Here is a 72,089-nt window from a genome sequence, read left to right as displayed (position 1 = left end):
ACATGTAATTCAATTCACTCCCTTTAAGTTCCTGTAAAAAAAATCAATGCGAAATTCTCGTCTACAAACTATGGAAGTGAGTTCTGATCACTCAGTGTTTCTGGACAGAGTTGGGAGAAGGAATCTACATATGCATTTCCTAACTGACATAAAACCTGGACTTGCCTTTTTTCCATCCCTGTCAATGTGTGGGACACATTGATTTATTGTGACTTCAATTATTTTTGTTGGGAGAGAGTTGGGTCCCACCAGGCAGTATTCTAGGACTTCTCCTGCCTCCTTACTCAGGGATCATTCCTGAGAGTGCTTGGGGAATTTTATAGGTCAGGGGATGAAGAGCAAAGCAAGAACCTCAATCCCTGTGCTATATAATCTCTGTAGACACTTTTAAAGCATTTTAACAAGAGTAAGGGCATGGTCATAAACTGACATCAAGATAATCTAAATGTGTATGCAAATTAAATTGCCAGAATGTACAGAGAAGTCGGTAAATGGGGGGGGGGGGGCAGTGTCAATAATATAGAAATGAGCCGTCATGGAGGTGGGTGAATGAGGATGTGACTAGGATATATCTCCCTATTATTGGGACCAAAGGACTTGTTCTTTGTCCTTCATTCCCATGAACTGTTTCCCAGGTGCAGCTTCATTTCTTCTGGGTCCTAGTCAGATCTTTTCCTCCATTTTTGTCTTGCTCTCGAGTTCCTAATTCACTGCCTGCCCTTACATTTAACCACTCAGAAGTTTAAGAGGCTTATACTTCATTTAGAAAACTAACATTTATAAAACTAAATGGCTAAACCTTTTTTCAAACGTGCACAGGTTTAAAATATATATTAGAAAAAAACAACCTGATGAATGTAAAGTAGTTTCACCTCGGTAGAAAACAGTATAGATCTTACTGCCTTAAAAATACATGTTCCATGTGACAGCAATTCTACTCCTAGAAATTTATATATAAGAAAGGGAAAAACTTCCCTTTCTGAAAAGATATTGTCTGAAAAGATATCTGCACTCTTGTCTATATTATCATGTTTACAATAACCAAGATACAAAACAACCTAAGTGCCCAAATACAAATGACTAGATAAGATCTGGGAAAGGAATGGTGACATCTTGAGATCTCTTGTCTTCAGTATGGTAGATTATTTTCTGGTTTGATATTTGGGGGATGTCTTCTTTTGGGATTTTGTTCATTAAATATAAGATCTATTTTTTTATTGTTGTTGTTCCAGTGTCATAGTATTTTAATTAAACTTACTTAGTGGAATATTAAGTATGCAGGGAATGTAATACCTTCAAGTAGTTTATGCTTCATCAACCATAATTAAAAAAAAAACTTTTAAATATTGAGGCACTGAATAGAACACTCAGAATTAAATTCTCTGGACTCATTGGTACACAACATTAGCCCTAGGCTCAAAGTTGGGTTCTACCTAAAAAATTTCAAATACAAGTCTTGAGAGAATCATAGTGTTTCCAGGTGAGTTAGTGACATTGCAAAATTATAACAGGAATCCAATAAAGAGTGATTCCTAAGGAAAGGTAAACACGATCGGATCTGGGAATGGCCCCAAAACACATACAAAATGAAAGAACAAAAATGCAGGATGCTATATTATTTAATATAAAACGAAAATAAACAAAATTGGGTGGTACATCAATTCGAGAAATAAGACACAGCACACAAAGGCACCAAAAAATTATAATAGATCAATTTTATTCTACAAAAAATTAAAAATTGTAATTTAAGAGATATTCCAAAGTAATATAAAGACATTCATTCTATAGACAATAAATAAAAGGTTTAGGTTCATTTTTAGGGTAAATATTTATTTCTTTAGAGTAATAAGTCTTTGAAGAACTTTTAATGAAAGAATAAAACTTGTGGTTAAGAATGAGAAGATTAGCTTTCTCAAAGCTTTCTTCATTTAAAAAGTTGGAAATATATTAAAGTTGAAAGGTAAGTAGTGTCCAATTAATTAATTGAATTAATGATTCTAAATAACATCCATTTTTGATAGTATATTAAATATTCTCGTGCACTGTTGTTTATTATATCAGAATTAATTTAATGTGGCTGAATTTCTATTCTAATTTAATATAATGTATTTTTTAACAGAATTTTTTTATTTAAATAAATTTAATCATTTACTAGCTAAAACACACATAAAACTTGGTGTTTTATGGGCCTGGGGGCCACACAGAGTAATCCTCAGGGATAATTCCTGACTCTGTATTCAGGAGTCACTCCTAGTGATGCTTGGGGGATCATATGGAATACTGAGGATTGAACTGAACCGGCTGTGTACAAGGGCAAGTGTTCTACCTACTCCCCTAAACACAACTAAAATTTTGTTTATAATAAATATCAAAAAATGACATGATCCATAGGGCATAAGAAAAATATTACCTTCAAAAAGTTTTAAAAGCAATATAGTAATTAAGGAAACCAGAATAAAAAGTTGGTATCTGAACTATTATGTTCTAACTGAATATTGTAAGATATCTGAGTGCAGTAAGAAACTAATTTATCTTCCCAATTCTGCTTTAAACGAAGCTAAATGGAGCCTTGGGGCTAGTTTGTGCTACTAGTCTTGCTTTATGATCTTGGAATAATAAGTGTATAAAGTAACACACATTCCCAAGAATTAAAGTTGTACACTGGCACCATCAGTTAAAGAAATGAGTATTATATTTCATGCCTTAAAGACCTGTTAAATGTAGTATTAAGTATAAATATATATATATGTTTTATATATATATGTTTTATATATATATATATATATATATATATATATATATATACTGGAGCGATAGCACAGCGGGTAGGGTGTCTGCCTTGCACGCAGCCAACATGGCCGACCCTAGTTCGATTCCTCCGCCCCTTTTGGAGAGCCCGGAACGCTACCAAGAGTATCTCTCCCGCTCGGCAAAGTCTGGCAAGCTACCCGTGACGTATTCGATATGCCAAACACAGTACCAACAAAGTCTCACAATGGAGACGTTACTGGGCCCGCTCGAGCAAATTGATAGACAATGGGGTGACAGTGACAGTGAAATATGTGTGTGGTGTGTGTGTGTGTGTATATACATATATATACACACACAAATATGAAATCAGAAAAAATGACAGTGAAAGTATATGCTGCAGATAGTATATTTGGGGAAAATATTAGATTTTTTCAAGAAGCTCTTTGTGTCCAGGAAGAAAAAAAGCAGAATTGGGCCAATAACTATATACTAAAGAGTAAAAGCATGGCTTCAGCTGACTTACATAGTATTGGGAAGGGAAATGGAAAGGACCTTAATTGTGCTCTTCTATATTGCAGAGAGATCGTGTTTATACCATGTCATGAAAGAATGAAGCTACAGAAGTGTCATAAAACAGTGTAACTTGAGTAGGCATCTTTTTCCATCTGAGTGTGATCTTTGAGTAGGCCCTCTTGATATATAGATATAGATATAGATATAGATATAGATATAGATATAGATAGATATAGATCTGCATGTCTGCAGTTGTGGGGATAGCCTTTGGTTTGGAGGGAATTCAGGAAATCATCAGAACATCTTCCATGGTATCTGGTACTGTCTATGTGCAATTGTCCCTCTTTGTGCTAAATTCTTATTGTGTGTGTATATACACATATATATACATAAACATATTATATATATTCTTAAGAAAAGTAATTTTTAATCACCACTAGGCACCTCAGTAAACAAATATATTGTGGGGCTAGAGCAATAGTACAACATGTAGGGCGTTTTCCTTGCATGAGGCCAACCCAGGTTGGGTCCCAAGCATCTCATATGGTCCCACGAGCAACACAGGAGTAATTCCTGAGTGTGTTGTTAAGAGTAACCCCTGTGCATTGCCAAAAAGCAAAAAAAAAAAAAAAGAGAAACATATTGTGTGGATACTACATAGGTGATGTAGCTGGAATATTAGAAATCAGCACTGCAAAAGTATAATAAGTTCAAACATTTTTTTCAAGTTTTAATTTCCATTATTCCAGGCATAGGAATTATAGTTTCATGAATTCCAACTTTTTGGGGAGTATATTTTTGTGACAAGAAAACATATTTTATATACATATGTTTATAGCTAGAAAAACATAGATGCATGCACATTTAAAGAGATGAAGCAATTTAAAATATGTTGTGAAAACTATAATTTGGGTGATGTTCCACAAAGAAATGGAGTCTAAATGGAGAGCATTTATCTTCTTTCCCCCTTTTAATCATTTCTTTCCAAACTGTAAGCTTCAAGTATTTCTGTTGCTGCATAGTGAAAGTTTCCATTTTCTATGGCTGATTTAAGTCAATGTTTATATGATTATATATTATGTTGATTTTTTTATTTTGCACATATGCAATTAGTGAATATTTTTCCAATTTTTACTTTATGGAACTCTGAGTCAGGCTGTTTTCACTTGGGTTGCCCCAATGGGGGAGTGGGTGAAAGCCCTCCTCGCCCCAAGGTACCCAGCCCCGGTAACCGACCTGTACTACCCAACTGCCTCCACGCTCCAGGCTGCTTTCCGGATGCTTGGACCGAGCCTCACATATGAGTGAATATATTCCTGGACTTCGCAGCCTACAGCCACATCAAAAGACACACCTTATATATATATGATCCTGGCAAACTACTGAGAGTATTCCACCCACACAGCAGAGACTGGCAAGCTAGCTATGGCATATTCAATATGCCAAAACTAGCAATAATAACGGGTCTCATTCCCCTGACCCTGAAAGTGCCTCCAATACATTGGGAAAGACAAGTAAGGAGAGGCTGCTAAAATCTCAGGGCTGGGACAAATGGAGGCATTACTGGTGCCCGCTAGAGTAAATTGAAGAGCAAATGGGATGACAGTGATACAGTAGTTTTTGCTATATAGATCTGAAGTTTGTTTATTTTCTTATTTAAAAAATATTTAAAACTTAGTATTACAGAAGCTCAAACAAGGAACAGAGCAAAAGTAAAGAAAAGAATGGGAGGATGGAAGGGTGCGAAAAAGGAAGAAAGAAGAAAGAAAAGTCTCATTACATTAAAGTTAATTATTCATTTTTGGAAATAAAACGAAAGTTGTCTTTTACCCAAAGAGAAATAATGGATCCTTAAGAACACTGATTTTAGGTGCCAAAGAAATGACAAAGCCCAGTATGGCACTGACCTCACATGTGGCTAAACCTGGTTTAACCCCCACAATCATATATTTTTTTCTGAGTCCTACCAAAAGCAGTGCCTGAGCACAAATCCAGGAGTAACCCTGGTCAGCATCAATTATAGCTCCCCAAAGTGAAACAAACAAACAAAAGAACACTGATTTTACAGGTATTAAAAAGAATAAATAACATTGGAAGTAAATTTCTAAATTATTGGTTACAGCCTCCATATTTCGCAAAGAACTTTTTAATAATGTATTCAAGACCACCAACATTGCTGACTGATGTTCAAGTGACAAATAAACCATTAAGCTCTAGAAATTTAAGTTGCCAGACTATATTTTATATTTGTTTTTCTCAATGACTTGAGCGATAGCACAGTGGTAGGGCGTTTGCCTTGCACGCAGCCAATATGGCCAATCGGAGTTCGATTCCTTTGTCCCTCTCAGAGAGCCCGGCAAGCTACTGAGAGTATCTCGCCTGCATGGCAGAGCCTGGCAAGCTCCCCGTGATGTATTAGATATGCCAAACACAGTAACAACAAAGTCTCCAATGGAGACATTGCTGGGCCCGCTAGAGAAACAAAAATATGGAATCATTTATATTGACAATAAGTACAATTTATTAGGCATTATTATTAACCTGGTTTATCATACTTCCTTAATTTAAAAGGTAAATTCACATTGCTAAATTGCTATTTTATCACTTTCACAGAAAAATTACAAAGAGTCTAGCTAAATTTATTTTAATTTAAAATGTGTCAAATTTATCTTAGTTACATAAGTTACATATATGAATGTGTGTTAATTAACTGTGACATTTAAATTAGAAACTTGTTATCACTAGTAAATAGCCTTATATATGTAATACTTAATGGTAATTCTAGAGTTATAGTGATGTAAAACAGAATCCACCCTTTAAAAACTGCATTTTTATTTTTTCATGTTTGTTTGGGTGTCACACATAGCAATGCTCAGGACTTACTCTTGACTTTTTTCTCAGAAATCACTCCTCAGGTGGCTTGAGGGACCATCTGGGATAGAACTGGGATGATCAGTTGTTCTGACCATTGTTCTGTTTCTCAGTCCCTTCATTTTCATAACTTTAAAGCACAAAGGATATACAAAACACCTTACTACTCATCACAGAGTTAACAGGTATATTTTTCTTCCAGTCTTAAACTTATTTTTGACTTAGCTAACTATTGATATGTATGCACAAATATATACATGTATATACATAAATCAGTATTATGTTGACTTCAAATGTCATTTCTTCCCAGACTGATCATATGAGTCTTTACAGGTAAATGGTATTTCTAAGCCAGGTAGGAGAGATAATAATTAAGACAAAAATGTTGAATGGTGAAGTGGACTCAGTTCATTGTGACAACACTGGATATAGAGGAGGAGTTGTCATAATCCATACAGGAAAGGATTCTTACAAAGGATTTCTAGGAAGGAATATAGGAGTGCCAACATAATAATTTTACCCCAGTAAGACAGATGTTGAATTTTGAATTATAGAACTACAAGATTATATGTTTGTTGTTTTAATTCATTAGCTTAGTGGTAAATTATTACTAAAGTAGTTGAAGAGTGATTCAGTTCTTTAATTATGACTCATTATCCACTCTTTGTAGGTGATTTTAGTTATCAACAAATCTGTCCCTAAATATTTGATTTAAGAAATAAAAGTCATAACAAATCCAGAACGAATGTGATTTTTTTAAAAATATAGTTAATATCGGTGTCAAAATTGTACATCTGAAATAACATTTAGGAGAAATATTGAGGCAAACACAAATGGTTTGCATCTTCTTATTTAGTATCATATGTGACTGACAGTTAAACTCGGAGAGTTGGAGACTGGGGAGATACAGTGGGTAAGGCATTTTCTCTGCATGTGTCCATGCTGGGTTCAGTTCTGAACATCACCACTTAGAGGCATACAGAGTGTAAGCCCTAAGTACAGAGCCAGGAGTAAACCTTGAGTACCACTGAGGGTGTCCTAAAACCAAACCAAAATTTAAAAAAAAAAAACTGGGAAAATCTGGGTTTATAGTAATGACTAATAGCACAGCGGGTAGGGCGTTCGCCTTACAAGCGGCCAACATGGCCGACCCGAGTTCGATTCCTCCGCCCCTCTCGGAGAGCCCGGCAAGCTACCGAGAGTATTGGATATGCCAGACACAGTAACAACAAAGTCTCCAATGGAGACGTTACTGGGCCCGCTTGAGCAAATCGACGATCAAATAAAAATAAATAAATAAAAACGCATTAACTTCATTCAAATCAGAATCCAGATCTACCAGTGGCTTAAAAAGAAATGTTTTAATATTAAGCATGATGCTTTGATATGAGAGTTAATAAGTGTAAAAACAAACTTATAGGGAAATATAGATATGAAAGATGATACTCCAAAATTCTGTCCTTGAAGAGGGGACTTCTCCAAACCACATTTGGATGTGCAGGCTACCACATATTGGGTAGCCCCAACAGAATTAGTCCATAGTCTTTATTTATTTTCCACTTTTCCTGGTCTTTTAAACAGTTTTTAGTGAGATACTGGGATGTACATACCATTAATCATTCTTATAATGAATATATCATTTAGACACCACGTCCACCACCAGAGATCCCACTGCCCTGTACTGGTGTCCTAATGATGCCCCCCATAACCCATAAACATTCAATTTATAGACAAACTACTCAATTCTGATGACTTTGACCATTTACTGTTCCCTTATTTGGTTTTATTTTTATCTCTTTTTATTCTCATTGTGGAGGTAGTGCTACTGACACAAATACGTAAATAGAGGTAATCTGGAATATAAAAGAGGGTATAAATCAGTGAAAACTGATAAAGTAAAATGTTTAATTTTTTTAAAACCACATCATAAACAGGAATACCAATTAAAATAATAATATTATTAATCATGTCATGCTCAGGGTGAATATTTCTGGTTAGGATCCCAGAGACTTACTGAGTAATTAGCCTGTAACTTGCTCTTATCCTTCTCTTTCGCTCTTTATCCAGTGATAGGAATCATAATTGTGAGAATGTGCAATTTGTTGAGGATCATTGGGCGATTATGTGCTACAAAATATGTGAAATTGGGCCCTTTGAAATGTTGGAAACCAGCATGGAGGCTGCCAGACCTAGCTAGAAGAGAGTGAAATGTGCTTCTGGTACTCAAAAGATCATGGGTTGTCAGCTGGAAGATCATCTACCTGAAGGTGTGCTGCATGAGCAGAGGTTGAGAAGATGTGGAGCTGCCACTGATGAAATGCTAGAGGTTGAGTATGGAGGCCCTCACTTTCCACTTTTTAAACAGAAAGCAAACTTTTGAGGTGAGGTGGGTTGCCACCACTAAGTAACATTTAGAGACATTTACACTTTTCTGGAAGAAACTCAAGAAAGATGCATGTGTTGGAGTACAAGGAGCTTAGGTTTATCAGGTTGCACCCATCACAGTGCTCCCGAGTCATTCCCATTACTTTGTCTGTAACTACTTCTTTGTGCTCTCTTCCCCAACCAATTTGTAAGGTCTCATCCTTCTAGGACACTGAACTTGTACTGTAAGTTAATATTGCCTTTCTCCTCTACTTACATCTTTTGAATAGTTTAATGCAATGTCCTTTTTGTATAGATATAGGAAGACAATTAATATTATGTTTTATAACTTAGGATTTAATTGGCCTTGAATATTATTCACTCCTGGGCATCTGCTTTCTCGATTTAAGCCTCAGTTGTCCTCACGCCCTAGCACTCCAAGGGCAGGGTCCCAAAGAGGGACTGGATGGAACTAGGGCAAGCCGTTAAGTTATGTGCTACCCTGGCATCGCAATGGGCCAGGCCAAGGTGCCACGATTCTTAACTATAGTTTAAGAGTTTGATCATAGGCAAATGCTGTCATGATCCAAAAGTAATGACGAGACTAGGACCCTGCTGCTAGGAATAGGAAAGATATCTGGCCTGAGCACTGCAGTCTGAGATTGAGATGGCCCTAGGAGAGCAATTCTATAAGCTTAAAGTTTTTCTTACTGTGTCCATACAAAGTGAATTATATTATGTATGCTTATTTGTTGGTCGGACAAGGAGAGGAGAAACACATCCAGGGAAATCTGTTCTAGGGTGGGTTGATCTGCTAAATGAGAATCTGTCCTAGAAGCAATTTTCCTGTGTGTCCTGACTAGTTTGGATGAGACTGAACCTTTCTCCCCTTCAAACTGCCTTCAGTAAATGATTTCAGTATATTGAGGCAGTTTTCTTTATCTCACAGGAATTTAGCTGGTCTTAGGTATGCAGATTCCAGGTGCTAAACCAGGCTAAATATTGGGGATGTAGATGCCTGGCTCCAGGCAGGCTGATCTTTGAGATGTAGATTCAAAGCTCTAGCAGACTGGTCTTTGATCCAGTGCTAACCCAAGTGCTTGTAGTTTGTAAAAGGTGAGGCCAAGATTACTTGCCTGTGAATGTAAAGAAACAATGTATAGTTTGTCACCTCAGTGTTCTTTAGGTAACTCCTTTTGATGACATTACTATATTGTGCCCTTTAGAGGTACCATGATCTATATAAGGGGATTTTCGGGGCTCTCTGGGGGACACATGCTTCAGAGAACCTGGGAAGATGGGGCTGAGTACAAAAGCTGAGAGAACAAAGGTGCACATGCTTGAGGACTCCTGAGGCCTCCATGACATACATTTCTTCCATGTAATAAAATGCTAAGAACAACCAGCTTAGCCCTCATTTCCTTCCTTCGCCTGACCATCACCATCGACCTCCCTGGAGTGGGAGACAGCCTGAGACTACTGAACGCGGGTGGCGGAAGAGATAGGCCGCTGCTGTCACTTTGCCTGTCCTTTTTTGTGTGTTTGCACACGTATGAGTTATATAAAAAGAATTAAGGGGCTGGAACAATAGCACAGCGGGTAGAGCATTTGCCTTGCACATGGCTAACTCCATTTGATTCCTAGCATCTCACATGGTCCCCTTAGCACCGCCAGGAGTACTTCCTTAGTGCAGAGCCAGAAGAAAACCTTGTGCATCGCTGAGTGTAAGCCCAAAAAGCCAAAAAAAAAAAAAAAACAGAGTTAAGCACCATAGGATAGAATATCAGCTTCCATAGTGACCATAGTAGTATTGACATTGCTCTGAGAAAAGATTTTTTTTTTAGGTTACTGAGAAATGGATGGATTATAGACAAAGGAAAGGCGGACTAAATACCCATCCACACATCTGATCAACCATGCGGCAGCAAGAAACTTAAGAGAATTCTTCCTCCCACATCATGTTTCCAGACTCTTTCTCATTCTCATTCTCATCCTTATCATTAGTCGTCATTTGCTCGAGCGAGCACCAGTAACGTCTCCATTTGTCCCTGTCGCGTGCTAGTGTAGCCCAATGGCATCTGTTCGCTCTGGGAACATGAGGAGCCTCAAACCGATTGTTCATGATCTTGACGAAGAAGTCTGACTATCTGGTAGGTGGGTGGCCACGCGGTCTTTTGACATTCCGTGGAATCCAGTCAGTAACAGCTCTAGTCCAGCGGTCGTCTTTAAATCTCATTACGTTACCAGCCCATCTGATTTTAGACATCTTGGCAAATGAGACAGCGTCCCTGATTCTTAATCGTCGACAGATGTCGGAACTCCGAATTTTTTCTCTCATTTGAGTGAAACGTGATATTCCAAGCATAGCTCTTTCTATTCTTCTTTGGGAAACCTGAATAGCGTTCTCATCCTGTTTGCGTAGGGCCCAGGTCTCTGAGGCATATGTTAATGCAGGAAGAACAGTGGAATCAAAGAGATGTGCACGGAGCCATAGGTTCTTTGTCCTCTTAGCTTATTTCTTCGACGTTCTTGAAGGCTTTCCAAGCCGCTCTCTTCCTCCTCCGCAGCTCGGGTGCCAGGTCATTTGTCATGTTGACTTCTCGACCTAGGTACACATAGCTGTTGCATTCGGAGATGGTCGTTCCGTTGAGAGCGAATGGGGCATCAGGAACGAGGCTGTTTCTCATAAACATTGTCTTCATAAGATTCAGCTGTAGTCCTACCTTTCCATACTCACGGTCAAAGTCGGCCAGCATTTGTGCCGCTTGGCTGATGTTTGGTGTTATTAAAACAATGTCATCAGCAAAGCGGAGGTGGTGTAATTGCTGACCATCTATCTTCACTCCCATTCCAGACTCTTTACTAACCACTTTTGTCTATGTTACCGATAAAAGGGATAATCTTAAAGGAACTCCAAATTTTACTACAGAGTATTATTAAAGGGTATAGATGAGACTTAAAAGTGATACAACAAAGAGAAAATGTAGAGTAGGAAAACATTACTCAAAGCAAATGAATTCAAAGAATAGTCTGTGTCTAGACATCTGTTCCAGTTCCAAATGAACAACACATCACACACACACACACATGCACACACACACACACATGCACACACATAGACACACAAAGTGAATGAATTTTTAGTGTAGATAACACAATGTTTTTCATAACCACATTAATGATATTTAGTGTTTTTTACTTAGTATGTACTGAAGCATAAAGAAGTTTTCTTCAAAACCAAAATATATTTTCCCTCAGGGACAAACAATCACTTAAACAACTATTGATTTGCTACCTAGTACCTTACGCTTTATGATGAGCCCCTTGACAGCATGCTGATTTTACTTATCTCATAATAAATAATTCATGTATAAAAATCTCTGTCTCCTAGGAAATATTTGCCTTATCAAGCACTGAAGTGTTCTGTGTCATCAATGTAATCACACAGATTAAAACATCACTGCATTACAAATATTAAAACACTCATAAATTCATTTCAACCATATTTACATAGAAACAAGCAGCATTAAATGTATTAAAACTACACTATTGATCTGAATTCTGAACTGCAGAATTTTCTATTCTTTTAGCACAAACTTTTCTAAAGTATGAACATTTCAGAATAGTTTTCACATTGTTAGAAAAATAAATGTCTACATAGTCAGCTATTGAGATTTTCTTAATTCTTGTTATAAGAATTTAAAATATAAAACATCACACAAAATGTTAAACTATTATAGCAATGAACATTAATTTGTGATTTATTTAATAAATCACAAGCTTAATACTTACAAATGAACCAGACAAAAACATACACAGCATTCGGAAATCATAACTTGGGAATATAAAATATATTCCCAAGAATATCGCTGGAGCGATAGCACAGCGGGTAGGGCGTTCGCCTTACAAGCGGCCAACATGGCCGACCCGAGTTCGATTCCTCCGCCCCTCTCCGAGAGCCCGGCAAGCTACCGAGAGTATTCGATATGCCAGACACAGTAACAACAAGGTCTCCAATGGAGACGTTACTGGGCCCGCTCGAGCAAATCGACGATCAACGGGAGGGCCTTTACTTTACCTTTTATAAAATATAAATAATAGCATCAAAAAAGAAGGTAAGTGTTGCCTACTGACCAAGTAAAAGAATGCTTGATTTTTCATTCCCCCTTTGTCCTGCTCAAAGCTGGGCAACTTCCCAGTACAGGAGGTTTCAGTTTGGGATAAATGCACCCTCGTAAATGATTTGTAAATGATGTACGAGGAACAGCACAGTCTCTATGGATATGTCAAAACTGTAACAAAGCAGGCCGCTCCGACTGATAGCGTTAGGTCGAAAGGGTCACCAGGTAGCTGACCAACGGTGCATGGCTCTGCCCACTGTGACTGACCAACGGTGCATGGCTCTATTCATCGTCCCATCCACTTTCCCACGTCCCATCCCCTTTCCTTTCTTTTGGGTGGGTTGCGGAAACATACTTAAGTCTGTACCTGTGCTCTGAATAAACGCACGCATGCACACATTCATGCCATCTCCTGAATGATGGAACCCTGTGTGACTCGAGTGCTGATTTCACCCTGATGGCCCTCCCCTGGCTCGGCTCTGCAGCGCCGGACATGGCAGTAAGTTAAATTAAAATTTATTTAGAATTATTTTAAAGTTACACAATCATAATCAGATAAATTTGCTTTATTCTACATGTTATCCTAGAAGTTTCCCAATCAGAGTTATACAACCAATGACTAGTTCATTATTTAAAATGTTTATCAAATGTCTTAATGCAGGTATGCATCAATTTTAATATGAAAACCTACAACTTTGCTTAGGGAATCATTAAATGACATAGGCAAACCAGAAATTATTTTCTCTTCATGAAGTCACATAGGAGGGTATGACAGAGGTTCTTCTAAACATTTATTTATTTGTTTGTTTATTTCTTGGATTTTGGATTGCACCCAGCTATGCTCAGGGCTTATTCCTGTCTCTACACTCAAGAATAATTTCTGATGAGCTTGAGTCACCCTGTGGAGTGTCAGGTAATATAATCAAGGGTAGCATGTGCAAGGCAAGAGCTCATTTGCTATACTATCACTCCAGTCTCTCCCTAAACCTTTATTTTAAGAATCAAGAGTATATGCCCTTTATCAATTATTTCTAAACCATTGCATTTAATATCTTTGTAAAATTACAGCCTTTTATTAAATTTTTTGGAAAGGAAAGGCAAAAAGAAAATGAGGGAGAAAAACACTTACCTTCTCATTAGTACATGTTCAGTAGGAATATTCATTTTCCTTTCTTATTTTAAAGTTTATAGATCTTATTTATTTGTTTTCTTCTAGTTTTATTATTATTTTGGAGGGGTATAGTGCCAGGACTTGAATTGATGGCCTCATACATCCAAGGCAACTACTTTACTGCTGAGTCACATCTCCAGAAAAAATGTAGGTATGGGATATTCTGGATAACATTTCAGTATCAATATTGCAAACCACAATGCCCCAAAGCAGAGAGAGATAGAGCGAGAGAGAGAGAGAGAGAGAGAGAGAGAAGTACCTGCCAAAGAGGCAGGCAAGGGGTAGGGGGTGGGGGATAATGAGAAGGAACCTGGGGATACTGGTGTTGGGAAATGTACACTGAGGGAGGGATGGGTACTGAAATAGTGTATGACTGAAATTCAATCATGAATGGCTTTGTAATACTCATTTTCCTTTTTTATACAGCATTTTTAAACCATATATTTGAAGTTGAAAATGCTGTCACAAGACAGATTTTTGCTTTTATGTCTCCCACACAAATCTTCGTGATTAATCTCTTAGGGTCAATGTGGTAAAATTTTACTGAGAGGAGCATTTAGCCTGTATCCAACATTGACAGGTGATATATATTAACACAGTAATGGTTCTAAGATTTCTGAGAAGTTTTTAAAACTACTTCATTTTCACTTAATCAATTAACTTCCCGTTAGTCTTCATTTTGCTCGAGCGGGCGCCAGTAACTTCTCCATTTGTCCCTGTCGCGTGCTAGTGTAGCCACATGGCATCTGTTTGCTCCGGGAACATGAAGGGCCTCAAACCGATCATTCATGATCTTCACGAAGAAGTCTGACCATCTGATAGGTGGCGGCCACACGGTCTTTTGACATCCCGTGGAATCCAGTCGGTAACAGCTCTAGTCCAGCGGTCATCTTTAAATCTCATTACGTGACCAGTCCATCTGATTTTCGACACCTTGGCAAATGAGACAGTGTCCCTGATTCTTGATCGCCAACGGATGTCAGAAATCCGGATTCTTTCTCTCATTTGAGTGAAACGTGATATTCCAAGCATAGCTCTTTCTATTCTTCTTTGGGAGACCTGAATAGTGTTCTCATCTTGTTTGCGTAGGGCCCAGGTCTCTGAGGCATATGTTAATGCAGGAAGAACAGTGGAATCAAAGAGATGTGCCCGGAGCCGGAGGTTCTTCATCCTCTTAGCTTTTTCTTCGACGTTCTTGAAGGCGTTCCAAGACGCTCTCTTCCTCCTGCGCAGCTCGGGTCCCAGGTCATTTGTCTTGTTGACCTCTCAACCTAGGTACACATAGCTGTTGCATTCGGAGATGGTCGTTCCGTTGAGAGCGAATGGGGCATCAGGAACGAGGCTGTTTCTCATAAACATTGTCTTCATAAGATTCAGCTGTAGTCCTACCTTTCCACACTCACGGTCAAAGTCGGCCAGCATTTGTGCCACTTGGCTGATGTCTGGTGTTATTAAAACAATGTCATCAGCAAAGCGAAGGTTGTGTAGTTGCCGACCATCTATCTTCAATCCCATTCCTTCCCATTCCAGTCGTCACATGATGTTCTCGAGGGTGGCACTGAAGAGTTTCGGTGAAATGGTATCACCCTGCCGCACCCCTCTCTTGACATCAACAATCACTTCTTTGTAGAATGGTGAGATCCTGGTAGTGAATCCGCAATACAGCTCACGGAGGATTCTGATGTATTGGGCTTGAATGCCCTGATTGGCTAGGGCTTCAATGACTGCTTCCATCTCAACAGAATCAAAGGCCTTCTTTAAATCAATGAACGTTAAACAGAGCGGCATCTTGAACTCCTGAGAAACCTCAATGAGCTTGGTTATCGTGTGGATATGGTCAATGGTGCTGAATCCTTTGCGGAAACCGGCTTGCTCTCATGGTTGTCCTTCATCTAGTGTTCTGCCAATCCTATTTAGGATGACTCGAGTGCACAACTTGTAGATGACAGACAATAGGCAGATCGGGCGATAGTTGCCAATGCGATGGATGTCTCCCTTCTTGAACAGTAGTACAGTCCTGCTGGTTTTCCATTGGGATGGAACCTTGCATTCAGACAGGTAGCGAGTGAAGAGCTGAACCAGTGTATTGATGAGTACTGACGGCAGGTTCTTCAGGTGTTCAGGTCTGACCTTGTCTGGGCCGGATGCTGTTTGTTTCTTTACCAACGAAATGATGTGTCGGATTTCAGAAGGGAGAACATTGGGAACGACATATCCATCCTGTGGAATTTGGTATATCAGCAAGTGGACATGGCTATTGAAGAGATTTGAGTAGAAGTCATGGATAATCTTCTCCATTGCCGTTCTGGAGGATGTGATGGATCCATCAGGATGTTGGAGGGCAGTTATCTTGGTCTTGTAGTTGGCGAAGGACAGGCGGGCATTATGAATACTTTTCCTGGCTTCTGCCGCATCTACCAGTACTTCTGCTCTTCTCTCTTTGAGGTCTTCCTTGATCGCAACTCTGCACTGTTTTGCAAGCTCAGACGTTTTCTTGTGGTTGCCTGAGGCATGCGCCAAACCACGCTGGCGAATTAGCTCAAGAGTTCTTGAAGATAGGTGATTTTTTGTGGCTACCTCTCTCTTGGCGTTCCTCGCACATTCATGGAGGTGCTGAACCAGTCGATCGTATTCCTCGTCAATGTTGTCAACAATGGCATCTTCCCATGTTGCCGCAATCGTACCAAAGAGTTCGCAGTTGGTGGTCATTCTGGGAGTTCTCTTTTTGAACTTTGCAGGCCTTTCTCCCTGCTCTGTGAAGTAGAATTTTGCACGAAGGAGACGGTGATCCGATCCCGTTCGAAATTTTGGGACAACAGCGACATCAATCAGGCAGAACCGTCGATTGAATATGATGTGGTCTATTTCGTTGTGTAATCGTCCACCGGGAGACTCCCGTGTCCATTGTTTAGATTCTGCCTTCTGGAACTGTGAGTTACCATGAATGGTCTTGGTCGACATGATGAACTCAGACAGTCTCTCACCCTGTTCGGTCCATTCTAGGCCATGGGTCCCGATGTGAAGTTCTTCAGCTGATCTTCTCGGTCCTATCTTGGCATTAAAATCACCCACAATGATCTTGTAGAAGGTGTGGTCTTCTTTATAGAACTTCTCTAGCTCTATGTAGAACTTCTCGTTTTCTCTTTCATCATAATGAGATGTTGGTTCATAGACAATGAAGATAGAAACTGCAGGCAGTGAGTCACATCTATTCAAATGTAAACGTCTGATTCGGGTTGTTAGGCATTCGAATGAATCAATGCTCTTGGCCAAGTTTGTGTTGACAAGGACACCGACGCCTCCAACACCTCTTTTATCGCATGTTCTGAGGAACAATTCTTCTCCAGTGTCGAAAACGGCATGGTGAGATTCGTGCCTTCTTGTCTCGGTCAGACCAATGATGTCGTACTTGATCATTCACGCTTGTACCATCAGATCCTCGATGGATGTGTCTGATGCTAGCGTATGTGCATTGAAAGTACAGACGATCATTTTTGTCTTCCTTCGTTGTGGCAGCCTAGGTCGACCTTGAGATTTTGTCGGCCTCTCCTTTCTCATCCTTCTCAGTGCTGCCATGTCAGTGAAGCCTTTAGGGTCAGGTGAATGAGACCAGTTGTAGTTACTGGTTTTGGCATATCGAATACACAACGGACAGCTTGCCAGGCTCTTCCATGAGTGCAGAATACTCTCGGTAGCTTGCCAGTCTTTCCGAGAGGGATAGAGGCTTTGGGGACGACCTCTAATCACCCTTGTTGGTGTTACCATATTTGAACCCTATCAAATATGGTACGACAATTCCGGAAGATGGGTATTTAGTGTCTTATGATGTACTTCATTTTATGTACATATATATATATATATATATATATATATATATACATACATGAGTATGTATGTACATATCTGTATATCAGCAGGGTTTGTTTGTTTGTTGTTTGTTTGTTCATATGGGGAACCTGTACTCCCGTTGTTCATTGATTTACTTGAGTGGGCCAGTAACCTCTCCATTTTGAGACTTGTTACTATGTTTGGCATATTGAATAGGTCATGAGGAGCTTGTCAGGTTTTGCTGGGCAAGCAAGATGCTCTTGGTAGCTTGCCGGGCTCTCCGGGAGGGGCGGAGGAATCGCACCTGGCTCGGCTGGGCTGGCTGCTCTGAAGGCAAACACCCTACCACTGTGCTATCACTCCATCCCTTTAGATACACATATATGTACACACACATTCACACACACATAGGTATATACATACACACATTAGTAGAACACCTGAATCACAAAAGATTATATCAGCTCCAGTTTATAGATACAATATCAGAATTCAGCATATTATTTTAGTAGCTTCTGAATGTTGTTGAGGTCCTAAGATTGACTTGGACTCATACCCCAAATATCACTCTCAAGAAAATTGCTTGCCTTGTATTTATGGGCAGAGAGCAAGAACACACTGAAATGTTCACTATTGTTGAAAATGCTGAATTTTTGTTTGGTTGCTAGTTAAGATTTGTCAATGATAAGATTTCTCTTTTTCTTCTAAGTTTTTGTGCACTATTTATTCTGGTGGTACCTAACAACAATGTCTGTTATTCTAGTAATAAATCTCTTCATAGAGTTTGTAAAATCCAAGTTACCTTTCAACTTGTGATCAACCAATGAAATGTAGACTATGATATAAAAAACAGATTTTTGGAATGGTCTTTATACAATTTTAATATTTGAAATTTACTAACTTAAAACCTAAAAAATTGGTATTAGTCAATTTGATAGTCTATAATAGCTTTTCCTATTTGTTCGTTTCTTTGTTGCTGTTTGTTTGTGTGCCACACACTTAGGAGTGTTCAGTGCTTACTCTTTGGCCTGTGAGCAGAGATCACTCATGTCAGGTCAGGGGATCATAGTTAGAGCAAGGAATCAAATCCAGGTTGACTGTGTGCAAGGCAAGAGCCTTATCCTCTATATTATTGCTCCAGCCCCCCCCCAAATTTTTATCTTTGTTTTCTGATGACAGTATTTTCCACAACAGTGATGCCAATTTTTATTTCTACTGATAATGTGTTATTGATCCTATTCTACACATTTTTTTCAACATTTTTTCTTTTCTTTGGATAATTAGCAGTCATGCTCATTGGCATGAGATGTTTCTTATTGTTTTAACATGCATTTTCCCCAAATTAATACATTTTATTTATTATAGATATCTTTTTGCATGCTTATTGCCCATGTAGATTTCAACTTTAGAGAATCATCTATTTATGTCCTTCATCCATATTTAACATTTTTAATCACTGTAAATTACAGAGTCACAGAGATATTTCATAATTAGTGTCAGACTTCACCATTACACACTTCCCTCCATCAATGTATCCAATTTTGCTCTTGCTTCCCAGCCTGCCTCTAAAGCTGGAAGTTTTTTCTTCCAACTTTGTCCTACCATTTCCCTTCCTAATTTACCCCCATATATTTCCCACAGTGACAAACTTCCTACTGAAGAACAGTTCTCCTGCTTTTTGGTTCTATTGCCTATGGGACTTTGATATTCCCTTATGAAGTGTTTTTTTTTTTTATATCCCACTTACAATATAGAGCATTATGTTTCAGTTCCTCTCCCTCTGACTAATTTCTCTTAATATTATACTCTCCATATCAATTCATGTAGTATAAAATTGAATGAGTTCATCATTTCCTACTGAGAAGGATTCCATTATGTATATGTACCATAGTTTCTTTACCAGCCATCTGTCTTTGGGCTCTTGGGTTGTTTCAAGATTTGGGCCATTGTGAATAGTTCTACAATGTGAATTGAAGTGCAGATGTCTTTTTTTTTGGATTGTGCTTTTAGTCTGCCCATTATTTTTTAATTAGGTTGTTAATATTTCATTGTTGATTTTTGTAAATTCTTGGAAATTAAATATTTTGGAAATTAATCCTTTGTTAGACATATGGTAGAAAAAACCTTCTCCCTTTGACTAGATTGTCTTTTTTTCTTTGATGTAAGTTTGTTTCACTGTCAAAAATGTTTTTTAATTTAATGTAATATCAATTGCATAATTTTGATTCCTCTGATATTGGAGACAATTATCTAAACAGAGCTTTGGCACTGATATTGAGAAGTATCACCTATATTTTCTATTTATTTTATGGCTCCAGTTTTTACTTAGTTACAGTTTAATTTGGTTTGTGTTAATTTGTGGATTATGTAGAATACTGGTTGGTTTAGTTTCATTATTCTTTTGAATGTGGCTACATGGTTTTCACTAAACAGGAAAACATGTTCAACTGCTATTGAGGATCTTAACCTGCTGTTATAAATTATCTATCTAGCTATCATCTATCTACATATCTATGTATCTATCACTTCTATCTATCTACATATCTATCTATCTCTGTATCTATATACTTATCATATTTCTAGGCTTATTTGTGTACTCTCAATTTTGTTGCACTGTGTGTCTTCATATATTCAAATGCTGTGATAGTTTAACTATAATCTTGTGAAATAGCATGAGGTTAGCAAGCATGTATTGATAACTCTATTTTTGATGTTTCACATGGAAAATTTTGGCCATTCAGCTACAAACAAATCTGATAATGTTTTTGCTATATTTATATAAAAATGCCATTGTTTTTTATTAATATTCCATTGATTTTTTCTTTTACAATTAAAACAATTTTAAGAATTTTAATTCTTCTTTTCTTTGTTTAAAGAATGTCTTAAAATTTTGTGTCTAGATCTTTCCTTTTCCATTGTTGAGTTTACTGTAAATCATTTAATTATTTGAGGCAGTTTTCAGTATGATTTGTTTCCTATTTTTCCTTTGTAAAAGAATATTATTCGCATATGAAAATGAATTGTGGCCCCAGTTCCATACCCAATATCACATATGTTCCCTGGGCACAAAAACTTTCTGGAATAATCCAAAAAATTTAAGACTTTAGGTTCTTTCTCTGGCACTTCTTGATTCCTGGGAGCTTCATCAGAAATAAAATAGATATAAGAGAGCCAAGAATGACCTCTAAGCAATGCCATATGTGGGTTGACATTCTCCCATACAAAAAGAGTTACATTTTTGCTTTTATTTTGTTTAAAAAACAAAAAGAATTATATTTTTGTAAAGCCAACAATGTTGGATTCATATGTTATATTTTGATTATTTTCATCCTTTAACTTGCAGAAGTGTTTAGAAATGCTATATGTTAAATATCCATTCAAACTTTGTTTTAGGACTGTAGAGACAGTACAGGAGTTAAGGTGCTTGCACCCCAACATAATTCATTTTGTAGCCTATTTACTTCTTTTCAATGTGGGTATCTATATGATCCTAATCTCATGTTAAGTACTCCAACACTAACTTGAAGAGTAGTGGTGAGAGTAGACACTTTTTCATGATTGTAATCAATGAAAGGCTTTCAGTGTTTCTACATTTAATATGATGTCAGCTATGACTTTGTCACATGTGTTCTTTATCATATTGCAGCATATTTATTCTGGGTCCATTTTATTATGATAAAATTGTGTTTGATCTTGTCAAATTTTGTTGTTTATGGTGGTTTTTACTTTTATTGGAAGGATAATGCAATATTTGTCCTTTATGTTATTGTCATAATAATATTCTTAATTTTTATAGGGTCCACCATTCTTGCATTCTTGAAATAAATCCCATTTGATAATGATGTATGATTATTCATTTAAAAATCTTGAATTCGGTTCACTAATATTTTCCTGATATCCACATTCGTGTTTTTCAGAGAGACTGCTTAAAATTTTTATTTTCTAAGGTATTCATGTCTGGTTTCAGAATCAGGACAATGTAGGATTCATATATTTTATTTGGATTATTTTCCTCCTGTAAGTTTGCAGAAGTGTTTAGAAATGCTGTATGTTAAATATCTGTTCACTGAATGCCCAAGAACAGATGATTGGTTAAAGAAACTTTGGTACATCTACACAATGGAGTACTATGTAGCTGTTAGAAAAGATGAAGTCATGAAATTTACATACAAGTGGTACAATATGGCAAGTATCATGCTAAGCGAAATGAGTCAGAAAGAGAGGGATAGACATAGAAAGATTGCATTCATCTGGGGGATATAAAGTAACAAAGTATGAGATTAATACCCAAGAATAGCTGAGATCAGCACCAGGAGGATTACTCCATAACTTAGAGGCCAGCCGGGTATCCTAGAGGAAAGGGCAGTTCAGATAGAGAAGGGAGCACCAAATAAAGGATGTTTGGAGGATCCTCCCAGGAGGGGAGATGCATGTCGAAAGTAGACTATGGACTGAACATGTTTGCCACTCAATGCCTCTTTTGCAGACCACAACACCCAAAAGGAGAGAGAGAACACAGGGGATTGCCCTGCCACAGAGGCAGGGGGGATGGGGGGATGGGGGTGGGAGGGATATTATCCATGGTGGTGGAAAATGGGCACTGGTGGAGGGATGGGTATCTGATCATTGTATAATTGAAACCCAAGCACAAAAAAATTGTAAATCTACAACTTTAAAAAAAAAATAAAATAAAATAAAGGGAAAAAAAATATCTGTTCAAACATTTGTATAGGACTGGGAAGATAGTATAGGAGTTAAGTTGCTTGATTTGCATGCAAAAACCCTAACAGCACATATCTTTAACAACATACATATTCCCCTGAGCACCACCAGGAGTGATCCCTGAGCACAGAGCAAAGATTAAGCCTTGAGCATAGTTGGGTGTGGCATCAAATAATTTTTAAAAAGTGAAGAATTTGGGTTAATTGAGGACAAGCGGTGTAACTCAAAAATAAAGTACTTTTCTTATATATTAATTTGAGACTATAGGTTCTATATCTGGCACTTCTTGATTTCTGGGACCTTTATTAGAAATAGCTTTCAAGGCCATCAATCATTACTAGTGGTGGTTGGTTGAGCTACCTAAGCATTATGGGTTACTGCATAAGTAGCAACTATCCTTAAGGAGAGTAAAATCTTTTGTTAGAATTCAATACTGAAGATCCTATATTCTGGGCTTTTGCTTGGGTTAAAGCTTTTGAATACTGCTCCAGTTTCCTTACTTACAATCGATTCCATTCAGATTTTCTCCTTCTTCCCAACTGAAATTGGGAATTAGTATTTTCTAGGAATCTGTTTATGTTCTCCATAAGATGTCCAATATGTTGGCATGATTATAATACTCTAGTTATCTGTTGCATTACTTTATATCTATTGTATATTTTCTGTCTTTGTATCTTGCTAAATGGTATAATTTATTGAGAACTTTATTTCATAAGAAAATATACTATGGTATCTGCTACTACACATAAAGCAGGGACAGTTTAAAAAAGCTGCCATGTTTTTCCTAAGGCACATCTAACTTACAGCTTCAACACAAATACAGGTTAATTTTTACATTTAGTTTTTTATAGCTCAAATAGATTTGTTTAGACACAAGCACACTGCAATCTGTGCTGAGCTCTAGTTATTATGGAACACTTTTGTAATATTTTGCTTAATTGTTACAACTAACAGTTAATTTTGGGGAATTCTTAAAATAAGGCAATTCTTGTATGAGTATCTTAGCCATAATAACTCCACATGAATTCATGAATTATTCAATTTTTGTTGTTGTTGTTGTGTTTTGTTTTTATCAGCTGAACCAATTTTGAAAGCCTTGTCAAAGGCCAAATCTAAAAGTGCATACAATCCTAAAATTAGTTTGTGTTATGTTTCCTTGTCAAACACAAAACAAACTCTAGACTGAGGAAAGAAGAAGCTGTGTTTCAAAGAATAATTTCAAGAGGTACCAAAGAATTATTATTATGAAAAGTGTTCTAAAAAGGAAATATATAAGATAGTTCAAAGTTAGAAAGCAATAGATTTATGTTTTATATGGGAAAGTAATCATACCTATAAAGAAATAGCATTGTGGAAGTTGGTTGAACAAAAGGGATATGCCAGTGAACTGCTTTATATTTGTATTAATTATCTATTAATTAATTACCCATTAATTTAGTCAATTCTTAGGGACTGAATATGAAAGGTTTGTACACAAGCTTTAACCATAAGTAGTACAATTGTGTCTGTCTGGGAAAATAAAGAGTTAAAGTCTGATAAACTTTTAAAAAACATTTTATTCTGATTGATAAACAAGGACAAATATTTCAGTTATTAATTTATAGAACAAAGAATAAAAAGTATAGGTCTGAGTCTGGTCTTACCACAGAAAAAGAGACATTCTCAATGAGTTTTATCAAGACCTTCAAGGGAAATGCGTATTTGCTGGAAACCTTTTATAAATACCTAAGAGTGATGGTGATGGTGACGGGAGTGAAGAGGGAGATTCCATTAACCTTCTCTTGTTTTCCAGAATTATAGGTCTTAGATAAACTCCAGCATTGTCAGTCCCTCCTATTTTCAAGTTTAATTATATGCATTCATTGCTAAACAACTGGAAAAGTCACAATTTTCCTTAAAGGAATGACTTCTAGTCTAAAATAGTCTCCTAAATATTCTATGCATTCATTGCTAAACAATTAGAAAGAGGCACGGATCTCCCAAAAGAAGCAACACTAAATCTAAAATAGTTTCCTGAACACTCTAATTGACGTTGTTTCTGCAAAGTCAGTTGAGTCATCTATTTAGAAGAGTTGATAAATTCCAGTTGCTTTAGGCAACGAAAGGAATTATGCATAAAATACAAACTATAAATATCAACACTAGTTTTTGCTGAATTTCAAGAGGCCAACATAATAAAATTATGCAACTCTGCTTATTGAATTTCTGAAAGTTACAAGGTCAAAGTTCTTCATGTCTTCCTCAAAGATAGTTACTCTCATCTAAAACATACAAGACCTAAGCATTTAACCAGTGAAACATGGAGAAGATCTTCTGGAATGAAATCTTATTTGTGCATAGTTGATCATGGGGATGAATCTTCTGAGATATATAATGAGTCCTTGGGCTTTATTCACTGTGATTTTTTTAGATCATGGGAAAGGTCTAGCTGTAAGCAACTTGAAAATCAATAAAGTATGATTTTAGTTCTTACTCTCCTTAAGTAAAAGAGGAAGCAAATTTCAATGTCTGTTTGAAGCCTTGTGGCCAGGTATTGAAAGAAACTGTAAAAATGAAATTTGTTAAGTACTGACACTGTGTATACAACATGGGAGAAAAGTTATATAATATACACATACTTATGCATATACAACATAGATATACATATTTTCCTAACTATTCTTTATTTGAAAACTATGGAGAAAAGATAATTTATAAGCAAATAAGGCCATATCCTGTCAGCCATTAGAGTACTCTGAAGTTTTATACTGAAATATAAAACTTTCTGCCAATAGGCATATTTATTTGATCAAGGATAACATCAAGAATAATTAAACGTGATCATAAAAATCTCAATTAATTTCATCTATAAGGGGTTAATAAAGTATAGGCTCTTATATACTTGTTTTGCTGGAAGACTTTGTAAAACATTTTTTAAAAAAATTTTATTAGTGAAACACCATGAGGTACAGTTGTATACTTACAAATTTTTGTGCTTGGGTTTCAGTTATATTATGATCGAGTACGCATCACTCCACTAGTGCCCATTCTCCACCACCAATGATCCCAGTATACCTCCCACCCCACCGCCCATTTCCTGCCATCCCACCCGACCTCTGTTGCAAGGCATTCCCTTTTGTTCTCTCTCCTATTGGTTCCTGTGGTTTGCAAAAGAAATATTGAGTGGCAATCATGTTTGCTCTATAGTCTACTTTCAGAATGCATCTCCTATCTTGGGAGGATCCTCCCAACACCCTTTATTTGGTGTTCCTTTCTCTATCTGAGCTGCATTTTCCCCTGGCATGTACAGCTGGCCTCCAAGCCATGGAGTGAATCTCCTGGTACTTATCTCAGCTATTCTTATGTGTTAGTCTCCTATTTTGTTACTTTATGTTCCACAGATGAATGCAATCTTTCTATGTCTGTCCCTCTCTTTCTGATGCATTTCACTTAGCATAATATTTTCCATGTAGTACCACTTGTACGTAAATTTCATGACTTCATCTTTTCTAACAGGTACATACTATTACATTGTGTAGATGTACCAAAGTTTCTTTAACCACTCATCTGTTCTCGGGCACTCAGGTTTTTGCCAGATTCTGGCTTTTGTAAACAGTGCTGCAATGAACAAACAAGTGCAGATGTCACTTCAACTATATGTTTTTTTTTTGCCTCTCTGGGATATATATTCCCAGGAGTGGTACTGCTGGGTCAAAGGTGAGCTCAATTTCTACTTTTTTGAGAATCGTCCATACAGTTTTCTAAAAGGACTGAACGAGTTGGCATTCCCACCAGCAGTGAAGGAGGGTCCCTTTCTCACCACATCCACACCAACATCGGTTGCTTTAGTTCTTTTTGGATGTGGGCTAGTCTCTGTCATGTGAGATGATATCTCATTGTTGTTTTGATCTGCATTTCCCTGATGATTAATGATGCAGAGCATTTTCTCATGTGTCTTTTAGCCATTTGGATTTTTTCTTTGAGAAAGTTTCTGTTCATTTCATTGCCCCATTTTTGATGGGCTTGGATGTTTTCTTCTTGTGGAATTCAACCAGTACTTTGTATATCCTTGATCTCAACCCATTGTCAAATGGGTATTGGGTGAATATCTTCTCCCACTCTAAAGACTGTCTTTGTATTTTGGTCACTGTTTCTTTTGAGGTGCAGAAGCTTCTTGGTTTTAGATAGTCCCATTTGTGTATCTCTGTTTTCACTTGCTTGGCCAGTTGTGTGACATCTTTGAAGAATCCTTTTGCTTCAATGTTGTGAAGGGTTTTACCAACCTTGTCTTTAATGTACCTTATGAATTCTGGTCTGATGTTGAGGTCTTTAATTCAACACTTTTCTTCAGTGCACAAGGAAAAATTCCACAAAACATACCTCAATAGATTCAGGAAGATAGAAATAGTATAAACAATCCTTTCAGACTACAATGTACTGAGAATAGAAGTGAATCACAGACAGACAATGTACTGAGAATAGAAGTGAATCACAGACAGACACAGAGAACCAAATCAAACACCTGGAAATTACATAACTCAATGTTGAACAACAAGAAGGTCAAGAACGAAGTCAAGGATGAAATGATGACACCTGAAAACAAATGAGAATGAAGACATGAGCTACCAGAAACTATGGGACCCAGCTAAATCTGTGTTAAGGGGAAAATTTATAACTCTGCAAGCATTTCTCAAAAAGGAAGAAAGGGCCCACATAACCAACTTGACTTCACAACTAAAGAGCGTAGAAAAGGATCAACAAAAGGACCCCAAATCAGGCAGAAGGAAAGAGTTCATAAAACTTAGAGCAGAAATCAATGACATGGAAACCAAAAACACAATCTGAAAGATCAATGAAACCAAGATCTGGTTCTTTGAGAAAATAAAAAAGATAGATAAACCACTAGCAAGACTCACAAAGAAAGAGAGAGAGAAATCCCTAAGAAACCAAATCAGAAATGAACAGGGGGATATCACCAAAAAAAAAAAAGAAATTCAAATTCAAAAGATTATCAGTGACTACTTTGAAAGTCTATATGCCATGAAACAAGAGAACCTAGAAGAAATGGATAAATTCCTGGATTCCTATAATCTCCCAAGGCTGAATTCAAGAAGATTTAGAGTTCCTGAATAGACCTATTAACATCAAGGAAATTGAAACTGTAATCAAATTTGTCCCAAAAACAAAAGCCCAGGTCCAGATGGATTCACTAGCGAATTTTTCCAAACATTTAAAGAGTTCCTATTGCCAGTTCTTCTCAAGCTTTTCCAGGAAAATGAAGAAACAGAAACTCTCCCCAGTTTCTATGAAGCCCATATCTGTCTAATACCAAAAGGAAACAAAGACACCACAAGAAAAAGAAAACTAAAGACTAATATCCCAGATTAAAATGGATGTGAAGATTCTCAACAAAATACTTGCAAATAGAATTTAACAAAAGATCATACACCATGACCAAGTGGGATTCATTCCGGGGATGCAAGGGTGGTTTAACATTCGGAAACCAATAAATGTAATCCATCATTTCAATAAAAGACAAAAAAACATATGATCATATCAATAGATGCAGATAAAGCATTTGACAAGCTCCATCACCTGTTTATGATGAAAACCCTCATCAAAATGCGTGTACAAGGGACTTTCCTCAATATAGTTAATGCCATCTATCATAAGCCTACAGCAAGTATCATCCTCAATGGAGAAAAACAGAGAGATTTCCTCTAAGATTAGGGGCGAGACAAGGATGCTCACTCTCTCCACTGCTGTTCAATATAGTACTGGAAGTACTTCCAATAGCAGTTAGGCAAGAGAAAGATATTAAGGGCATTGGTACGAAAGGAAGAAATCAAGCTCTCACTATTTGCAGATGATATGATACTATACTTAGAGAACCCTAAAACTACTACTAAGAAACTCCTGGAAACAATAGATTTTTTTCTTGTTTTTTTTTTTTTAATTTTTATTAGTGAGATACTATGAGGTACAATTGTAGACATAAAAATTTTGTGCACAATAGATTTTCATAGTGAAGTTGCAGGCTATAAAATCAATACCTAAAAGTCCATGGCTTTCCTATACCTAAATAGCGAGAGAGAAGAAAGTGACATGAAAAAAAAATCCCGTTCACAATTGTGCCCCAGACAATCAAGTACCTAGGAATCAGCTTTACTAAAGAAGTAAAACACCTGCATAAAGAAAACTACAAAACACTACTTCAGGAAATAAAAAGCACATGAGAAAATGGAAAGATACCCCTTCTCATGGATCGGGAGAATTAACATTGTCATGATAAAGATTCTTCCCAAAGCATTGTACAAATTAATGTGATTCCTATAATGATACCCATGACATTCTTCAAAGAAATGCATCAAACACTCTTGAAATTCATATGAAACAATAAGCCCCCACGAATAGCTAAAGCAATTCTTGGGAAAAAGAAAATGGGAGGAATCAACCTCCCTAACTTCAAACTGTACTACAAGCAAGTAATAATTAAAACAGCATGGTACTGGAACAAAGGCAGAGTTGCAGACTAATGGAACAGAGTTGAATATACTGACATCTCCACCCAAGCATATGATCATCTAATCTTTGATAAAGGAGCAAGAAATGTGAAGTGAACCAAAGAAAGCCTCTTTAAGTAATTGTGCTGGCAAAAATGGACAGATACATGCAAAAAAAATTGGGCTCAGATCTCTGCCTAACGCCTTGTACAAAAGTAAGATCAAAATGGATTAAAGACCTCAACATCCTACTGGAATCCATAAATTACATTGTAAAACATTTTGGATAAATTTTTTTAAGTCTGAGTACCAGAGAAAGTAAAATTAAGAACTCATCATAAAATTTCACCTGCACTATCTATCAATTTAAGGATGTTCCTTTCTTCTCAATGACCTTAATGTATCCCATCGTTCCTGAGTCTGCCAAGAAGATACTTTCTTTAATCATCTATAAAATATGAACCTTGTAAACCAGGATCCAGGCCAATTCTCCTAAGGGTTCTGTAAAATAAAACTTATTTTCTTAAAAATAAATTTTTAATCTTAAAATAATCATGGGCTGGAGCGACAACACAGCAGGTAGGGCATTTGCCTTGCACACAGCCAACATGGCCAACCCAAATTCGATTCCTCTGCCCCTCTCAGAGAGCCCTGCAAGCTACTGAGAGTATCTTGCCCACATGGCAAAGCCTAACAAGATCCCCATCACATATTTGATATGCCTAACACAGTAACAACAAAGTCGCACAATGGAGACATTACTGGGCTTGCCTGAGAAAATAATCATATCTGAATCATGTATGCTTTTCAAATATGACATTCCACACAAAAGCTTAGTTATATATTATTTCAACTATAAAATGATTATAAATATACCTTATTATAATCAAACTTATGAAAACAATTCTGTTTCTATTTCAATAAAAATATACTATAAGATATTCCATATTCTAGAACAATTTGGAAGATGAAGTCAAATATTTTATTATAATTTAAAAAAATTGTAGGCTTGTAAATTATTTTGTCATAGAGTTTAAAAGAAACAAGTTTCCTTATTTCCAGGAATTTGAGCATTAAAGCATCAGCAATATTACCAACAAAACCCATAATCAACCATAATCAAGTTGCTCACAAAATTGATCATATTCAATATTTCAGCAGCAATCCCACCACTATTAGGCCTTCCCACCACCATTATTTCGAAGTTTCCCACCTCCACTCAAGCCTGCCCCACAGGCAGATGCTAGAAATTCTATTTTGCATTGTTTGTTATGAATAGTATAAGATGCCTGTTAGGGTCTATCTCACAGTGATTCAACAAAAAAGCAAAAAAATATACGATACGGGATTCTAAAAATTAAAATAACCGTGGTCCCAAACCATCCCTACAGAGATCTGCTTTGTTCCGAGATTAATTTGTGTGTCTCTGGATCATGGCTGTTAATGTATTTTAATGGCACCTGAAGGCAGTTGTGGGCATGACAACCAGTCCCAGAAGGATGGAGAGATGGGAAGGGATGACCCAGACTTGACCCTTTGAGGCCTGGTATTTTCAGTCACTTTTCCAGCATACCTGGGTTTTTCAGTGGATTAATTCCCTTGTGTGTGGGGCCCAGGACATGCCTGTGAAGATGGGTCATGAGGGTTGCGGCAATTGGTTTTTGGAAGTTCCCAAGTTCATCTGGTGCAGACAGAGAGAGACAGAGAGAGAGGATGCTTACTCCCATCTGCGGTGCCCCAGTGAAATCAGCCCAGCACATGGTCTTGGAGCCATTATTGCAGCAAGCTGCTTGGTTTTGTCAATTCGTTCAGTCTATGCAATTAATTCTTTTCCAGACATCTTGGGTTGGCAGTGTAAAAAATTCTTCCATTTCAGAATTAGAATTCTAGAGATTCTAACTCTGCCCAGTAGTAGGGTCTGTGTATGATTTCAACAATGTCATTGAAAGTCTTTGTCTTAAAGTCCCGGGTAGACATCTTGTCATAAGAATTCTATTGTAATAAAATGAAATTCTCTGACCTGTGATTGATTGTAACTCAGTCATAGAAGAATCAGAGTGAAGAAAAAAAATGACTACATGCATATGTGATATATATATAGCATTATGTAATAAGGCTACATATATATGTGATATATATAGCATTATGTAATAATTTAGCATTTAAATCTTTAGCATTATGTAATATATATACGTATATATTAAATGTGCATAATCTATAGGGAATGTGAAACATCATTTCTGACCTGACAATGCTTCCTTTGCATCTTATTATATATCAAATAAGCCTAATTATTTTTTAACTCTCTTTTACAAAGTATAAAAGAAAAATCTTTGTGATTTTTAGGGGCACTCTAAAAAATCTCAAAGACAATATGGGTACAAAATATATCATTTATATTTGATCCAGGGAGAACAAGATGATAAAATTGCTGAAAGGATTAGTAAAGTGGCATTAGTAAAGAACACTTGAAAAGTAAATAAAGGAGGCAATATAATTGTAATTTTTTAAAGAAAGACATTAGCTCTTTTTTGAAGTTCAATAATTTCATTCTCCTGAATAATCGAAGACACAATAAAGTCGCTGTAATATACAAAAAAATAAAACCTCTTCAGATAAAGCACAGAATTTTCCCCTCAGAAATGAAGACAGAGGCAAAGAAAAATCTCTTTTTAATATAAAAATTTTAAGCAATCAATTTTTAAGTGAAAATTTTTATACATGATCATGAGGTTGTTAAGTCCTTGTCTAAGAATTTATTAAGTTATTTGTCGCTAGTTGATTCTTCTGTGTTACTGTGTTTGCTTGCTGAGTTTAATTGGCTTCTATGTTACTTTCCCATATAATTTGGTGTGCCCTACCTGAATTTCAGTATTGAGGAATTAGGAAGTGTCTTAAGGTGTAGATACTTCAAGATTTATGGTAAGGGTCAATGAGCTCACATGACAATAGCTGTGTGAGGTGGGTGTGGTTGCCAGGACTTCAAAAATAAGAGGGTATTGAGGAAGTTTCCCACCATGATTCCAAAAATATACCAGAGTTCTCGGTCTGGGAACCAGAGAACCAGAAATTGTTTGCAGTTTGGCAGCTCTGCAGAGAATATTTGTGAAGCTGTGGAGTTGAACCTTTGATGTGGTTGCAGTAGTGGGAGTGGGTATGACTGCCAAGGCTTCAGCAAGGCAGGTACTCAGCTTTCTCACCTCTGAAGGGTGACCCACAGTTTTCAGTCATGGGGACCAGTGTTTCCATAAATTTTTGCTGCTTGGCTTATATCTCCTAGCATAATTGGTCAGACATCCATAGAGCAGGGCCAATGGGTTAATCAACATGGTGTTGACCATCAAGAAAAATCTTTTTCCACTTAGTGGAGACTGAGATCCAATAAAATATGGCTATCTTAATATGATAAAAACAAACCGATTTTTTAAGCATAGTATTTCACACTGAATTAGCTAAATATCTTAGATAAAACCCATCCAATCTTTAACACATTTGATATGACAAAAAATTTTACAGACTTTTTAATCTATTCAAGTACTTATAAATTGATATTTTACTTAAAGAAAAACCTGTTCTTTTATATTATTGCTAACATCTGGCATACTACATATGTGTACTTTAAAATAAGTCTATCTTAGTTACTAAAATATCAAAACACATCTGCAAAATGACATAATACAAACTGAATTTAGTATTGAAATTATTTTTTAGAATAGTTTAATCCCATTTCTTTCTGAAAAGCAGAAAATAAATAACTTTCTGCATGTAACTAATCATCAAACCAATTAGAATCTTTCAAGGGATTTTAATAAAAACATTTGGAAATAGAAAACTATTTAATTTCATGCACTTCCTTAATTGCACACACACAAAAACTTTTAATATGTAACTTCAATTCTACAATTTTAGATATTTTTTAAGATTTAACACAAAAATACAAAACACATAAGTTATATAAAAGAGCAGACTCTTGTTTTTCCCCATCTTTATATTTTACAGCACTTAAAAATATTTCATTTATCTGTTACCCATGAATTCTAGAGGAGACATATAAAGGTATAGTTAAATAAAATTTATGGAATAAGCTTGGGGAAAGGGGCTTAGGTGTGAATAGGAAACCGTCTAGGTACATGTACATATTTTTCAGAAGTAGATAAAACTTCTAACCTGTATTTAACTTTCCTCTTCTGTCTCTGCTGGTTGCCAGGAATACCTAAGAAGGTTTAAAATGTTTACGAATAAATATAGGGAGTGAGGACCTATAGCAGCAAAGAAAACATCTGAAGAGTTACAAAGACAAATGGAAAAGTTAGAGGTGTTAAATGGGGTCATATAAAAGAACTAATAAGGGGGCTGAATAACAGGTAAGACTAGAAGGAGATGGAAAGATAGGAGTGATGAGTGATGAGAAGGAAGAGGCTAAGATATGCAAGTTGGGGGATACAGAAACTTTCCCAAAAAGGCTGAGTTCTAAATAACTAAATATTTGCAGAGAAACTTGGCTAAAATAGTGGTATAGTAGCAAAGAAAATAGTAGTGATAGAAAAGATGAGGGAGTGCTTAATAGAGTTAGAATTATCTATGGGAATAAGGTAAGCCAAAGGGGAAAGAGGAAAAGAAATCTTGTAAGAATCTAGGGAAAATCCTATTTAATTAATTTTCCTCACACAGCTCTCAGTTCAGAGAATCAAAAGATGTCTTTTGGGAAAATCCATGCTCAAAACGATAGAGGGAATGCACTAGGGTACCCCATTGATGAGGAACCTAGGGAAAGCAGAAGTCTTTTTTTTTTTTCTTTTTGGGTCACACTTAGCAATGCTCAGGAGTTACTCCTGGATTTGCACTCAGGAATCACTCCTGGCAGTGCTCAGGGAACCATATGGGATGCTGGAAATCGAATCCGGGTCAACTGTGTGCAAGGCAAATGCCTTACCCACTGTGCTATCACTCCAGCATCCCAAAAGCAGAAGAGACTTTACAATAGGCAAAAAAAGAATACTCCCTGGCTAGTATGTGTGTGTGTGTTATATAATATATGTTATTATGTATTGCTGATGACATCATTCTAATAACACCAAATATCAGCCAAGAGGCACAAATGCTGACCGACTTCGACCGTGAGTGTGGAAAGGTCTAACTACAGCTGAATCTTACGAAGACAATGTTTATGAGAAACAGCCTCGTTCCTGATGCTCCATTTGCTCTCAACAGAACCACCATCTCTGAATGCAACAGTTATATATACCTAGGTCGAGAAATCAATATGACGAATGACCTGGCACCTGACTTGCACAGGAGGAAGAGAGCAGCTTGGAGTACCTTCAAGAGCGTTGAAGAAATAACTAAGAGGACAAAGAACCTCCAGCTACGAGCACATCTTTTCAATTCCACTGTTCTTCCTGCATTAACATATGCCTCAGAGACCTGGGCCCTACGAAAACAGGATGAGAACACTATTCGGGTCTCTCAAAGAGGACTCGAAAGAGCTATGCTTGGGATATCACAATTCACTCAAATGAGAGATAGAATCCGGAGTTCTGTTCTCTGTCAACGCTCAAGAATCAGGAATGCTGTCTCATTTGCCAAGGCATCAAAAATCAGATGGGCTGGACACGTAATGAGGTTTACAAACAACTGCTGGACTAGAGCCATTGCTGACTGCATTCCACAGGACATGAAAAGATCACGTGGACCCCCACCTACAAGATGGTCAGACTTCTTCGTCAAGAACCTGAATGATCGGTTTGAGGCTCTGCATGTTCCTAGAACGAACAGATACCATTGGGCTACGCTAGCACGCAACCGGGATGAATGGAGACATTACTGGCGCCCGCTCGAGTAAATCGATAACAGGGGATCAAGTGATCAAGTGATCATATAATATGTATGAATTTTATTATATATGTATACATATGAAATATACATACATCTATAATAAAAGATTAGTAATTAAATAAATGAATAAAGAAATGAAAGCAAAGTTCTTACCATGCATCAAAAGTTAACTGGAATAATGGCTCTAGATGTGAAATCAATGAAGGATTCTCTAATTATCCAGCAACAACAGTTCAAAGAGGCAGAACAACCAGTGTGGGGCAGTGAGAATCCATAGGTGGGTCCAGTCTTGATAAAAATTATAGCACTGGAAACCATTCAAAAAACCAAAAATTCAGACCTAAATAGGGATAGATTTGTTTGAAAGATAATAAATAAGGGAGAGGGGACCAGAGGTAGTATAAGGATTAAGACATTGTTCTGGCTGCTGGTCCACTATAGTTTGATACCTCCAATATCTACTATGAGTGATCCTTGAGCAAAAAAGGAGGAGTAATTCCTGAGCACCACTAGGTGTACCCAACTGTTACCCCAACCCCACAAAACAACATTAGCAACAAAAACCTCAAGGAAGATAAAATAATGGAATAGAATGAAATGATAGGAATATTCTTTAACCAGTCATCTGTTCTTGGGCACGCATTTGTTTTTTTTTTTTCCAGATTTTGGCTATTGTAAATAGTGAAGCAATGGACATACAAGTGCAGGTGTCATTTCTACTATACTTTTGTGCCTTTTTGGGATATATTTCCAGAAGTGGTATTGCTGGGTCAAATGGAAGCTCAATTTCTAATTTTTTAAGAATCGTTTATACTGTTTCCCTAAAGGGCTGAACCAGTTGACATTCCCACCAGCAGTGAAGGCGAGTCCCTTTCTCCCCACATCCATGCCAACACTGGTTGCTTTTATTCTTTTGGAAGTGGGCCAGTCTCTGTGGTGTGAGATAATATCTCATTGTTGTTTTGATGTGCCTCTCTCTGATGATTAGTGATGGAAAGTATTTTTTCCTGTGCCTTTTGACCCTTCAGATATCTTCTTTGAGAAAGTTTCTGTTCATTTCATCAACCAATTTTCTGATGGGATTGGATGTTTTCTTCTTGTAGAGTTCAACCAGTGCATGTATATCCTTGATATTAACCCCTTATCAGATGGGTATTGGGTGAATATCCTTTCCCATTCTGTAGATTGTTTTGTATTTTTATTTATTTATTTATTTATTGCTTTTTGGGTCACACCCGGCGATGCTCAGGGGTTACTCCTGGCTTTGCACTCAGGAATAACTCTTGGCGGTGCTTGGGGGACCATATGGATGCTGGTAATCGAACCCGGGTAGGCCATGTGCACGGAAAATGCCCTACCTGCTGTGCTATTGCTCCAGCCCCAATTGTTTTGTATTTTAGTCCTTGTTTATTTTGAGGTGCAGAAGCTTTTTAGTTTAAGATACTCTCATTTGTTTATCTCTCTTTCCACTTGTTAGGCCATTGGTATGTCATCTTTGAAGATACCTTTAGCTTCAAAGTTGTGGAGGATTTTTCCATCTTTGTCTTCAATGTACCTAATGGATTCTGGTCTGATATTGAGGTCTTTAATCCATTTTGATCTGACTTTGTTACATGGTGTTAGGTACAAATCTGAGTCCATTTTTTTTTTGGTATGTAGCTGTCCAGTTTTGCCAGCACCATTTGTTAAAGAGGTTTTCTTTGCTCCACTTTATATTTCTTGCTCCCTTATCAAAGATTAGATTATAATGTGTTTGAAAGTGTATGTTAGGTTATTCCACTCTGTTCCATTGGTCTGAGGCTCTGCCTTTGTTCTAGTGCCATGCTGTTTTAATTATACATCTAGACAAAGGAATACTATGCAGCTGTTAGAAAAGATGAAGTCATGAAATTTGCATATAAGTGGATCAACACAGAAAGTATCACGTTAAGTGAAATGAGTCAGAAAGAGAGGAATGGACACTGCACTCATCTGTGGAATATAAAGTTACAGAATGAGAGACTAACACCCAAGAACAGTCGAGATAAGGACCGGGAGGTTTACCCCACAGCTTCAAATCCAGACTCACATGCTGGGGGGAAAAGACAGTTCAGATAGAAAAGGGGACACCAAGCAAAGGGTATCTGGAGGACCTGCTTGGGTTGAGAGATGCTTGGCGAATGTAGACTATAGATTGAACACAATGACTATTCAATACATCTATTGCAAACCACAATACCCAAAAGGAGAGAGAACAAATGGGAAAGCCCTGGCACAGAGGAGGGATGGGGTGGGGAGGATGGAGTGTTTGTGGTGGGAGGGATGCTGGGACCATTTTGGTGGAAAATGGGCACTCTTGGAGGGATGGGTACTCAATCATTGTATGACTGAAAGGCAAGCACAAAAGTTTGTAAGTCTGTTACTGTACCTCAGGGTGATTCACTAATAAAAAAGAAAATTTAAAAAAATGATAGGAAGACATGACATTAGAATAGTACAATGTTCTAAACAAGAAATACACAAGCTTGGGGCTGGAGCAATAGCACGGAGAGTAGGGCATTTGCCTTGCACACAGCCAACCCGGGTTCAATTCCCAGCATCCCATATGGTCCCCTGAGCACTGCCAGGAGTGACTTCTGAGTGGAAAGCCAGGAGTAAGCCCTGTGCATTGTTGGGTGTTACCCAAAAAAGAAAAAAAAAGAAATAAACCAGTGTTTCAGAGATGATTATGGGGATTTGGACAGGCACTTTGCTTTAACTGATAAATTCACAATTTAACTCCAATATTTTAAAAAATTTAATAAACTTTGCTTATTTATCATTGGGTTTAAAAGACTAGTTAAGACATGGGATTTCCGTTTCATACCTTGATAGTCATATAACATATCACCAGATTTCCTTCCTTTCTAATAATTACCCTACTTTTTCACAGTCTAAGAATTATTTTTTGTGTATTTTTCAGTCTATTTTTTAAATTCTACATATAAGAAATCTGATGATTGTTTTTAATTTTATGATTTATTTCCTATAGGAATTTAAAATTTCTGTTTTCTGGGGCCAAACCCAGCAGTCTTTAGGGCTTACTACTGGTTTCATGCTCAGGGATCACTTTCGTGAAGTTTGGGGAACCATATGGATTGAAACTGAGTTAGCCATGTATAAAGCAAGGGATTGGCCTTTTGAACTATATCTCCAGCTACACATTTATTAATTTTAATTACAGCATCCTCAGTATACCACACTATGTATATTTTAGAATTGCAATTTCACATTTAAAATGTTTCTTATATTTTAAATGTAAAATGACATGCCACATCCATTACACAAATTCAAATTATAGTTGTCTGAACTTATTGAATCCTCTCAGTCCTTTGTTTTTACTACCTATTTCATTTGGTAATCTGTGTTCTTAGTCCAGGGGATATTTTTCTTTAGATTTTACCTGTCCCCTTGCTGCTTTTGTCTTCCCCCTTATTCCACATGTGAGATAATCTGAAACTAACTTTCATTATCTAATTTATTTCAATTAACATAATACTTTTATGTGTCTGTCCATGTTATCACAAAAGGCATGATTTCATTTTTAAAAAATATGTACCAGAGTAATATTCTGTTGGGCTAAATATCACATAATTTTTATGCAATCATCTGCCCATGGGACATAGATGTCTCCATATATTAACTATTATGCACAGGGACGTAGCACAAGATTTTTCAACAATCAATCCGAAGATCATTGCCAGTCTGTGGGTGTAGAAAGTTTGAAGACCACTGGTCTCTGCCTTGGTAAGAATTGTCTGTGCGTGAACTGGTATGCAGGACAAGTGCTGGTCACCAGGTATGGAAGGATTTAGCTATGTTGTTATGACCAGAGAGGGTGTTTGAGTAGATACTTTGAAGCAGAATTTATGCATGATCACTTGATCAATTGATCACTTGACATCCTGTTACTTATCAATTTGCTTGAGCAGGCACCAGTAACGTCTCCATTCATCCCTGTCGCATGCTAGTTTAGCCCAATGGCATCTGCTTGCTCCAGGAACATGAAGAGCCTCAAACCATTCATTCAGGGTCTTGAGGAAGAAGTCTGACCATCTCGTAAGTGGGCGGCCATGTGTTTTTTTATGTTCTGTGGAATCCAGTCAGTAACAGCTCTAGTCCAGCGGTTGTCTTCAAATCGCATTACGTGTCCAGCCATTCTGATTTTCTATGCCTTGGCAAATGAGACAGTGACCCTGATTCTCTATCATCCATAGAGGTCAGAACTTCAGATTCCTACTATCACTTCAGTGAAACATGATACTCCAACCATAGCTCTTTCCATTGCTCTTTGGGAGAACCAAATAGCGTTCTCGTCCTGTTTTCCTAGGCTTCGATGACCACTTCTGTCTCAACATTATCAAAGGCCTTCTATAAATCAATGGACGTTAGACAGAGTGGAATCTTGAACTCCCGAGAAACTTCAATGAGCTTGGTTACCATGTGGATATGGTCGATCGTGCTGAATCCATTTTGGAACCCAGCTTGTTTGCATGGTTGTCCTTCATCTAGTGTTCTGCCAATCCTATTCAGTATGACTCGAGTGAACAGCTTGTAGACAATGAATAACAGGCAGATCAGGCAAGAGTTGCCAATGTTGTAGATGTCTCCCTTCTTTTACAATATCATATGTATCATATAATATATGTGTTGATTATTGTTTCATAAATCATTCTTCATAATATCTTCCATAGAGAACACATTATCTTACAGTCAAGAGGTCTTGGTTAAAAAAAAAGAGTACTGGACACAGTTGATCTGCAAAGTAAATGACAAGAAGAGAGTGAGAGGATAGTAGATTATTGAATATGCAAAAATTATCTCTACTCCAGAGAGGCCTTTAAGGGAGTATTGTTATGAAGACTGAGGTTAAATTTGAGGCAAAGTTCAGGTTAATGAGATATCATAGAAAATATTGACCCAAGTTAATTTGAAAAACATTAATTTCTTACTTCCAAATCTACATAACCGTCATATTCAATCGACGGTTTTGCCTGACTGATGTCGCTGTTGTCCCAAAATTTCAAACGGGATCAGATCACCGTCTCCTTCGTGCAAAATTCTACTTCACAGAGCGGGGAGAAAGGGCTGCAAAGTTCAAAAAGAGAACTTCCAGAATGACCACCAACTGGAAACTCTTTGGTATTATTGCGGCAACATGGGAAGATGCCATTGTTGACAACATTGACGAGGAATACGATCAACTGGTTCAGCACCTCCATGATTGTGCGAGGAACTCCAAGAGAGAGATAGCCACAAAAAATCTTTGAAAACTCTTGAGCTAATTCGCCAGCATGGTTTGGCGCATGCCTCAGGCAACCGCAAGCTAACGTCTGAGCTCGCAAAGCAGTGCAGAGATGCGATCAAGAAAGACCTCAAAGAGAGAAGAGCAGAAGTACTGGTAGATGCGGCAGAAATCGGGAAAAGTATTTGTAATGCCCGCCTGTCCTTCGCCAACTACAAGACCAAGATGACTGCCCTCCGACGTCCTGATGGATCCATCACATCCTCCAGAACAGCAATGGAGAAGATTATCCATGACTTCTACTCAAATCTTTTCGATAGCCATGTCCACTTGTAGACATACCAAATTCCAAAGGATGGAGATGTAGTTCCCAACGTTCTCCCAACGTGTGAAATCCGACACGCCATTTTGTCAGTGAAGAAACGAACAGCATCTGGCCCAGACAAGGTCAGACCTGAACACCTGAAGAACCTGCCATCAGTACTCATCAATACACTGGCTCGGCACTTCACTCGCTACCTGCCTGAATGCAAGGTTCCGTCCCAATGGGAAACCAGCAGGATCGTACTACTGTTCAAGAAGAGAGACATCCGTGACATTGGCAACTATCGCCTGATCTGCCTATTGTCTGTTATCTTCAAGTTGTTCACTCAAGTCATCCTAAATAGGATTGACAGAACACTAGATGAAGGACAACCATGCGAGCAAGCCGGGTTCCAAAAAGGATTCAGCACCATCGACCATATCCACTCGATAACCAAGCTCATTGAGGTTTCTCAGGAGTTCAAGATGCCGCTCTTTTTAACGTTCATTGATTTAAAGAAGGCCTTTGATTCTATTGAGACGGAAGCAGTCATTGAAGCCCTAGCCAATCAGGGCATTCAATCCCAATACATCAGGATCCTCCATGAGCTGTATTGCGGATTCACTACCAGGATCTCACCATTCTACAAAGAAGTGATCATTGATGTCAAGAGAGGGGTGCGGCAGGGTGATACCATTTCACCGAACCTCTTCAGTGCCACCCTCGAGAACATCATGCGACAACTGGAATGGGAAGGAATGGGAGTGAAAATAGATGGTCGGCAACTACACCACCTCCGCTTTGCTGATGACATTGTTTTAATAACACCAAACATCAGCCAAGCGGCACTAATGCTGGCTGACTTTGACCTTGAGTGTGGAAAGGTAGGACTACAGCTGAATCTTACGAAGACAATGTTTATGAGAAACAACCTCGTTCCTGACGCCCCTTTCGCTGTCAACGGAACGACCATCTCCGAATGCAACAGCTATGTGTACCTAGGTTGCGACGTCAACATGACAAATGACCTGGCACCCGAGCTGCGCAGGAGGAAGAGAGCGGCTTGGAACACCTTCAAGAACGTTGAAGAAATAGCTAAGAGAACGAAGAACCTCCGGCTCCGGGCACATCTCTTTGATTCCACTGTTCTTCCTGCATTAACATATGCCTCAGAGACCTGGGCCCTACGCAAACAGGATGAGAACGCTATTCAGGTCTCCCAAAGAAGAATAGAAAGAGCTATGCTTGGAATATCACATTTTACTCAAATGAGAGAAAGAATCCGGAGTTCTGACATCCTTCGAAGATCAAGAATCTGGGACGCTGTCTCATTTGCCTAGGTGTCAAAAATCAGATGGGCTGGTCACGTAATGAGATTTAAAGACGACCGCTGGACTAGAGCTGTAACCGACTGGATTCCACGGGATGTCAAAAGACCGCGTGGCCGCCCACCTACCAGATAGTCAGACTTCTTCGTCAAGATCATGAATGATCGGTTTGAGGCCCTTCATGTTCCCGGAGCGAACAGATGCCATTGGGCTACACTAGCACACGGCAGGGACAAATGGAGACGTTACTGGCGCCTGCTTGAGCAAATCGAAGACTAACGGGAAGTTAAGTGATTAAGTGATTAAATGAAATCCATATAAAACAGTTCAGCTATTTCTTTATGGTATGAGAAATGCAATTTTTAAATATGTTAGGCCTGACAAATGAATGCAAAGTGAGAATACATGATTATGTCTTCCTATGGCATACAGAAAAGAAAGTTCTTTATAGTTACCTATGCCATAATAAACAGTGTGACAGTTTCATTAAGTTCACTGTTTTTCAAGAACATGGTGCTCTATACCATTCTGTTCTCAATATTATTGACATAGATGCCATTGTGCCTTAGTCAAATATATTCATTTGCTTTCTTCTGTCAAAATTTTTTGGGACCAGAAAGATCGTACAAGTTATTGTCTTGCCTTGCAAGAAGCTGACCTGGGTTGATTCCTGATCTTGTCTTCTGAGCTCTCCATACGTGATCCTCGAGGGCAGATCTAAGAGTAAACCCTTCCTTAGCCAAAATAAACTTGTTATTTTTAAGGGGGAAGAGTGTTCTGGAGAAATAGTACAGAGGGTAGGGCACTTGCCTTGTAGGCAACCAACCCAGGTCTTATCCTTGGCACTAACTAATGTTTCCTCAGAGCTGGCAGTCGTGATTTTTAACTGCAGGGCTAAGTGTAATCCTTGAGTACTTTTGTTTGTGGCCCAAAAAATGAAAAAAAAATCATGAGAAATTATTAAATGCCAATAGTACAAAAAGTATAAATTGGACATAAACAATTAATGAATGATCTGGTGTTAGAAAGGATTAGTTGTTCCTTTAGGTAAAACCCACCTTTTAAATCTTACTTTTTCCTATCTAAATTTCCAAACTAAAATCAAGTGATATCGTCTCCTTGTTTTATTTTTCCTGTGCTACATGAATCGTGGATTAAATCGTATCTTGTGGAAGGTGGAAGACATCTGCTAAATCTGGAACATATAGCATGAACACAAAACAAGGAACATAAATAAATGAGTTCTTGGTACATTTAAATTTATTATAGAATTGTCAAAAGTCCTAATGATAAAATTCTGTCACATTCCAGAATATTAGTTAAATCTTAAGAGCAAAGATAAGATTAAGAGGCAAAATAGACAGATTTTTTTAACAAATTATGGAATAAATGCTCTGTAAGGTCATAGCAATTTAATATAATAGGACATTATTGGCTGCACAATATTTGCAAAAGTTTCTTAACCTACGTCAAGGCAACAATAAAGTAGAGCTATTTAAAATGAGAAAGAAACCAGATGATGAAATAAGACTCAAGAATATAGGCAAATTATGTTGAGATTACATTTGTATACAAAGAAGGAGATAGCAATTTAATTAATTTAATTAATGACATGAGGACTGAAAATGAATGAGATTTGTAACAGTTTCCATGTATCTATATAATGTAGCCAAATAATAACCATACCAAAATCAATGTTTGTTTTATTTTTATGTTTTAGTAAAAGTCTACTTTATTAAATAATGTTTATTTTTAGAGATACCAAAATCAAGTTATTCTTTATTACAGAAAAAGATAGCCTAGAAAATGTAGTGAAGCAGTTAAAAACATCAAAGATCCTTTTATTTTATTTTTACTTTTTTCTTTTCTTTTTTTTCAAATATATATTTTGTATATCCATAAAAAATAAAAAATTCTTATTGATTTAAGATAAATTGTTAAGATTCTTTTGATATAATATTGTAAAAGGAAAACAGTTTTGTTTGCCCCTTTAAAATATCTGTCACCTGGACATTCCATGTCACATCTTCTTAAAAACAATAAACAGAGAGTCCAAAATAGAGTAATTCTTTTTAGGAACCACCTAGATTTAACAAATAACCTTATTGCAGTAGTATAATTTTAAAGAACTAAGTGCATTAAGTAGAATTTAAATCAGTCTGGAGTTTCCTGATCAGTATTAGTGAAGTAATCTGCATGATCAGATCATTTATTTTTTCCTGACAGAAGCTGGCTTTGCTTCAAATATTTTTTTTAATTTTTCAATTAACTGTGACTTAATCTCTCCCTTACTATAAAGTCTATTTATTTCTTGGGATGCAGAGACAAGTCAGTTGGCTGGAGCTCTGGCTTTATATGAGGGAACTCAGTGTTCAATCCTTGGCATTATATGGTTCTCTGAACATCAATACGTTTGGCCACAAAACTACTGAACATTTTTTTTCTCAACACTATTAGGATTTTTCTACTTTCTAAGTGGGATGCTGAATAAAGCTGATTAGATATTTAAATGTATTCATATATATTGCCAGAGGGATAATAGTATAGTCACTGGGGTGCTTGCCTTTGTATGCAGCCAACCCAAGTTCGATCCTCAGCACCCCATATGGTCCCCTGTGACCTGTCAGGAGTGATCACAGAGCAGATTCAGAAGTAAACCTTGAGAGTAGTCAGATGTGACCCCCAAAACAAACATCTACATATAGTGATATGAATTCTAACTTCAGCAATATAAATGCTGGCGATTTAAAGTTTAGGAGCAATTCTGGATCACATTCTCAAAATGCCAAGTGTCTATTGTTTTCTCGTTTCTTTTTTTCCCTCAAATATAGAAAGAATATTTAAAAGTTAAATTTTGATTATTAGTTCTGTATTTAGGTTTTCTGCACACATCATTCTGACACCAACCCCTCAAACATTGTGTCACCTTCACTCTATTCTGGTCTGAAGTCTCTCAACCTGCTCTTGCTTGGTTAGCACAGACCTCAAAGACTCTGTGAGTTTCCAGAGAAAGCATGAGGTTGGGGGCGGGGGGGGACATGAGGGACTCGAGCATTCAGTGCATTCAATGGTCAAGAGCCATTCTCCTGGCCAGTCCACGGCGACAGACATAAGAACTGGGGGAATGGAGAAACAGGGCTCCAGGCTGGTCAGCAGTTGGTATATTTCTCTCTCATCCTCAGCATAGTCCCATCTCTCCCTTTCAGCAGAATTGTAGTTGTAGTTTTGGCTGTACTCCTAGTCATCATAGTTCCATCATCCTAGTCTCCTCGTAGACCTCAAAGTCCTGTCTAGTCCTTCTTTCTAGTCTCACCCTCTCTTACCCCTCACAGCATAGTTATATATAACTTGTGAAGGCAGGGCTACACATAGGTGGGATTGTCATGACATACACATTGTAACAACAAAAAACAGAGGTAAAGCTACTCCTTCAGAAGAAGCTCTAGGAGATTAACTAAAGCACAAAATCTCATCTGAGAGTTCAGCACTTCAGATTACTAGGAGATCTGCTCAAGGGGGGATTCCATCCAGGTTGTATTGCTTTATCCTTGCTTCAGCTAGTAACCCATTTAAACAATCACAGCAAATTTACTTCTTGCTAATATTTCTAGTCATTTTGTATAGACACAGTAAGAGGCATATTAATCTAAACGGTTGGCTCTTCCTGGGGACATCGTGCTATATAGTCCAGACTACAGTCCTCAGGCCAAGTTACTCTTTCTAACACCTTTGGGTCTTTATTCACTTACATATTTTTGGGTGATTACAGAGTTTGTCCCATAACCATGCTTTTAACTTCTTATACTTATAGTGCTTAGCTTGTCCTCTTCTGATGCCAGGGTAGCTTACAGCTTGCCCTGGGTCCATCCTGCTCTTTTGTCGGGGCCCTCCTTTTGGAGGTGTCAGAAAGTAAGGTCAACTGAAACTTAAGTCTGGTAAATGTGATGGATGCCCTGGAGTAAATATTATTTGGAGTCAATTGACTCCCATGTTACAAAAGCATAACCATCAACTGCTTCCTGTATCTGTAGAAAAATGACATTGCTAAATCACGCAAATGACATAAAGGAAAGAGAAAAGCAATACAAGATGATTAGTGTTTTACGGAATTGGGTGTGCCTCAGGGGCACTGCTGTGTGAGTAACTCAATAAACCTAAGCTCCCTGAGGGCGAAATAAGGGCAACCCAATGATATCCAACAATTTGCTATTTGCTATATTTCTTTATGTCACACACATGAGAAGACCATGTTGTGTCTGTCCTTCTCTTTCGGTGTGGCTTCACTCAGCATGATATATTCTAGTTCCTTCCACCTAGTGAGAAATCACATGATTTCATATTTTCTAATAGTCAAGCAGTATTTATATATATATATACATATATATATATATATATATATATGCCTCTTGGGCTGGAGCAATAGCACAGTGGTAGGGCGTTTGCCTTACAAGCGGCCAACATGGCCGACCCGAGTTCGATTCCTCCACCCCTCTCGGAGAGCCCAGCAAGCTACCGAGAGTATCTTGCCCGCACGGCAGAGCCTGGCAAGCTACCCGTGACATATTCGATATGCCAAAACACAGTAAGAACAAATCTCATGATGGAGACATTACTGGAACTGCTCGAGCAAATCGATGAACAAGGGGAGGACTGTGACCGTGATATATGCCTCTTGGAGAGCCTGGCAAGCTACTGAGAGTATGCCGCTCACATAGCAGAGCCTGACAAACTCCCTGTGGCTTACTCACTATGCCAAAAACAGTAACAATAACAGGTTGCATTCCCCTGACCCTGAAAGAGCCTCCAATACGACAGCCTTGGGCAAGATGAGTAAGGAAAAGCTGCTAAAATCTCAGGGCTGGGATGAATGGAGACATTACCTGCACCCACTCGAGTAAATCAATGAACAACAGGATGACAGTGATACAGTAGGGTTTTTTTTGTAGCCATTTCACGTTTTCTTTATCTTTTATCTATTCCTGTCATGTTATTATCATCTGTATCACATATAGGAAATATAGTGAAGCAGTATCAGGAGCTCATTTTAATTAGGTCTTACGAGAGAAAGGCGACTGCAGGCTGAGCTGGTCTCCATGTGAGGGTCCCAGTGTCATCTAGCTAGGACCAGATATTATTGTGAAGCTCTGTCTTGGTCTTTCATAGCTAAAATAATGTTTAAGGTGAGTGTGTCTGACCCAAGAGAGATGTTAGCATATTCTTCAAATTGCAAGAACCCAGTAAATTCTCTTTTACTTCTTAACTTCAGAGTCCAGCTAAATTACTTTGCTTGTTTATCTGTTTTGGCAGTGAAAGAAATGGCATAGCATTGCTTAGATATTTGATTATTGTAGCATGTGTCTGTAGCAAGCCTGAGTTTCTCAAAATATTTTTTAAAGCATGATTGGGAGGCTGGGGAATCTTGAAATGAGGCGTTTCAATGTGAGAATGCTAGGTTGTAGTACTCATGGACTTTGTGGTATGGGGATTGGATTGGTTTCAGCAGCATACACGGTATAAGCTTTAACTCTTGTGCTCTCTCCCTCCTAGTTCTTCTCAAAGTAGCTTATCTACCATCAGTTCATCTGCAACAAAACTTTTTATTTTTTACTTCTATTATTATTTAAAAAAATTAAAATGTAGTGCTACCGGGCTAGTTTTTGTAATGTTTTACAAAAATGCAACTTGATTATTTTTTAAAAGGGAATTGATAGAACAAGAGATAGGAAGAAAACAGCAATAGCCTAATGCACCCTGGTCTATTCCTTGCCTGGGGAAAAAAACATGCCCTGATTTCCATTTTCACAATTTCTGGCAGTTTCAACAAATAGGCTTGATACTGCTTGTCTACCACCTACTGGAGAATAAGGGAAATCAAAAGAAGTGTCTAGTAATCTGATTCCTAAGCACTTGGAGACAGTGGAGCAGCTGTGGTGAAATACAAAGGGTTCTGCTCCAGTGGAGATGTGAGTTCCTACACAGACTGATTTAAACCCCAAAGCATACATGAAACTGTTGGAAATGGGGAAATCAGATAAACCAGAAGACTGTTGGAGCATGGAATGACCATTCTTGGCAGAAGTGGATTCTGGGCTTTAAGTCAGCCTTACAAATTTGACTTCCATTTTAATATCTCTATCAAAACCTTGCCCCAGATAAATTGTAAATCAATTGACCAAGGCAATTCACTTACCTTGAGTTAGATGTGTGTATGGTAATTTTGTCTTGAGAGAAGGAAAAGCAGGTTTACGGTTTCCTAACCATTTGGCAGACATAACACACACACACACACACACACACACACACACACACACATACCAGGTCACTGGCCAGTAATGTAGTTGCCACAGTAAATATTCTACGGCAATTTGTAGGAGACAGAAAAGAACCAGGGGCTGTAGCCTCCCAGTGGAAAAGAAACAAGCATTGCTAGATTGGCAGAACTTTCTCTAAGGTTTAATAGAATTTGTTCTAATGACAAGCAGGTCACCATAATTATTCCCACCTCTTTGTAGTTTTTCAATTGCCATTATTACCTCCTGTGGCAATTTATGAAAAAAAGTTGGCATAAAAATTAAGGTTACTGATTATTAGAACAAGATAAATATAGAGATAACAAATGTATTCAATTAAAGGTCTTGGCAAAATGACATTAAATAAACCACAAAACGAATCAACAGACAAAGCCATCTTACACAGATGTCTGAATTTGCATTCAGAAAGAAAAAATGTGGTGATTTTGACCAAATCAAAATACTCAGATGGAAGAGCCTGGTCCCATGAAAGTATTTACATCAAAAGATGGTGTAATTCAAAAAGGTAAATTCAATTTTTATACTCTTAACTCAAAGTCTCTTCATTAGTATGATTATCTTCCCAGTAAAATAGGAAGTTTAGATAAAAGTCAATGATTTGACCATTTTATTCACTAAAATATCTAATGTTAATTCCTAGATTAAAAGTGTCTGATATATACTCTTTTTAATTAAAGCAAATATGAGTCATAAAATATTTAATATATTCATGTAGAATAGAAATAAATAAGTAATAGAACAGTTAAAAAAACCATGAATACCTAAGAAAATAAAATAATAATCAGACCTTGAAGTTTTCAGGAATTTTCCTGATGATTTATTTTTATTTTAATAAGTTAAAATACGGCAATAACAAAATATGTGACTCCATAACTTTATTTTTCACTATTTTGAACCACACCTAGCTGTTTGTAGAGCTCTCTCTGCCTCTGTATTCAGGGAATCACATATGGCAATGCTATGGAATTAAATGCCATGCTGGAGATCCACGCAGGATTGGCCATATGTGAGGCAAATGCCTTCCTCATGATCCTATCTCTCCAGCCCCAGTAGAATTCTTTTAGTTATTAAAAAAAACTTTTTTTAAAATGATAAGTATATATAATATATATTATATTTTATCTGTACCTTTGACTTTACTGACATTTTGACTTCCTTCAGTTTATTCTCCCTTTTATTGCCTTCTTTTATCTCCCCTTTTAGTCATATCTTATTTTTCTCCATTTTGTTTAAAATTGCATCAGAATTATTCTTATGCTCATATCACATACTATTTGCTCACTGATAGATTTGGGAGCCCTAACACTGGCCAGAAGACAGAGTTGACAGAGATGAATAAAAGTGAAGGAAATAAGGAAAAGTTTATTGAGGTGTGCTCAAGAATGACACTCTAAGAATCTCTGATGAGGAGGGGCTAGAGCCACGTATTAGGAGTGACAAAGTGGGGTTTTCAAGTTGTCTGGGACGGGAAAGGGGAACAAAGACCAGTGGAATGGATACCTTTGGTTTGGCTCCTGTTATCTGTAGGGGGTCAATATGAAGGAGCATGGAACACAGTCTGGTGACTTCCTGTCGTCACATGGGCCATACGTCCTTAATGTTACAAGTATAGTGACTAACATTTGAATAAGTATTAGTAGAAAGTATATGTCTACTTAATCTCAAATCCCAGTTCTCTCAATTTTTAAAAATTTTTTGATACATGGTAGACATATACTAAATGCTTACTCCTTTGCTTCTTTCAACATGATACTATGAGCAATTACCATTTTTCCATCTTTTTTGCCAACAGTTCCTCTGGCATATAGTTATTATTCAAATATTATGATATTATTCTATCATGCTGGAAGAAGCAAATGTATAAACATTAACAATATATGATAAGTTTTAGAATAGGCTCAACGGAAAGTCTTTGGTTCTGGGAGCAGGGTAATCTTTGATTCAGGAAATGTCACTATTTCATCCACTCTCTGCCACCATTCAGTCCTAAGCAAACCTACCACTCACTCTTCCTTCAAATGGTCATAACCTTCAACACTGGGGCTCCTCCATCCTTATTCCATTTTGCTCTCCTCTGGACAGTTATACTTACGACAAAACAATTTCTTTAAACAATGGTCTTTTGTCCCATCAGAGAGAATTTAAAGATTTTCCGTTGAGCCTATTCTAAAACTTATCATATATTGTTAATGTTTATACGTTTGCTTCTTCCAGCATGATAGAATAATATCATAATATTTGAATAATAACTATATGCCAGAAGAACTGTTGGCAAAAAAGATGGAAAAATGGTAATTGCTCATAGTATCATGTTGAAAGAAGCAAAGGAGTAAGCATTTAGTATATGTCTACCATGTATCAAAAAATTTTTAAAAATTGAGAGAACTGGGATTTGAGATTAAGTAGACATATACTTTCTACTAATACTTATTCAAAAGTTAGTCACTATACTTGTAACATTAAGCCACTGTATTTGTAACATTAAGCCACATTAAAGCTTGGGGTGCACATTGAAAATTCTAATAAATAAATAAGAAATATTCGTTTAAATTCAAAAGATAAATAAAAGATATTAAATTCCAAATATAGTTCTTATTTTTTTATTCATTCATTTAAAAAAAACTTACACACCAACGTCATGAAAAAAAAAACACGTGGAATTGAAATTTACATGAGAAAGGATTTATAAGATAGCAAAAAAAACATTATTAACTGTGAATCTGTGTCTGTAATATGATCGACCATATCTCAGCTTGAGTAGAAATTATTTCACCACATAGCACGATCATTACTTTTGTATTTATCTCATTCTTTCTTGTATTTTCTGGACCTATTTCATTCTGTGCCAGTGCATCTGATTGGACTACAAAACATGAAATGTGTAGCTCTAAAACACAGCTGGAGCCAATACCATTCTTTAGCCAGCTGGCATGAGCCCTTGCTGTAGAAAACAGCTGACTTCTGTTTTGATAGAGTAAGCATTCCAACGTGTGCTGCTTGTAATTTATTCACCACCCAACAAACAAATTCGTTTAGAAAAAATATACATAAGCTATTGAGAGCAATTGGATTGATTGATAAGAAGTTTCCACTCTTTCCTGCTCCTTATGGTACTAAATATGATTCTGATGCTTTTATGTAAGTAATTTTCCTTTTAATTTATAATAAAATAAAATATTTTGTACTCCTTGATGGATTTTATCTTTAAATCACAACATAAATGATTTTTTTAAATTAACATTTTAGGTCTGAAACAATGGATAGAAAAGAAGCTAGAATAAATTGCTTTGTCATATATGTATGCATTTGTGTATGTCTATCATTCTATAATATCTATGTATATTGATATCTATCATCTATCCAGGTTCTATGCTAAGAATATTAGAAAACTTCAATGAAAATGTCACTCCAACTCTGTTCTCAAAAGAAAGATAGAAGACAAAAAGAAAGAGATAAGAGAGGGAGAGAGAGAGAGAGAGAGAGAGAGAGAGAGAGAAAGAGAGAGAGAGAAAGTAAAGTGACTGCCATAGAGGCAGGAGAAGTGAGGGAATGGAAACTGGGGACATTCGTGATGGGAAATGTACACTGCTGAAGGGCAGGTGTTGGGACAAAAATTTAAAGAATTAAAAAATATTTTTTAAAAATACCTTGTTCTCATTTGGCATTAATTCTAGCGAGATACACTTACACTTTCAGGCTCACTGAGGGCATAACTTGTTTCTAGGAGGCTTTAGAACTAGCCTGAATCTTTGGTTAGTGAGGTAAAACTTTTCACAGATCTTAGTGACTGTTCTTAACAATTTTTCATGCGAACCCCCTGACAAGGATATTTACTTCTGCAAGCCAATAAGGGAGAAATCTCTAGAGTAAGTTAGCTTGCAAAATGGACTGATAGATGCACAATAACATAATCATGAGAATAACATCATAGCTCCTACAAAAGACTGTATTGACTAAAAATAAATAAGTCATAAATCCCATTTACATCCAAACAAAAGTAATAAAGATATGATCACCAAGAGATAGAAAGCATAGGGCCCCCCTTTGAATATTGCATCAAATATATAATGAGTTAAAACTATTGAAAAATAAAACATCTGAGTTTGATAATGGCTTGTCTTCAAAGTTTCATAAAGTTTCTTGGAAAAGAAAATTACCATGAGTTTTATCCACATTCTCAGATTGGATGGTGGATCATGCTGGGCATAAAATATGGGTCCCTGAACAGAAGAGGCATGCACGACTCTCCACTGGGTGATCTCCCCAACAATTTTGTTTTTATGGTCATATATCCATCTGAGATTATATATGTGTTTTTTTTTTCATCATTCCTCGTATCCTCTGTCAGTATTTTGGTTTAAATATTTCCTTTGCCCTAAAGAAAATCCAAATCTTGATTACTATAATATTTTGTTTTTATTTATGTGGTTTTTATTAATTTATACCTACACTTTTTATTAATTTGTACCTCCACTACCTCCACTAACCAGCCGCTGCCATGCTCCAGGCCGCTTTCTGGATGCTCAGGCCAAGACTCACGCAGGAGCAAAGCCCCACAGAACCAGGTAAGTGGAACTTTGTGACCTTGGACTCCAGGCTCAATGGGACCCAGAAACAGAGATCCTCTGCCTGCTTCCACCAATGTCCGGTGACCCAGGAATTAAACCCAGAAGCCCTACCCTACCCTGCCTTACCTTCTTACGCAAATATCCAGTGCCGGAGGGATCACACCCAGAAGCCCCACCCTACTGGTACCAGATAAATACCTCAACAGCAGACCTCCACTACCTCCACTACCTCCATTACCTCCACTACCCAGCCACCCCCATGCTCCAGGCAGTGTCTGGACCACACGACACATCATAAGACACATTATACCCATCTTCCCTGATTACCACTCGACATTTGATGGGGTTCAAATATGGTTTGAACCATGGAAACATCCACAAGGGAAATTAGAGGCCGTGCTAAAAGCCTCTATTCTTCTCCGAGAGTCTTGCAAGTTACCGAGAGTATCCTGCTCACACGGCAGAGCCTGGCAAGCTATCACTGGCGTATTCCATATACCAAAACAAGTAAATGCAATGTGTCTCATTCCCATGACCCTGAAAGAGCCACCAATACAGCAGCATTAAGAAGAATGAGGAAGGAGAGGCTGATAAAATCCCAAGGCCAAACTAGGTTGCCAAAACTAACAAGGACTAAAATAACTGTCTGTACTTTCAATGCACGTAAACTGCCATCGGATGTATCCCTCGAGGATGTGATGATACAAGCACAAAAGATCAAGTACGACATGATTGGTTTGACTGAGACGAGAAGGCATCAACCACAACATGCCATTTTCGACAATGGAGAACAATGTGCCTCGGAACATGCAACAAAAGGGGCACAGGTGATGTTGGTGTCCTTGTCAACACAAACTTGGCCATGAGCATTAATACATTCAAATGCCAAACAACCCGAATCAGACGATTACACTTGAACAGATGTGGCTCACTGCCGGCAGTTTCTATCTTTGTTGTCTAGGCACCAACATCCAATTATGATGAAGAAGAAATTGAGAAGTTCTACATGGAGTTGGAGAAGTTCTATAAAGACCACACCTTCCACAAGACCATTGTCAGTGATTTTAATGCCAAGATAAGACCGAGAAGATCAGCCAAAGAACTCCACATTGGGACCCATGGCCTAGAATGGAACAAACAGGGTGAGAGACTGTCTTGAGTTCATCATGTTGACCAAGAACATCCTTGGTAACTCACAGTTCCAGAAGGCCGAATCTAAACACTGGACATGGAAGTGCCCCAGTGGATGGTTCAACAACAAAATTGACCACATCATATTCAATCCATATTCAATTCTTGGTCGACATGATGAGTTCAAGACAGTCTCTCACTCTGTTTGTTCCATTCTAGGCCATGGGTACCAATGTGGAGTTCTTTGGCTGATCTTCTTGGTCTTATCTTGGCATTAAAATCACTGACAATGATCTTGTGGAAGATCAAAAATTATGGGCTGGTCACGTAATGAGATTTAAAGACGACCGCTGGACTAGAACTGTTACCGACTGGATTCCACGGGATGTCAAATGACCGCATGGCCGCCCACCTACCAGATGGTCAGACTTCTTCATCAAGATAATGAATGATCAGATTGAGGCTCTTCATGTTCCTAGAGCAAACAGATGCCATTGGGCTACACTAGCACGCGACAGGGACAAATGGAGACGTTACTGGCGCCTGCTTGAGCAAATCAACAATTAATGGGAAGTTAAATGATTAAGTGATTAAATGATCATATTCAATTGACAGTTTTGCCTGACTGATTTCCCTCTTGTCCCAAAATTCCAAATAGGATCTGACCACATACAACAGTTATGTGTACCTAGGTGGAAAACTCAACATGACAAATGACCTGACACCTGAGTTGTACAGGAAGAAGAGAGCATCTTGGAACATCTTCAAGAGTTCGAAGAAATAGCTAAGAGGACAAAAACCTCCAGTTCCAGACACATCTCTTCTATTCCTCTGTTCTTCCTGCATTAACATACGCCTCAGAGACCTGGGCCCTACGAAAACAGTATAAGAACGCTATTTGGGTCTCCCAAAGAGGAATCAAAAGAACTATGCTTAGAGTATCATGCTTCACTCAAGTGAGAGAAAGAATCTGGATTTCTGACCTCCATCAACGATCAAGAATCAGGGACATTGTCTCATTTGCCAAGGTGTCAAAAATCAGATGGACTGGACATGTAATGCAATTTGGAGAGGAAAACTGGACTAGAGCCGTCACTGACTAGATTCCACAGGATATCAAAAGATCGCATGGCTGCCCACTTACGAGATGGTGACATTTCTTCATCAAGACACTGAATGATTGTTTTAAGGCTCTTCGTGTTCCTGGAGCAAGCAGACGCCATTGGGCTACACTAGCACGCGAGAGGGCGAGAGGGATGGATAGAGACATTACTGGCGCCTGCTCGAGCAAATCGATGAGTAACGGGATGTCAAGTGATCAAGTGATACAATATATAGTATCGTACTATTTCTTATTCTGTACTGTACTTGAGACTATAAAAAGGGATAACTAGAGTTTTCTATCTCCAATGTGAGTTTATAGCAATAAGGTGTCTGTCTAGAAACAGGAAAAAGACTCAATAATAAACCAAACGATAACCCACTGATATCAGAATTCTCAGCCTGTAGAATTTTCACCAATTAAAATTTATTCTGATCCGTAGTCAGACACGCTATCCATTGCGCCACTGGCCCGCAGACAATTTATTATTTAGACCACTATGTCTTGTTGCCACTATCATCTTAGCCAGACAAGAAACTTCCTTAATATATATATATATATACATATATATATTTGCTTTTTGGGTCACACCCGGTGATGCTCAGGGGTTACTCCTGGCTCATGCACTCAGGAATCACTCCTGGCGGTGCTCGGGGGACCATATGGGATGCTGGGAATCGAACCTGTGTTGGCCATGTTGGCTGCGTGCAAGGCAAATGCCCTACTCGCTGTGCTATCGCTCCAGCACAAAATTTCCTTAATATTTTTGGTTCATAAGAAATCTGATTTGTCCACGGTCAGTTTCAACAATGGCTTTGATGAATTAGGACTCTTCCCCAAATTCAACAAGCTATAGGACCAGAAGGCAAAACCAAAGATATAAATAGGTTATTGGGTAATTTAAGTCACTTTTAGTTTCACTCATTATAGTTTCCTTAATTCTGCATAAGTAAAATGTGCCATGCATTGGTTGCTAAGTTTTTATCGACATCATATTCCCTATCTTGTTAAAAGGACAATTCCCTGCTTGAATCAAAACTACTGAGTTTTCTTTTGATAAAACCTGCCACAAACAAACTGAGAGTCATTCTACAAGTTGAGAAGTAGATGATGAATCGAAAAATCTTGGGTCATTGGTGGAATGAAGAAGACATCCTGGTGTGGGTTGTGATGTTGGAATCATGTGCAGTCTATCTTGAACAGTTTTGTAAACCTCAGAGTCTGAACAAAAAATATACATAAAAATTGTAAAGCCTCTTAAATCAATATATATTTTAATTTATTACATATTTTGGGTTATTGCATACATTTCAATATAATACAATTTTAGTATACAATATTATTATTAAAAACAAATATTTTCATTTGTTTTTCAATTGGGGCACTTTTCCCCATTCTTTTACATAGTCAACTGCTTCTTCTGTGTATGAGACATATCATTAAGGACAATTACATAGATATGAACACATTTCTTTGAGAATACATGGTAAGGTAAATTTAATCAAGAGCAAAGCAATGTAGATATGACATTGCAATGGTTGAAATAATCTTGAAAAACTTCAAATGATAATACCAACAGTACTTTGTAAGATACCAATAAAGCATATTCAGATTATTTATTTGCAAGAGGATGAAAGTTTGCCTCCTCAATGTATACAATCATTTACCAAGTCTACTGTAATAATGTTAACCTAGAAACTTGATATTGCTCTCTGCTATCTTCTAGTTTAATGCTCAACAAAGGTTGTAGCCAGATTAGAATTGGATATATGAAAATATATCATTTTAACTCATACCTATACTATATTTCTGTTATGACCAGAGTAGATGGCCAAAGAAGATTATAATAGAGTGTATTTTTCATCATATCTAAATAATAATTAAAAGTAGAAATCCTCAAGTACTGCCCAAACCAAAAGGATATCTTTATACACAGGTACTTTTCAGAGCTCATTGTCACCAAGCTAATGTACTTATTCTAAATAAGTTTCGCTGATTAAGTGCTTAAGCCATAACTTAAATACCACCCTCAGGACCTACTCTTTTGCTAGCAAAATAAACAACATGTTGTACTGCAGTTATTTATTTATTTTTTTTGCCAAACCTATTGATGCTCAGGGTTTACTTCTAGCTCTGTGCTCAGCGATATCTCCTGACAATGCTTGGGGGGACCATATGGAGTTCCAGGGGTCAAACCTGAGCCAGCCGTATGCAACACAAGCACACTACTCATTGTAATATCACTATACTGTTCTTAATTGTACCTTCTAGAAAAATTTCTATTCACTGCTGTCATGCAGAATCATATGTCATTCAGAAGTTATGTGGCTCCATGTTACTATCTTCTTTTTTGTAAAAAGAAATAATCTTAAGTGTTGACTTTGAAGGGCATTGAAAATAATTGGGGATTAATTGATATAAAAAATTGTGTGCCTTATGTCAAATAAACTTTTCTTTTAATCACAGGAAGGTGCAACAAGAACTCAATTAATTATTTGATGTATCAAATAACTACCCAGTTGATAATGGGCAATGCAATATAATTGATGTACCAGATTTAGCACTGAATTTCTACTGCAGCACAGTTATAATTCCTGAGATTCTTCTAAAGATACTTATTGATATAAAAGGACATGACTTTTCTCAAACACACTACATGTATGGATTGTGATTTTCCCAGTGGGGTTTCAGAGAAGATTCAAACAGCGTTCTTATTATTTGTTATAGATTCTTTAAAACCATTTTGTCTGCTGGATCAGAATTGTGAAATAGCTTAAATCACATACTGAACCTGATACAGTATTTACTTTCTTCATCCAATTTCCAAACCTGACACGTAAGTACAACGACATCATCCAAATGTTTGCTATGTTAAACACAAAATTCAAAAGGACACACCAAGTTTTCATACTGAGTGTTGTAATTGAGTGAAACCGTCTGTCTTTTACTTTAAAGAGGACTTGCTTAAAAACCACTATACTTCTAAAAAATTGAACACTAGTATTTTCATATAAAATAAATAGTGATGCTTTAAATTCCAAATTAATTGCATAATTCCATATTATACAACAGCATCATGTGCCTTTGTTTTTCCTGCCTACAGAGTTATCAAAGTAACTTGTTTCTCTGCAGATCACAATATAATATAAAACATGAAGGATAGTTGGTATAGTTATGAGTGAAAGCATAATACCTATTATTTTAGGAGAGTAAATTGGAAAGCAAGCAAAAGTTATGAAGGTAAGTAATGTTATGGTAATTACAGAAAATCTATGCCTTTTTTCAGTCACAAAGTACAGCATCATGACTTTTTTTGATGGTCAGACTACCCTATGAAGTTTACAATATCACATCGTTCCTTTCAGTTGTGTTTTTTTTAAATTATGTATTTTTTCTTAATCAAAGAAATAAAATTACTAACCTCAGACTGTTAACATTTTTTGAAAAGGGTAGGATAATTTGTGTTTTTCTATTGAAACTTATGTTAGTTTTTTTCTTACTATTTTATAAAACATAGAGGATGAACTGTGAAATGCTCTGTTAAGTTCTACTTGATTTTTCCTACTTTCACTAGTGTAATTAAGGGTTATAGGGTTTGTGCTATGATAGCCTTCAGTGCATTTTCTCTAACTATATATTTATGAACCCAGGCACCAACAGAAGTCGTTGAATCATCCACCACATGAACTATGACTGTTAATACTGTCACTCTCAGTGATCACAAAATTTATTCCTATGAAACAACAAACCATCCTAGAAAATATTTCTTTATTATTTCTTCATTTTCTAGTCACTTTATAAATGGCTCCAAGCACTTCTAGAGAAGAATTGGGATAAAATGTCAGAATGTGTGGATGTACATAAGTGCACACATTTATGTATGTACACATATATCCACTTATGTTTGTGTCTATGAGGCATAGGATTTAGCCTTGAAAGGGAATTTTCCTACCTTCGAAGAACTTGGATTTCTTTCTGACCTCACAAATATTAATCTGAATAATTTGATTTAGAGCAAGTACTTGTCATGACTTTCTTGCAGAGATAGGAGATTGCCTTAAGACTATCACTAAATCTTTCTGCTTTTATTACCCATTCTGAAAATTAGAAATTAAAGGTCCTTCATTTACGTTTTATTTTTTGTTTTTTAAGATCCCTAGCTCAGTTAGAAACAAATTACACTGTAGCCTTTATAATCAATGTGATTTTCATATTAATCACACTTGAATGAATCTACTTTTTATTATGCAGACTTTACTCTCCACTGGTCCTCCAGCATAATGTACTCATAAGTAGATTCAAAACTTTGCAGCCAATGCAGTTCCAAGGAACATGCACTTAGTAGGACTTAGGGTTTGTTGTAATGCTCCCTTTTCACTGTCTTATAAATTTTAATAAGTTTTAAAGAACGTAGTGGCATCCTTTTTTGTACCAAGGACTGCAAATTAAATAGCATGTTTGGTGCTGGCAGTAATAATGTGTATAATTCTGTTCTCAGTGAATGCCAGGTCATTACTATCACATTTCTTCCAGCAACGATCTCATCTATCCTTGTTTTACTCATAGGTGATCATTTTGCTTAAACGATTTCATTTGATTTTACACTTTCTTTTGATATAACTGTAAAAAAACTATCAAGTCTCTCCAGATCCTGTCTTCTCATTTTGTTTATATAACTTCTCACCTCATCTCAAAATGTGTTAACTTTTCCTGCGTTTTAGTCATGAAAATATTGACTCACTTGTTCCTGTACTTTTATGGAAGTATATTTATATTTTCAAATCATGTTAATAACAGTTGTTGAAAAATTAAATAATTTAGTTTTCCTGGTGGACATCACTATAAATTACCTAAAAATACTAACACCAAAGGTAACATAATATGCACTTCCATTGTAATCTGTAGTGAACAAGTGTTTAATTCTAGTTTTATCATTTCTAGGGACAAGACACTGAGATCTGCCCTTAGTCTGTAGGTTTCCAGAGTTATTATATTTCTTGGAAATAGTCTTCTTAACAGAAGTCTGTTTGTCTGTCCTCCCATCATTCATTGATTTGCTGGAGCGGGCACCAGTAATGTCTCACAACAAATTGTAAGAAATTTTGTTACTGTTTTTGGCATATTGAATACATCACGGGTAGTTTTCCAGGCTTTGCCATGCAAGCGAGATACTCTCAGTAGCTTGCTGGGCTCTCTGAGAGGGGCAGAGGAATCGAACCCACGTTGGTCGTGTGCAAGGCAAATGCCCTACCCACTGTGCTATTGCCCCAGCAGCCCCTTAACAGAAACATGAAGGGTAATTTTATTTAATTTTGTTTTGTTATTGATAAAATTTATAAGATTTATAAAATTTTATAAATTTGATTTGGGCCGGAGCAATAGCACAGCAGATAGGGCATTTATCTTGCACGTGGCCAACCTTGGTTCGATACCTCTGTCCCTCTCGGAGAGCCAAGCAAGCTACCGAGAGTATCCCACCCACACAGCAGAGCCTGGCAAGCTCCCCATGGAGTATTCGATATGCCAAAAATAGTAACAACAAGGGTCACAATGGAGATGTTACTGGTGCTCACTCAAGCAAATCAATGAACAATGGGAGGACAGTGCTACAGTGCTACTTTTATAAATACGACTATTGGGTTATACTTGTGTACTGATTTATTTGGGAATTAAAGCAAATACAATAATCAAAGGAAAATTTTTCTTCAAATTTTTGTTAGGGATTGTGTTACTTTTGTTATTTCGGGGGTGGGGGGATGGGCATACTTAGCCATGTTCAGGATTTACTCCTGGTTTTGTGATCAGGAGTTATTCCTGTTGCTCCTCAGGACACCATATTCAGTGCCATGGATCTAGTTGATAGCTTTGTGCGAGTATGTGTGTCCTAAACCTTGCATTATCACTTCAGATCACTCCAGGCAGGGGATCGTGTATCTAGTTGTCTAAAATGTAAAAGATACAGCTAAATCAGTATCAATGCTAATTTATCATTAGCCAAATTACTTTTTTTCCCAAGCCCCTCAAAGTCTAGAATTCTCTCCACTATAATATATAAATTATTTTTAATAAATTAAATAATAAAAATTATATTGGAAAATATTACATATAAGTATGACATTCGCTTTGTGTCTACATTCATTAAAATCAAAGTCACATGAAATGGAAAGGAAACTAATTAGAATAAAACTAGCCTTATTTGAAATTGTTTTAAATTTAATTTTATTTGAGGAAGCCAGGGAACAATTCATTAATAGAAAATTGTTATGGCCTGATTTTGAACATTTACAGATATGTTTTCTCCCACTATCTGCATAAGTGAGAAATGGATAAATCTGGAAAATCATTAATTCTGCCAGAATGAGAATATTGCAAAGTGTAAGTGGCTACCTATCCACCATCCCAGTCTCTAAAGAAATGTGTCGCAAACATTGATGCCCAGCTAGTTTAAGAACAGTAATGGACATTTCTGTTCTCTTATTTTAGAAAGAGAATGAGAATATTGCAAGTGAGTAATTACCCTAGAAACAAAACACATGATATTGAAATATATCTTGGTTGCAATTATAGGTTTGTCATATTTTGTACCACAGTGCTTTAGGATTGAGGTAGCAATAGTAAAGTTCAGACTTTACAGAATCTGCTGATGCATGCATCATTCCGTAGTTGATATGTGTGATCTTGATTTTCAGGCCAAATATTTTATATGCCTTATATGACTGATTTCTTTTTTTTTTTTGCTTGCCTAGTAACCCATAGCTGAAGACCAATGCCTTGCAAGACATTATTCCATTTTAAACATTATTCTAAGTATAGGAAGAAAACAATCAAAAATTTATAAACAATCTCTGCTCTCAGTGTTTAGTACAAACAAACTATGGCAAATATAACAATTAAAATACAATATTGGAACATTGTATCACTGAAACCCAATCATGAACAACCTTGTAACAGTATATCTCATGGTGATTCAAAAAAATAATAAAATAAAATAAAATATTTTAAATAGATTACACATTACCTGACCTGGAGAGATAATGTAGAGTCTAAGGTGCTTGTCTTGCCTGCAGCCAATATTTGTTCCAATCCTGGCACCATATATGGACCCAGCACTGCCAGGAGTAATAGAGCCCAGATTAAACACTGAGCACAGCCAGGTGTGTAGGATAACATTGGTTTGCACTTCTTCCCTGGCTGAAGGGATTTTGAGTTTGTTGATTGCTCTCCCAACCTGTCAATTATCTTTGTCTCCTGGTCAGATTTTATTGACTTGTAAATATTGTTTTTCTCTTCTCCTTAATGTCCTTTGCATGGTTAGTTACTTCAGAACAATTACTTTTTGTATGGATACAGGAAAACAGTTAAAAAGATAAGCTTGTAATTTGGGAGTGAATTGACTCCAGATAATATTACCTCTTGGACATCTGCTCTCTCTATTTAAGCCTCAGTTTCCCTTACTTCCTAAATCCCCAAAATCAGGGTCTCGAGGAGGGACTGGATGGATCCAGGGAAAGCTGTGAGCTACCCTGGCATCCAAATGTGCCAGGCCAAAGTGCCAGAATACTTAACTATAAGTTAAGAGAAAGGCCATGGAAAAATTTCAACATAATCCAAAAAGTCATAACTAGATTGAGACCCTGCTAGAGTTAGGAATGATTAATCCAGCTTGAGCACTGTCATCTGAATCTGTGACAAGATGTCCACAAGAGAGTTTCCCTACAAGCCTAACTGTGTCTATTACTGTGTCCGTAAAGAATGGCAAATGTTAGGAAGTAGAATCAAGATGTTAATTAAGTTACTGGTCTAAGGAGAAGAGAAACACACCTTAAGTGCTGTTTTGTCCTCCTAGGCTGTAGGTGGTAAGGAAGGCTTGATAAACATGTTGATTGTGCTTTCTGGAGGAGCTGTGGTTATGAGAAGTGTGGTTAGAGAAGAAGTGGTTAAAGTGGTGTCAGCAGGGAGAGTGGGGGACAGAGTTGCAAGGAGATTACACAGGAGACTGGGAGAGAGAGTTGTAGATAGAGTTAGAGAGAGAGTTGGAGAAAGTTGTGGAGCAAGTTGGGGAGAGAGTTGTGGATAAAGTTTGGGAGAGATGAGAGATGGAATCAACAGCAACTGATCACCAACCAACTTGGCCCTTGTTCCTTCTTCCTTGGGCTAAGGCGACAGCTCTCCTGGGTCTGGAAGTGATTCGAGAGCACGGAATGAGGGAGGCGAGAGAGAACTGCCCAGAGAGCCTGCAAACACCCGTTAACATGTGAGTGCTCATAGTGCCACCTGAAACAAAAGGTGTGGTACAATAACCAAAATTTTAAAATGTATTGCATTTGTTACAAGGAAATAATTCAAATGTGGGAGTAACATCAAAAAGTTGATTTAAGTGTTTTCCTATGTAAGAAGTTTGTAAACTTTGTACTTAATTTAAAATGTATAAATGTACATATAGATTTTATTTGTTTTCTTCCATGGTGCCATTGAACCCAAGGCCTCACTCATGTCAGGGATTCATTCTCTCTCTCAGAGTCACAGCTTTAGCCACAAACTTGTTTTTAATGAGCTATTCCTTGAAGCAGCAGATATCATTTTTGCTTCTTCAGAGTTTTTCTATTCCTGCACAGTCTCATACATTGACCTTTTTTTTTTCTAAGATGTTGTACTCTTTCAAAGAGTGAAGCTGAAGTGTGCAATTAAGAGCAATGAAGCACAAAATTGCTCATGCAAGAAATATCATTTTCCTTGTGCATCTGAAAATAAGGGATTTATGCTGCCCAATCATAAGATAACCAGTAGGATAAGGGCACACAATCATGGGAAACCTATCATTACATTTTAACAAATTCAGCAGCTAGTTTGGAACTTACATTTATAAACGAAGAAGCAGCCACATACTCATATGCCTTTCTCCTTACTATATGTATATTATTAGTCCTGCATTCTGGCTTTAGACCATTTGTCTATTCATGCACTATGCATCGTAAATTTTTGTTCAAGAGCGATTACTAACATGTGAGAGAAAACTTTTGATTCTTTCAAGATTTAGTTAAAGACTAAGGGTGGAAAGGAATGGGCTAGAAGCCAGTAAATCTTTTTTTTTTTTCGTTTCTAATCTGCAATCTGTTTAAAGTTTGCCAGATTCAATAGCTGAACTGGGAGTAGAGCCCAGTCTAGACTCTGATCCACTAGACAACGGTATTTTCCATATTAAACAGCTGCATCCTCAATTGCTCTTCATTTAAAAACACAATTGAAGTATTCCCAGTCTCAGTCCCCAACATTTTCTAGATATAGTCCTTATTATTAAAAGCTTAATGCCACAATTATGGATTACCAGTACCACAATCTTTTGCCCTCTCTTCTTTCAAAATCTTCCTCTGGCTCACAGACAGGTCTGTTCCATATATCCCTGAGCTTTCATTTCATGGATTTCAATTTTGTTTCAGTATTATACCAAATATGAACTCTTTTATCCTATTTTTTTAGCCACAAATAGACATTTTGGTATTATTTATTCAACCCAACTTCCCCTTCCCTTACCTTCGTTGTTCCTATAATGACTGGGCTCTCTCTCTTTCTCTCTCTCTCTCTCTCTCTCTCTCTCTCTCTCTCCCTCTCAACACGCACAAACACACACACATGCACACAAACATTGCAGTGCACATGTGCTCATCCTCACATTCTAATAGCAATTCTCATGTTCTGATTGTAATGTTCTCTGTGGTCTGTAGGATGGCCCTGGAATCACTCCCGGCCATGTTGCTACCATGTCTTTTACTTATCTTGCTCACACGCCTTTTAACTGCAGAGCTTTCCAGGTGTTGCACACTTTAGTTGTGGTGCAGACACATGCTGGCTAACTGCCATACATGAGGCCTAGGTCACCCTGAAGTCTCAGGCACATGAGCAGGATGTGCTCAGTTTGTGTGAGATTCATTGAAGATGATATAGAGAATTTTGTGCTTGTACTACAGGCACTTTTTCCACTGACTGAATATTCAGTTTATTCTGAATATTCTCTTACTGATTGATCACTTGATCACTTGATCACTTGACATACCGTTACTCATCAATTTGCTCGAGTGGGCACCAGTAATGTCTCAATTTGTCCCTGTGGCATGCTAGTGTAGTCCAATGGTATCTACTTATTCTAGGAACATGGAGAGCCTTAAACCAATCATTCAGGGTCTTGACGAAGAAGTCTGACAATCTCGTAGGTGGGCAGCCATGTGATCTTTTGATATCCTGTGGAATCCAGTCAGTAATGGCTCTAGTCCAGTGGTCATCTCCAAATCTCATTACGTGTCCAGCCCATCTGATTTTCAATGCCTTGGCAAATGAGAAAGCGTCCCTGATTCTTAATCATTGATGGAGGTCAGAACTCTGGATTCTTTCTTTACTTTGAGTGAAGTGGGTTACTCCAAGCATAGCTCTTTCAGTTCCTCTTTGGGAGACCCGAATAGCGTTCTCATCCTGTTTTCGTAGAGCCCAGGTCTATGAGGCATATGTTAGTGCAGGAAGAACAGTGGAATAGAAGAGATGTTCCGGGAGCCAGAGATTCTTTGTCCTCTTACTATTTCTTTAAAACTCTTGAAGGTGTTGCAAGCCACTCTATTCCTCCTGCACAACTCAGGTGCCAGGTCATTCATCATGTTGACTTTTCGACCAAGGTACATATAACTGTTGCCTTCGGAGATGTCTGTTCCATTGAGAGCAAATGGAATGCCTGGAACGAAACTGTTTCTCATAAACATTGTCTTCGTGAGATTTAGCTGTAGTCCAACCTTTCCAAACTCATGTTAGAAGTCGGCCAGCATTTATACTGCGTGGCTGATGTTTGGTGTTATTAGAATGATGTCATCAGCAAAGCAGAAGTGGTGTAGTTGCCAACCGACTATCTTGACTTCCATTCCTTCCCATTCCAGTTGTCACATGCCGTTCTTGAGGGTGGCACTGAAGAGTTTCAGTGAAATGGTATCGCCCTGCCGAACCCCTCTCTTTTTTTTCCCCCTTTATTTTATTTTTTTAAAGTTGTAGATTTACAATTTTTTGTGCTTTGGTTTCAATTATACAATGATCAGATACCCATCCCTCCACCAGTGCCCATTTTCCACCACCATGGATAATATCCCTCCCACCCCCATCCCCCCATCCCCCCTGTCTCTGTGGCAGGGCAATCCCCTGTGTTCTCTCTCTCCTTTTGGGTGTTGTGGTCTGCAAAAGAGGCATTGAGTGGCAAACATGTTCAGTCCATAGTCTACTTTCGACATGCATCTCCCCTCCTGGGAGGATCCTCCAAACACCCTTTATTTGGTGCTCCCTTCTCTATCTGAACTGCCCTTTCCTCTAGGATACCTGGCTGGCCTCTAAGTTATGGAGTAATCCTCCTGGTGCTGATCTCAGCTATTCTTGGGTATTAATCTCATACTTTGTTACTTTATATCCCCCAGATGAATGCAATCTTTCTATGTCTATCCCTCTCTTTCTGACTCATTTCGCTTAGCATGATACTTTCCATATTGTACCACTTGTATGTAAAGTTCATGACTTCATCTTTTCTAACAGCTACATAGTACTCCATTGTGTAGATGTACCAAAGTTTCTTTAACCAGTCATCTGTTCTTGGGCATTCAGGTTTCTTCCAGTTTCTGGCTATTGTAAAGAGTGCTGCAATGAACAAACAAGTGCAGATGTCACTTCGACTATACATTTTTCCCTCTCTGGGATATATTCCCAGGAGTGGTATTGCTGGGTCAAATGGGAGCTCAATTTCTAATTTTTTGAGAATCGTCCATACTGTTTTCCAGAAGGGCTGAACCAGTGGACATTCCCACCAACAGTGAAGGAGTGTCCCTTTCTCGCCACATCCACGCCAGCATCGGTTGCTTTTGTTCTTTTGAATGTGGGCTAGTCTCTGAGGTGTGAGATGGTATCTCATTGTGGTTTTGATCTGCATCTCCCTGACGATTAATGATGTAGAGCATTTTCTCATGTGCTTTTTTGCCATTCGGATTTCTTCTTTGAGAAAGTTTCTGTTCATTTCATTGCCCCATTTTTGGATGGGGTTGGATGTTTTCTTCTTGTGGAGTTTAACCAGTATTCTGTATATCCTGGATATCAACCCCTTGTCAGATGTGTATTCGGTGAATATCCTTTCCCATTCTGTAGACTGTCTTTGTATTTTGGTCACTGTTTCTTTGGAGGTGCAGAAGCTTCTTAGTTTAAGACCGAACCCCTCTCTTGACATCAATGATCACTTCCCTGTAGAATGGTGAGATCCTGGGAGTGAATCCATAATACAGCTCACAGAGAATCCTGATGTATTGAGTTTGAAGACCCTGTTTGGATAGGGCTTCGATGACTGCTTCAGTCTCAACAGAATCAAAGGCCTTCTTTAAATCAATGAACGTTAGACAGAGCAACACCTTGAACACCCAAGAAAACTCAATTAGCTTGGTTATCGTGTGGATATGGTCAATCGTGCTGAATCCTTTGCAGAACCCAGCATGTTCACATGGTTTTTCTTCATCTAGTGTTCTGCCAATCCTATTCCAAATGACTCGTGTGAACGTCTTGTAAATGACAGACAATAGGCAGTTTGGGACACAGTTGCCAAAGTCATGGATGTCTCTCTTCTTGTGCAGTAGTACAGTCCTGCTGGTTTTCCATTGGGACGGAACCTTGCATTCAGACAGATAGTTTGTGAAGAGCCGAGACAGAATACTAATGAGTACCAATGGCAGATTCTTCAGGTGTTCAGGTGAGACCTTGTCTGGGCCTGGTGCTGTTTGCTTGTTTATCGACAAAATAGGATTTTAGATTCGGAAGGGAGAACACTGGAAACAACCTATCCTGTGAAATTTGGTATGTGGGCAGGTGGACGTGGCTATCAAAGAGATCCGAGTAGAAGTCATGGATAATCTTCTCCATTGCCCTTCTCGAAGATGTGATAGATCCATTAGGATGTCAGAGTGTAGTCATCTTGGTCTTGTAGTTGGCAAGGGACAGGCAGGCATTGCGAATGCTTTTCTTGGCTTCTGCCGCATCTGCCAGCACTGCTGCTCTTCTCTCTTTGAGGTCTTCCTTTATCATTTTTCTGCACTGTTTTGCAAGCTCAGACATTCATTTGGAGTTGCCTGAGGCTTGCGCCAAGCCACTTTGGTGAATAAGCTCAAGAGTTTTTGAAGACAGTTTTTTTTTTTTTTTGTGGCTATCTCTCTCGGCATTCGTCACACAATCATAGAGGTGCTGAACCAGTAGATCATATTCCTCGTCAATGTCGTCAATGACAGCATCTTCCTATGTTGCCTCAATAGTGCCAAAGAGCTCCCAGTTGGTGGTCATCCTGGGAGTTCTCTTCTTAATCTTTGCAGCCCATTCTCCTCACTCCATGAAGTAGAATTTTGCAAGAAGGAGACATTGGTCTGATACCGTTTGGAATTTTGGGACAACAGTGACATCGGTCAGGCAAAACTGTTGATTGAATATGATGTGGTCAGTTTTGTTGAGGAAATGTTCACCGGGAGACTCCCAAGTTCAATGTTTAGATTCAGCCTTCTGGAACTGTGAGTTACCATGGATGGTCTTATTCGACATGATGAACTCTGAAAGTCTCTCAACCTGTTTGTTCCATTCTAGGCCATGGGTCCCTATGTGCAGTTCTTTGGCTGATATTCTCGATCCTATATTGGCTTTAAAATCACCGACAATGATCTTGCAGAAGGTGTGGTCTTCTTTATAGCACTTCTCCAGCTCTATGTAGAACTTCTCAATTTCTACTCATTATAATTGGATGTGGTGTGTAGACAACGAAAATAGAAACTGCCGGCAGTGAGACACATCTATTCAAGTGTAATCATCTGATGTGGGTTGTTAGGCATTTGAATGAATCAATGCTTATGGCCAAGTTCGTGTTGACAATGACAACAACACCACCGACGCCTCTTTTGTCGCATGTTCCAAGGAATAATTTTTCTCCAGTGTCGAAAACAGTGTGATATGATTGATGCCTCTCATCTGGGTCAGACCATTGATGTCGTACTTGATCTTTTGAACTTGTACCATCAGGTTCCTTGATGGATGCATCCGATGCCAGCGTATGTACATTGAAAGTACAGACAGTCATTTTTGTCTTTCTTCATTTTAACAGCCTAGTTCAGCCTTGAGATTTTATCAGCCTCTCCTTCCTCATCCTTCCTAACGGTCCCATATTGTTGACTCTTTCAGGATCAGGTGAATGAGACCCATTGTATTTACTGGTTTTGGCATATCAGATATGCCAGGGGTAGCTTGCCAGGTTCTGCCTTGCAGGTGGGATACTCTCAGTAGCTTGCCAGGCCTTCTGAGAGGGATAGAGGCTTTTAGGTCAGCCTGTAATCACCCCTGTAGGTGTTCCCATAGTTCAAACCTTATTTGAACTCTATCAAATTTTGGTGCAGCAATCTTGGAAGATGGGTATTAAGTGTCTTATTATGTGTCTGGAAACCATCCTGGAGCATGGCGGTGACTGGGTAGTGGAGGTAGTAGAGGTCTGCTGGCGAGATATTTATCTGGTCCCAGTAGGGTGGGTCTTCTGTGCGTAATCCCTGGATTGTCGCAGTTGGTGGAAGTAGACAGGGCACTACTTCCACTACCCAGCCTCCACCATGCTCCAAGATGCTTTCCAGATGCTGGGGCTGAAACACGCACAAGTGAAGTCCCACAGAGCCAGGTAAGCGGAACTCTGGGACCTTGGACTCCAGGCTCAACAGACCCGGGAATAGAGATCCTCTGCCTGCTCCAACCAACCTCAGGTGACCAAGGGATTAAAAAATCAGGAGCCCAACCCTATTTCTGATTATTAGAGAACAAATAGAACACACTTGTACTAAGAGTTTGGAGAAATACATTGGGGGAAGTTATATACTAAATTCCTATCATTTTAAGTATCTTTTAGCCTTCTCATTTCTTCACAAATAACTAAGAATAATCTTAAATTATATAACAAAAATTGATAGAATTGTTGCATTTTGAATAAATATCAAATGCAGGTATATGAAATCTGTGTTCATTGCAAATTGTCATTTTTTTAACCAAGGTAGTATATTATTAGTCACATTATGTTGGTCAGTATAATTTGCACAATATTCCTCTTTCCCTTTTAGATTATTTTTACAGTATTTCTAGACTGGCCTGATTTATCCTTCCACTATTCTGCAGTCCAACATCTGTTATAAATTGTGTATAAACATTCACAAAATTTCAGTCAAATTTGATTTTTTAAAATGATGGATACCAAAACTTATTGTGTATCTATTACAATATTCACAGAAATATCCTGTTATACATTCAGGGGTCAATTTTTTTGTGGTGGATATAAAATCTGTTTTGATTACTGGATGCCTGCAATTAGGAAGTAGACATGCAGAACAAGATATCTAAACGAGGGCTACTGATAATACAGAGGATAGAGCTCTGTCCTTGCATGTTGCCTACCAGGATTCAATCCTGGACACCCCATATGCTCCCCAGAGTCATTCATGTATGATCTCTGAGTGTAGAGCCAAGAGTAAACCCGGACTAATGCATGGGTCCCAAAACAAACTTAAAACTAACCTCAGTGATGTGTGCAAGTGGTCAGATGATGCAATCAAGTTGTATTTATTTGGGAAAACCTTAATAAAGCTTGTTAAACATTTGCTTAGAAATGTTTCTCTACTATTATGAGTTAAGAATTTTCACCTGTAATAAATTTAAATGCACTTATAGTTTGTAATGAAAAAATAGTGAATAAATGATTTTAAGTCATAACCAGTTTATCAAGTCAAGATTACTCATTGCTTTGCTCTATGATTGCATTCATTCTGCATTTTTAGCTCAAGTTGATTCTCTAATGATTGCAAAGGCTGTTGTAATTCTAGTTACTTCTATATCCCATAACCAATGTGAGCAAATAATTAATACTTATGTCTTCAAATATCGTTTTAGCAGAAAAAATATTTTACCTTAGATCCTCAAAGTAAACTTTATGTTTGATGTAGATTCCATGTGACTTGAGTTAGATTTCACGACTTTGAAATGTTTCTAGATCACATGTCATGAAATCACATGTCACATAATCATGCAAGATCCCACTACATACAAGAAGAATAAACGTAGTTCTAAAAGTGCTTTAGTAAGTGAATTTTCCAGTTTTTGGAGAAGCAAAGGACCACTGTTTCTGAATACATGGATTATCAATTGCTGAACAGAAAAAAATCTTATTATCTTTTGATTGCAAATAAGAAATTAAAAAGAAACGGAAAGATTTCTATAGCATCTATTATTCCTTGTAACGTGCTTCTGTTGATTTTGCCATGGGATGCAGTTATTGCCTGCCTAGCTATTACTCATATGTGACTCTACATTCCACAAGAGTGAGAATTGGATCCCATTCACAGTAAATGATCTTGTTTTAAATTAGCAAATTAATATTGAATGTTACCTTGGAGAATAACTGCTCAATATGTCTTCAGGATTCGTCAAGCGAGGGTGTTTCTGCTGCTTTATAGACCACAGGAATCAAGTTCTTTTATAAATAGCACTCATAAATCACAGTAGGAGGAAGTAAATCTAATCTCTTACTTTTCTTAAATTTTCATTATCTTTTACTATAGTATTGTTGCACTACATGTAACATATTCAGTATATTATTTATTAAGCTATAAAAATTAACAAATATATTCAGGTCTAGATATCAGAGAAGCATGTTTTAGTATGTCCTTCTTTTGTTCCTCAACTAGAACAAAGGCTATGCTTAATTTTTCTTATAATATGTTTAGTAGCTAAAAAAAATCTACTTATAGCTTATAAAAGAAATTATAATGTAAGAACAAAGTACTAATTAATTTTATTTATATATCATCTATTAAATACAGCTTAAGTAATAATTTTTCTCTAATTTGAAACAAATGAACCCAAATTAGATGTTAATTTCTAAATTATTTTCAAACAAAGTTTAGTCTTTGTAAAATATATATATTAAAATATACAAAAAAATCAATGGAATATGTAGGGCACATACATGTAGAAAACTAGGAAATTGATAGAGTAGTAAAAAATACCTCTAATTTTAAAACTAAATAATATTTGTAACGACTACATAAAATAGTAAAAATAAATTCATTTAAACACAAAAAATTCAGCTTCTCTTTTTTGACATAAAGATGACAAATATGCACATAACTATGAGTTTTGTATTTTGGGTAATTTTTTCAGTTTAGAGAAGGGTTTATTAATAGTTATATTATTGACATTTTATGCTAGGTAATTACTGGTTGTAATCAATTATTTTACCATTGTACAAAACATAGCAATATCCCATATATTTTTATATGTATGTATGATATATATACGTATGATCATACATACAAACATGTATATATGATCCTTCCAGTTCTGACAATTAATGATGCC

The 72,089-nt window shown here is 37.4% G+C and overlaps 1 pseudogene; it reads right to left on the bottom strand.

The window, feature by feature from the left end:
- Positions 1-16,878: 16,878 nt before the first annotated feature.
- On the bottom strand, positions 16,879-68,720 carry LOC130034028 (uncharacterized; annotated as a pseudogene).
- Between the last annotated feature and the right edge of the window lie 3,369 nt (positions 68,721-72,089).

Source organism: Sorex fumeus, unplaced genomic scaffold (assembly GCF_029834395.1).
Source record: "Sorex fumeus unplaced genomic scaffold, SorFum_2.1 ptg000055l, whole genome shotgun sequence".
NCBI lineage: Eukaryota > Metazoa > Chordata > Mammalia > Eulipotyphla > Soricidae > Sorex > Sorex fumeus.
Note: the sequence above shows the minus strand (reverse complement) of the source record. Positions and strands in the feature narration are given on the sequence as shown.